Genomic DNA, 64,563 nt, shown 5'->3' with positions numbered 1-64,563 from the left:
AACATCAACAAAGACAGTCCCAGGAGGTACAGAGAGTTTAACGAACATGACACATCCTATTAGGGAGTCGTATTCTAATAATGTAGCTTCAGTTAAGGAGACAACCACCTCACAGGGTTGCCAAATAACAAGTTTTCCCAGTGACAGTTCTCCAAAAAAACAACAGCACTGTAGAAACAGGAGGGATTCCTGAGCAGGATGGAGTTAATCCCAGTTCAGGACTAAGTGCAGCAGTTCCTGAAAGCAAGGGGGATGTTGGGCTGACACTTGGAGAAGGTGCTCTGAAAAGCTATTCTTTAAAAGGGCAAGAAGACACCGCCCTGGTGTGTCCTGTCCGTAACCTTAAACAAGAAACGACTGACCTGTCCCTGTTCAATAGGGATGTAGATGTTTGTTTAAATCAGGATGTTATACAGGAACTCAGAGAAGAAAGAGCTTGCTCACATATTTCAAACCTTGTGGCACACAGGAAGTGTAAAGGTCAGTGTTTGCATTTTCAACAGAATGTTTATATCGGTTTGTGTCTTTTTTTTTTTTACCCGAATTTATTATTATTATTTTTTTAATTTTAACTTAAAACTCACATAGATTTTCGATTGGAAATCTGAACAAATCCAAACAAATCCAATTTCTTTAAATCTTAGGAATAATTGTTCTCATTTCTTGAAGGTTTACTATTTCCAAAATTGATTTAAAGAAAGCACCACAAAAAGCAAGTGATACTCAATGTTGAATTTCTATTAGTTGCTGATGCACGCAGGTATTTAGCCACTGTTTTGCTATTTGTCTTTAGGTAGAACAGGCGCATGTGAAGGATGTAGGTGTATACAGGGTATAGTGTATGCCCATGTTGATTCTTCTAAACTGTAAAGATGGTAAAACATGATCCAAAAAGCTGGAGGATTGTTGGCCTGCTTGTGTCTGTCTTCTGATTCAATTTAGAAATGTTTGAAATGTACTGTATCCCAGATAAAATTCAGTAGGAGTGAAATATGAACAATGCGTTTGATGTCCCTAACTAAACTATAATGCCACCCTTTGAATCCCCCATTTACTTCTGATTATGGAGTTTCAACAAGCAACTGTTTAAAAAGAGGAGAGAAAAGTCTTTAATCACAGTCTGAGAAACGTACTATAACAACATAATTTTAGAGCTGCATACAGCATGTTAGTACTCTTCCTTTTCTTTGTATCAACCCCCAGAAAAGGTTTGACTCATCCCAATTGGATTCCATTATAATGCACTCAGACCCATGAGTCAGAATCATCTTAAACATCAAGGGCAGCACAACAGAATTGGAATAAATATTGAACCATGTTCTTGGTACTAATATAATAGCTGTGGATTATTGATGTGTGTGGGTCATTGTGATACCATTGTTTCTGTAGTTAAATTATGCTAGTGGCAAATGCAAATGAAGACAGACATTACTCCAGGTTTTTATACTATCAATTATGGCTGCACTTGATAAAAAGACAAGGAGTCTTTTCAAATCCCTCAGCTTTCAATTCAAGACACCCTGCTCTGTTTCCTTTCAAAAGCTTGTTGGATCCATTTTGTTCCCCAATTTAACTCTGATAAGGACAGAACCATTCGTAGAAGCCATTTAGTTCAATTTCTACCTTGATAAGGGTTCATCTGGTGGCTGTATATTGGTGGTTTTTTTTATGAAGAATATTTTTTAAGGTTTTTCTAAGAATATCAAAACAGTGTAATAGGAACATAATTTTAATAGGATACACACCTTTTTTTTACATGTATGATAATCATAGTATACGGGACTGCCACTATGGTACCAGGTTAGGCGTGTCGTCCCACAAATCGTTGTCCGGGGCACAGGCACATTTTCTGAAAGGAATATGTCAAACCAATTTTAACAATATAAAACTACAAGGAATTACTCAGAACACTAACTTACCTACTGCTGGCTGCAACTAAGTTGTTTCTTGCAAGCTTATGCCATTTATTTATGCTTAATAGGGCTTTAAATGTATTACTGAATGTAACATACTTTAAGACTACAGGTGTTAATGTTGGCATCCGGTCCAAACTGAAAACCTGTCCTGCAGAAACTCCACCTCCATAGAAGCTGACACTGTACACCACTGTTTTTCAACCTGTTTATATTTTGTATTGTTTTCTCCTTGTTGCAGATCAGGATCTCCACCACTTCACCCGGCAGCGAAGAAGTCAAAAGCCCCTGCCACCAAGAACACCATCGACAGGTTCTTCAGATAGACAGCTGTACAAATAGCAGCCAACCAGGAATAAGGAGTAGCATTAGAGCCTTGCAAAAGAGTGTCTTTCCAGAGAGTGCTTATCCTAGTGAAGAAGCCCAGGTTTTGTATACCCATGACTGGTTCATTTCTATTGCCAGCACAAATAATCATTTAGCTTTAAAATAGGGTTATAACAGCAAAAATAGGTACCAGGCAGGTGCTCTACCAGTGTGTCTAATAGCTGGTATTGCCTCAGGCATTATAGCTGCTCTTGCCGGTCATTAACCCCTTAAGATACACAAGCAATTACGCGGTTGTTCAAACGGTTTCTTCTTAAAAGACAATTGAGAGTGACTCAAGTATCACGAGGAGAAAACTGACCATTAGGATGACCAGATCCAACCTGTTAGTAATTTAAAACCCTGTTTTGTGCACCTCGTTGCAACAATAAGACAACAGGACACATATATCCCTTGTACCTTAAAGGGTTAACTGGCCAGTAATGGACACACGTGTTGTTCTTTATTGGAGTCATAGCTACCAGAACCCTGATGGAATATTGCCTACATTTAGGTTTTGTTGATGCACTTGCTTAAATCCTATTGGACATGTTATGCACAGATTATAATAAACTCCTTTTTTATTCTGTGAATTGTATAAAGAAGAATGGAAATGTTTGCATCTGCTGCAGTGTTGACAATAGATTGATTTAAATTGGTTTTCTTATTGTCATAATTCAGGACAGCAGTTTGCAGTATTTCAATAAAGAAATGAAGATGAATATGTAGCTATACTTTCACATCCATATTAAATTATGATCAAATATCCTTCTGTATGTCTTCTGGGGTGTCTTTCTCTGTAAAAATGATATCATAAAAATATTTATTGTGAATTGTAAACAAAAGATGTTTTAATAGTATGTTTTATATATGTTTATTAGTATGTTGTACTCTATATAGAATCACTCTGTAGTTTTATATACTCATTGAGAGGCATAGAGGTCATCAAGCTTGTGTTGATATTGCTGCTCGCAGACCAATGCCATTAGCTTCAGATAATTATTAGCAGAGCATTTAGTGGACTTGTTCAGAATACAAAATGTAATGCACATTCCCTTAAGTGACGGATAACAAATGAGAATTCAGCATAATCCCACTAATACACTTGCCTTATTCATACAAGGATTTTTAGGAAGTGAAGATTCTGACCTGCAGATTCCCTATTCAGAGTAGTATTGTTGACATGTGTTGGGATTCAGACAGCATTAGGGGGTAGGGGTAGTCCAGTTAACTTTTCCATAGTGACTGCACTTGTGTGTTTCTTCTACACAGGGCTCATCCAAGCACAGAACACATAGAAGATCTGAGGCAGAGGTGGGGTGGCATTGCTTCAGTCAAGAAATTGAGCTGAGTGCATCTCACACTAAGGAGCTTAGTTCAATAAATACACTGTGCAAGACAGACTGAATAGGCTGGGCTAGCATAGGAGCGGAATTTGCATTTCCACAGATCACTAATCTATATCTTAGCTGGTCGGTCCAGGTATCTGCTGCCTAGCTAGTCCACATCTAAACTAGCACCATATCAGAATACTGAATTACTGTACCTGAACTTGTAACCATGTTATACAGAGCTGAATGGAAGATTTGAACTAAATTCAAAGCAGACATTTCTCGACAGAATGAACAGAGTTGCAGTGTTTTGCTGCTGTTTTCAGATTAACTCTTTGTCAGCGATCATCAGCCACTGAAAGCAGGACGAGGCCAATTTACATCTCAAAGCAATCTTCATTTGAAGAAAACAGCTGCCTTAAAGCCTAATTACTTTAAACTATGTGGAGAACAATGAAAATCAAATCATCTTTTAAATAATGCAGAGCTTTATAAATGTCAGGATCCACCAGTGCTGTGTTTTTTTTTTTTTTTTTTTTGTTTGTTTGGGTTTTTTTTTACATACAAATGTTACGTATATATAGAAAAGAATAACACTATTAAGTTGCTTCTTACATTTGTTTTTTTAATTTAGAAGATTTTAGTTCTTCTCCACAAAGCTCTACAAATACACCTCAATTCAGTGCTAGCAGACCGCCAACTTATTAAAAAAAATGTTAACCTCAAAACAAAAGAAAACAAAATAATTTTTTTTCCCCAGTTGATACTTTATAATAAATTTTTAAAAAGCCCAAACATGCATTCAAAAAGGAGGTCTCTGTTCAGCTTGATTTTGGTTGATTTAGGTACATTTTTCATCCCGGCTTCCCAGTTCCTGAACTGTAAAGGTGATGTTGAAAGGCTGTGTGCTTGCCTTGCTATAACTCTCTGGTGTATTCTTAGTGACAGTACATGACAAAGGCCCTTGTTGAGAGAACAGCAAGAAAGGCTAATGATGTCACATGTCTCCCTTACGATCCACCGAGTCTCCCTTACATAAACGGCCTGTGCAGAACTGACATTATTTTCAAATGACAGCATTTAATAAAATGCTGTAGCTTAGTAGCTTGTGCGAGTGATTGATGTCTGTGTTCATTGCAGAGACGCACACTTAGAAAATGAAATAATCACTACCAGAGCACTGCAGGAAGAGGAAAAAAAAAAGAAACTGGAGGTGAGCTGGCAGGATTATTAGCAAATTTTTGATGGGTGTGAACACAGTGTCTGTTTACAGAACAGGTTTCACCTCATTTGGTCCAGGAACAAGGGAGCGTACAGCACCTCGTCTATAGTAGCAGTGCTAACAGCCAGCACTCCACCATGGAAGTGGCTTCAACTTTAAGAGACAAAATGAAGAAAATTTATGATTTAAAAAAGGAAAATCTAAACCCAAAGAACTGGGTGAACGCTGATAATGTGAAGGGGTTGAAAGAGAAGGTTCTGCACAATGATACTGAATCAGACATAGACAAAAGCTTTGACAATAAGGAGATGTGTAAGTAGCGAATGTTATGACTTTTACAGTATTTGGTTTCTTCTGTAAAACATGTTAATTTAATATTATTATTATTGGTTTGTTTGGTAGACACCTTTATCCAAGACGACTTATAGGTGTTACAGGGCAATACAAAGTTACAGAATAATAAAAATAATACCTAAATACAGTACAGTGTCAGAAATTGCACACTAAAGAGATGACTTTTTAATAATCGAGAAAATCACACAGACTAATTTGAAGTTTTAACGAATCAGAACAGCACAAGTGCTCTTTTCGGTTTATTAAATGTTTTAATGGATCGAGTAGTTACAAGCCTCTTTGGATCCCTGCTAATAGGCAGCCTGGGTGTTTCCAGTGCCTTTACAGCTTTAACAGCATTAGTCCTTCAATACAGTAATACATATATGGTTATCATATATTTATCTCTTAGGCAATAAAATACAAAAAGCTAAAAACTCCCACTGCTAAATTCTAGAACATTATATATGGAAGTGTAGTATAAGATATATTGAAAAATAAGAACTGTCTTCAAAAGGCAGAGACTCGTGAATACGACCAAACAGAAATCAGTTTTTCACAGGTCCTCAGAGCATTGATCACACAACTTGTAGTTAGCAAGTCTCGTGATACTTGACTGAGGTCTTGCTCTGGGCTGGGGTTAAATACACCTGTCTCTGGGAGGTCCCACAGTTGGTTAGTACATTTCTTAACAAAAACTAAATCATGAAGACGAAGGAACATTCAAAGCAAATCCAGAATAAAGTTCTTCAAAAGCACCAATCAAGGGTAGTATATGAGAACATTTCCAAGGCATTGACTATCCCCCAGAGCACAGTAAAGTCCATTATTAAGAAATAGAGAGCGAGAATATATGACACAACTGTGAATCTGTCTAGAATAGGCCTTCCTCAAAAACTGAGTATCCAGGTGAGAAGGGCACTAGTCAGGGAGGCCACCAAAAGGCCTATGGCAACTCTAAAGGAGTTACAGTCTTCCATGGCTGAGCTGGGAGACACTGCATATGGCAACAATAGCCCGGGTGCTTCACAAAAGTGGCCTTCATGGGAGAGTGGCAAAAAGAAAGCCATTGTTGAAAAAAACTCACATCAAATCTCGGCTAGAGTTTGCCAAAAGGCATGTGGGAGACCAAGTGGAAGAAGATTCTATGGTCTGATGAGACCAAAATAGAGCTTTTTGGCCTCAACGCTAAGCGCTATGTTTGGCGCAAGCCTAACCGCACATCATCCTGAGAACACCATCCCTACCGTGAAGCATGGTGGTGGCAGATTCTTTGCGTCAGGACCTGGAAAGCTTGTGAAGATAGAAGGCAAAATGGATGCAGCAAAGTACAGAGAAATCCTGGAGGAAAGAGATCTAAGACCTCTGCAAGAGACCTGGGACTTGGGAGAAGATTCATCTTCCTGCAGGACTATGACCCCAAACATACAGCCAAAGTCACACTAGAGTGGCTTAAAAACAAAAAGGTCAATGTCCTGGAGTGGCCCAGTCAAAGCCCGGACCTCAATCCAATTGAGAATATGTGGAAAGAGTTGAAAATTGCTGTTCACCAAAGGTCCCCATCCAACTTGATGGAGCTTGAGCAATTTTGCAAAGAAGAATGGGCAAAAATTGCAGTGTCCAGATGTGCAAAGCTTGTAGAAACTTATCCAAATAGACTCATGGCTGTAATTGCTGCCAAAGGAGCCTCTACCAAATATTGACTCAAGGGAGTAAATATTTATGCAATCAATTATTTTCTGTTTTGTATTTGTAATTAATTTAGAACAGTTTGTATATTTTATTTTTTACTTTGACATTATGGACTTTTTTGTGTTGATCAGTGGCAAAAACTCCTGATGGGCCCTTTGCTACCTTCTGACTCCGGGTACACGCATATAAGATTTTATGTGAAATAAACTAACACCCACTAACAGCAACACTGAGTCACTCACACGGCAGGAATCTTCTACACAACGTATGTGGTGCGTTCCACACAATCTGGAATGCTTTTGCTTTAATAACTCCATTTTGCTGTTCATTCCCAGTTGAGCCAACAAGGAGTGGTTCTAATTTCCTTGGACTCTCCCCTGAACTCTCCAGCATGTACCTGTTCTACGTGAGCTCTGACACTTAGAGCTTATTCTTAGGATCCTGAAATATAGGAAACGCATAGAAAACTACTGTCACAGATTATATCCTGCAACAGAGATTAAACTCTGATTACTATGTAACCACCAAGACAAATGGACTGTAAAACATGTTTATTTGATACTTCTATCAGGTTTCACTGGATTTATTTTTAACTGAATTTATTTGATTTAAATCTGCAACCGGATGTAGTAGGTAGACATTCTGGCAACCAGTTGATTGCGTTTTCAACATTGAAACTTAATTACCACAACTGTGTAATGAAATGACGAATAATGACTTAATGGATTGCCCTGCAGGCTGTTTGTTTAGAATGGTATTCAGAATGACTTGGATAAAATGAAAACGTGTGTCAAAATAAAAATGTGATTTATTTATGTTTTTTGTGTTTTTTTTCGTAATAAGGGGCCCTTTGCTACCTTCTGACTCCGGGTACACGTATATATTGGTAGTGGTGGATTACACAACGCGATACCCGGAGGCAGTTCCATTGAGGTCCACTAGTGCAGCTGCAATAGCCACCAAATTAGCGCAGATTATGACTAGAGTAGGGATCCCCAAGGAGATTTTGACTGATCACGGAATCCATTTTTTGTCCAATACGTTACAGCAGGTGTACAAAATATTGAAAATACGTCCCATCAAGACGTCCGTTTATCATCCACAATCGGACAGTTTGGTTGAACGCTTTAATCTGACTTTAAAGTCGATGCTGAGGCTATTCGTAACACAGGAGCAGAAACATTGGGCATCGCTTCTTCCCTACCTGCTTTTTGCAGTAAGTGCCACAGAGTTCACTGGGGTTCTCCCTCTTTGAGCTCCTGTACGGCCGGCAGCATCGCGGCATTCTCGACCTGCTGAGAGAGGGGTGGGAGGAGCACAAAGACTCGTCTAAAAATGTAGTGAAGTATGTGTTCCTACTACGAGATCACCGGGATTTGGTCGGTCGTTTGGCCCAAGACAATCTCAGATCGGCTCAGCACCGACAACAGCAGCATTACAACAAAAATGCACGGATTTGAACCTTTCGACCAGGGGACAAGGTAATGCTGCTACTTTCCTCATCCGAATCGAAACTGTGTGCTAAATGGCAGGGGCCATATGAGGTGATTCGGGCTATAGGGAAAGTAAATTATGAAATTAGACAGCCCGATCTCCGGAATGAACGTGATATTTACCATGTTAATTTGTTAAAGCCGTGGCAGGCAAGGGAGGTCTTATTTATCGCCCCAGGCAATATGGAGGATGATTTAGGCCCCTGTCCAGAGACCCCCAGCACCAGAGCGATTGCAACGGGGGAACAATTGGTTCCGGATCAGCAAAGAGCGCTGCAGAAACTGATTGAGGAGTTCAGCGATGTTTTTTCTGATGTGCCCGGTAGGACAAACTTAGTTGAATATGACATTATCTCTCCACCAGGTGTCACAGTGCGAGAGAGACCGTACCGGATCCCGGAAAGTCGGCGAAGTGGCGTTCGCAAAGAGGTACAGGGTATGCTCGAGCTTGGGGTGATTGAGCCTTCCAGGAGCGAGTGGTGCAGTCCGATCGTCATAGTGGCTAAGAAAGACGGCACCAACCGCTTCTGTGTGGATTTCAGAAAGGTGAACGCTATTGCTAAGTTCGATGCATATTCCATGCCTCAAAAAAGAGTGCTCCAAATTTAATTAAATGGTCAGCTGAGTGTCAGGGGGCGTTTGATACTATTAAGCGTACACTTTGCCAGGCCCCCACTCTTATTGCTCCAGATTTCACCAAGAGATTCATCCTCCACACTGACGCATCGGATGTAGGTTGGGGTGCAGTCTTGTCCCAAAAAGTAGCTGGAGTAGAGCACCCGATATTGTACCTAAGTAAAAAAATGTTACCTCGGGAACGTAACTACTCCGTAGTCGAAAAAGAGTGTTTGGCCATTAAATGGGCTACTCATTCTTTACGATACTACCTGCTGAGACACTCATTTGATCTGGTCACAGACCACGCCCCACTCACGGGGTTAAGCACAATGAAGGACAGCAATGCCTGGATAACTCGGTGGTATCTGGCATTGTAGCCCTTCATGTACCACATGGTACACCGTGCGGGAAGGACCACCAAAATGCGAATTATTTTTCCCGGGAGGGGGGAGTAATGGAGAAGGTAGATTTAGCCGAGTGTTCCTTCGGCTCCACTCTGAGTGGTGGGATATGTGACAGAAATGTGAGTTCTGGTGATGAATCTTCCTCCCGACCTATGAGGGCGCTAAAGAACGAGAGGAGAAGTATCTGGAAAGGCTGGCCTGACAGTTCGTTTCCGGGTCAGGGAAGTGGGTCAGCCTGGAAAGAAGTTGTAAGTTGTAAGACCGTATTGATTTGAAAGGTAAACGAGAGGTAGCTGCAAGTAATAAGGCAGCTGCACCCGTTTACCTAGCTATCATGCGGGATTACATATAGGGGCCAGGGTAACGCTGATCTTTTCCTTCGTTTGGGTAACGTGAGGAGAGAAGGACTGAGAGAGGAGCTCTCAGAGTGTATTGCGTGTTGTGTGTTGTCTTTGTTTGTTTATAATTGTCTGTCTTTTTCGCACCACTAGACAGTTAACGCACACCTCCGGAGCTGTCGCCACGTAAAGCACTATCCGGAGCACCACTGCACAGAGCACCTGCACGTTTGAATATCACCCAGGACTGGTGACCGTGCCTTTGTTTGTGTTTGAGACTGTACTGTGTTCATCACCATCCCCGCGCTTTACACATTGTTGTGTACTGCCGGGGATTTATTATTTGACGGTCACCAGACCTGGAAACGGCACAAGTAAACACTTGTTCACTGAATCACTGTTGTCTGTTCATCACTCCTGCACCGCATCACCGCTACACCTGTTCCCCTTACCAACCACTTTGCCACACGCTCCTATCATTTTTCTTTGTATTGTTAATATCCTCACAACTTTTTACTCTTCTTTAAAGTCTGTTTCAAAGCTCTTTTCAAAATGCCCACTCCTGTGCACTGACAGCGTAAGGATTATTGCCCACATTGTCAAACAGGTAACACCGCAATAATCCATGATGTGGTACGGAACAGAAAAGCCAGAGCACCTGTTATGTTTTTTTTTTTTTTTTAATTTTTTTCCTGCAGTGATTTATTGTGAGGACAGATCTCAAACCCCAGTGCACAAAAGCAGACATTTTGAAAAGAGCTTTGAAACAGACTTTAAAGAAGTATAAAAAGTTGTGAGGATTTTAACAATAAAATGAAAAATGACAGGTACATTATTTAAACATTTGTAGCAACACTTGGGGATATAACGCTATAGTTTCAGAACCCCTTACTTACTCTTTGTCTTCTTGCATTTTAATGTAATAAAGAGTACCTTGACAGCAAAGTGTATCTTATTAAGAAAAAGAGTAGTTACATACATGATAAGGGTTCTTCAAACACAACAAACTACTAGAAAATCAAGAACACTGGCAAGAGCATTTCAGCATTACCAGCTTCCCTGTCGGTCTCTCCTAGAACTGGTGGCACAGGCTTCCTCTTCATATAAACCAGACCAGCTCATCCGATCTTATTTTTCTACAGTAGTTCTCAGAAAAAAAGAGTTGGGCCTGGATACAGTTGGATGGGAGAACTCCAGGGAGTATCAGGTGTTGGAGGAAGTGACACAGCTCAGTGTTGTTAGGGGGTGCTGTAGGAAACGTAAATTAATAGTTTCCCCTTCCCTGAGTGATTCTTTTTTTTTTTTTTTTTTTTAACACTATGACAGAACCATTCTGTTTTTATGAGGGATATCAACCACACTTTAAATGTGTCCCATTACAGTATTACAGATTGAGAGGGACTTCATTGAAGCTGCTAAAAGAAATGACGTGCCGACAATGAAAATTCTCGAAAAGAACGTTAACATCAATGCAAGGAACGTTGTAAGTAAATTATCTAGGAAATATCCACATTTCTAAAGACAAGGCTTCTCTTCACTATCGTGTCAGCCCATATACAACATACTACAGGACTGTAACAAAACACTACAGTGTCAGCCCATATACAACATACTACAGGACTGTACCAAAGCACTATAGTGTCTTATAATATATTATTGTACGTGGCATGCTATAAAAAACAACAGTGTTTTTGGATGGTGTTATAGATTTTTTTTATTATTAAGACATTTTACAGAAAGCATGACGATTTAAATAAGGTTAAAACAGACATACTGTAAACATTGCCACACTGTCTCCTCTTTGTCACCCCGACATCGCAAATTCAGGGAGCCTAATTATAATGAAAAGAACCAATTAATTTCAGTTTAAGAAAAAAACAGCAGACTTTCATCAGATAAACATGCATGTACCGATGTTCAGAGATGTTGAATATACAAACAAGGAACAATAAGAAAAGCCATGATCAGATTCCTTCTCTTGTTAGATTGCAGGTTCTTGATAGACATGTTGATCTTCACCCTTCTTTTAAAGAATCTGAATGTTTTATTTTTAGAATGGCCGCACGGCACTTCATTTTGCAGTTGCAAGAAAGCACAAGGAACCTGTGGAGCTCCTGTTAAGAAGGAAAGCTAGAGTGGACATTGCTGACAAGGTACAAGGGCACTAGCAGCTGACCGCTCCTTCATGCCAACTTCATACAACAGCTTTTCTACAATACGTTTTGTAAGGTGTGTCCCTAGTCTGAATAAGTCCCCAGCTCTGGCTGACCGGGCCACATAAGTATCCCACAGAAGAAGAGGTTTTTTAAAAGGATAATGTTGTTTATTTAGTGAAACTCACATACTGATTATTCTGTGAAATGGTACTTTATTGCAACAACTCTTAATCTTAATGAACATATACATTCTTAAAAGTGGTCTGCTATACATCACGCTTTGTTCAGCTACTCAACTAACCTCATGGACACACTACAACAACTTATAAAATCTTATCGTCAGCCGCAATCAATGACATTTATTGATTTCACCATTGTAATCCTCTAAGAAGCTGTTCAAAACACTTCCTAATTTTATTTTTTTCAGCATGGAGTAACAGCTCTTCACCTCGCTGCGTGGTTTGGATGTCTGGACATCATGACACTGCTAGTGCAAGCTGGTGCAGAACAGAAAGCTTTAAACTTAGTAAGAGTTTGCTTTGCACTAACATATTTATATAGTACGTGTCTGAAGTCAGGGAGCTCAGATGGCCACAGTATTGGTGTGTGTTGCTAAGATCAATAATGACATAATGTCATGGCTGGCCATAGAGTGCAGTGGCTCTCAAAAGTATTCACCCCCCTTGGACTTTTCCACGTTTTATTGTGTTACATCATGGAATCAAAATGGATTTAATTAGGAGTTTTTTCCATTGATCAACACAAAAAAAGTCCATAATGTCAAAGTGAAAAATAAAATCTACAACTTGTTCTAATTTTATTACAAATGCAAAACAGAAAATAATTGATTGCATAAGTATTCACCCCCTTGAGTCAATATTTGGCAGAGGCACCTTTGGCAGCAATTACAGCCATGAGTTTCTTTGGATAAGTCTCTACCAGCTTTGCACATCTGGACACTGCAATTTTTGCCCATTCTTCTTTGCAAAATTGCTCAAGCTCCGTCAAGTTGAATGGGGACCTTTGGTGAACATCAATTTTCAACTCTTTCCACATTTTCTCAATTGGATTGAGATCCGGGCTTTGACTGGGCCACTCCAGGGCCCTGTTCCTCATAGCTGTTCCTCAGAAGGTTCATTTATAAGCTGTTGCTCAGTCAGGCTGAAAAAAGTTGCTCTCTCTTTCAACGTCATCTTTTGTGAAGATAATTGTTTCAGTGCTCTGCGATTCTCCCTTTGAGGAGCATGAGCACACACAATTACCTGGATTTCTTAAGACAGAATCGAGTTAACGAGACACTTTTAGCCTGTATTCACCGTTGATGAACGGAGATAGCCTGAATAGTTAAACCAGCTAAGAGGAACAGGGCCCAGGACATTGACTTTTTTGTTTTTAAGCCACTCCAGTGTGGTTTTGGCTGTTTGTTTGGGGTCATTGTCCTGCTGGAAGATGAATCTTCTCCCAAGTCCCAGGTCTCTTACAGACTTCAGTAGGTTTTACTCCAGGATTTCTCTGTACTTTGCTGCATCCATTTGGCCCTCTATTTTCACGAGCTTTCCAGGCCCTGATGCAGAGAAGCATCCTCATAGCATGATGCTGCCACCACCATGCTTCACGGCAGGGATGTTGTTCTCAGGATAATGTGCGGTGTTAGGCTTACGCCAAACATATCGCTTAGCGTTGAGACCCAGAAAGCTCTATTTTGGTCATATCAAACTATAGAGTCTTCTTCCACTTGGTCTCAGAGTCTCCCACATCCCTTCTGGAAAACTCTAGCTGAGATTTGATGTGAGTTTTTGTCAACAATGGCTTTCTTTTTGCCACTCTCCCATAAAGGCCAGTTTTGTGAAGCACCTGGGCTATTGTTGCCGTATGCACAGTGTCTCAAAGCTCAGCCATGGAAGACTGTAACTCTTTAGAGTTGCCATAGGCCTCTTGGTGGCCTCCCTTACTAGTGCCCTTCTTGCCCGGTTACTCAGTTTTTGAGGACGGCCTGTTCTAGACACAGTTGTGCCATATTCTATCCATTTCTTAATAACAGACTTTACTGTCCTCCGGGTGATATTCAATGCCTTGGAAATGTTCTTATATCCTACCCCTGATTGGTTCTTTTTAAGAACCTTATTCAGGATTTGCTTTGAATTTTCCTTCATCTTCATGATGTATTTTTTGTTAGGAAATGTACTAACCAACTGTGGGACCTCCCAGAGACAGGTGTATTTAACCTGAAATCATGTCAAACACCTTAATTGCACACAGGTGGACTCCATTCAACTAATTATGTGACGCCTAAAGACAATTGGTTGCACCAGAGCTTATTTAGGTGTGTCTTAGCAAAGGGACTGTATACTTATGCAATCAATTATTTTCTGTGTTGTATTTGTAATTAATTTAGAACAATTTGTAGATTTTATTTTTCACTGTGACATTATTGATTTTTTTGTGTTGATCAGTGGCAAAAATTAAATTAAAAATTAAATTAAATCCATTTTGATTCCATGTTGAAACACAGTAAAATGTGGAAAAATCCAAGGGGGGGTGAATACTTCTGAGAGCCACTGTAGGTGGTCAAATGTTTGAATATTTTGGTTGCTGGATCAACAGCATTGATTTTCAGAAAGAACGTACGAGTGGCAAACCTACATCACACTAATGATGTTTATCCCTAAAAACACGTCCCAAAACTCCCCATAATACAGTGAAATTCAATAGACTGCCCTCACTTTCCAGCTAGGGATTTCTGGTATCGACCACTGCTGGACTCCTGCAATATTTTCAACCTTAAACCAATTAAACATAACAATGTACAATATCTAAAACTTGAAGCTACTGCACTAACAAGTAACTATGATGTGATAGGTGTTACAGAAACGTGGTTGTCTGAGAGTGATGGGGATGAATATAATATTTGTGGGTATACACTGTATAGGAAAGACAGGCAGGACAGAAGAGGAGGAGGGGTAGCGCTATACATAAGAAACAGTCTTGAAGCCCAGGTGTTAAACCTGGACAAAGAAAATAAAACCGAATCAATATGGGTCAGAATAACGGACAAAAATTCAAAGGGCATAATAATAGGAGCATGCTATAGACCGCCAGATTCAGACAGTGAGCACAATAATCTGTTATACAATGACATTAGAAATGCGTGTAGCAAAGGAGAAGCCATACTAATGGGGGATTTCAACTTCCCCCAAATAAAATGGGAAAACCCGATGGGTAGCACAAAGGATGAAATAGAAATGGTGGAAATGACAAATGACTGCTTCCTAACACAATTTGTCAAGGCACCGACTAGAGGGGAGGCATGCCTTGATTTAGTCTTTTCAAATAACGAAGATAGAATAACTAAAACAGAGGTCAGAGAACCACTGGCAAACTCAGACCACAACATGGTCTCATTTGAAGTGTTTAAAACCCCAAAAGTAATGACTAAAGCTAAGGTTTACAATTTTAGAAAAGCAAACTATGAAGGTATGAAACAGAGACTAACAGAAGTAGATTGGAGTAAAATAGAGAAAACACCCACAGAAGAAGGATGGTTGTTCTTCAAAAATGTAGTACTAGAGGCGCAAAACAATTATATCTCTAAAGTAGACAAATCTAAATGTAAAACTAAATTGCCAAAATGGTTTAATAGATCAATTAAAAAAAAATATTCAGCGAAAAAAGGCACTTTATAGAGCGTTAAAAAAGGACCAAAAAGAAAGTACGCAGAAAGAGTACACAGAACTGCAAACACCAGTCAAAAAGGAAGTTAGAAAGGCCAAGAGAGAAATAGAAATGAACATTGCTAAGGGAGCTAAAACCAATTCCAAAATGTTTTTCCAATATTACAACAGCAAGCGAACATTCAAAGACGAGATTAAATGTTTAAGAGATACAAATGGCAAAATCGTAGATGAAGAAAAAAAAAATAGCAAATATATTAAATGATTACTTTTCACAAGGTTTTACAAAGGAAGATACTGACAACATGCCCCACATGTCATCCAGTTCCTATCCAGTTTTAAATAACTTTAACATAACTGAGGCAGAAGTGTTAAAGGGACTAGGAGCTCTTAAAATAAACAAATCCCCTGGGCCGGATGAGATCTTCCCAGTAGTACTCAAAGAAATGAAAGAAGTAATTTACAAACCGCTAACCAAGATCATGCAGCAGTCTCTTGACACAGGGGTGGTACCGACAGACTGGAAAATTGCAAACGTAATACCGATCCACAAAAAGGGAAACAAAACTGAACCAGGTAACTACAGACCAGTAAGCCTGACTTCTATTATATGCAAACTTATGGAAACTATAATAAGATCCAAAATGGAAAATTACCTATATGGTAACAGGGTTCTGGGAGACAGTCAACATGGTTTTAGGAAAGGGAGATCGTGTCTAACTAACTTGCTTGACGCAACATCGATAATGGATAATTGCAAAGCATATGACATGGTTTATTTAGATTTCCAGAAAGCTTTTGATAAAGTCCCGCACAAAAGATTAATTCTCAAACTGAACGCAGTTAGGGATTCAAGGAAACACATGTACATGGATTAGGGAGTGGTTAACATGTAGAAAACAGAAAGTACTTATTAGAGGAAAAACCTCAGAATGGAGTGTGGTAACCAGTGATGTACCACAGGGATCAGTATTAGGTCCTCTGCTATTCCTAATCTACATTAATGATTTAGATTCTGGTATACACTGTTGCAGCAGCAAAGGTCATTCAAAATGATCTAGACAAGATTCAGAATTGGGCAGACACATGGCAAATGACATTTAATAGAGAAAAGTGTAAGGTACTGCACGTAGGAAATAAAAATGTACATTATAAATATCATATGGGAGATACTGAAATTGAAGAAGGAATCTATGAAAAAGACCTAGGAGTTTTTGTTGACTCAGAAATGTCTTCATCTAGACAATGTGGGGAAGCTATAAAAAAGGCTAACAAGATGCTCGGATACATTGTGAAAAGTGTTGAATTTAAATCAAGGGAAGTAATGTTAAAACTGTACAATGCACTAGTAAGACCTCATCTTGAATATTGTGTGCAGTTCTGGTCACCTCGCTATAAAAAAGATATTGCTGCTCAGAAAGAGTGCAAAGAAGAGCGACCAGAATTATTCTTGGCTTAAAAGGCATGTCATATGCAGACAGGCTAAAAGAATTGTTCAGTCTTGAACAAAGAAGACTATGTGGCGACCTAATTCAAGCATTCAAAATTCTAAAAGGTATTGACAGTGTTGACACAAGGGACTTTTTCAGCCTGAAAAAAGAAACAAGGACCAGGGGTCACAAATGGAGTTTAGAAAAAGGGGCATTCAGAACAGAAAATAGGAGACACTTTTTTACACAGAGAATTGTGAGGGTCTGGAATCAACTCCCCAGTAATGTTGTTGAAGCTGACACCCTGGGATCCTTCAAGAAGCTGCTTGATGAGATTTTGGGATCAATAAGCTACTAACAACCAAACGAGCAAGATGAGCCAAATGGCCTCCTCTCGTTTGTAAACTTTCTTATCTGCTTTCAACGTCGTGTTTTAATTTGTTTGTTAAATTATAAAAGATTTTAACGAAACAATCCAATGTTGCAACATGAAGTGATTTGTCCTGTTATAAAATGATACTTTCACTGCAACGCTATCTTTCACACAAGTGGCAACAGGCATGTGTGATGTGATAGGTGACACTCCTCTGATTGTATTGTCAGCTGGAAAAAATCTGATATGATAGTCCTGTTATACAGCCAATAACAATCTAGAATACATAATATCTTTCAGAATACTTATTTCTGTAAATCTAAACGAATCATACACACCAGATATCCAGTTCCCTGGAAACGGACTGCTAGCTGTTCTCCCTTATTGATGTGTCTTAGAATTGTTCTGTCCTTTATTGTACAGCTATGGGTATTTTGATACTGCAAGAATGACCTTTTCTTCTGAAAGTGCGCAAGGGAAGCTGCTCCTCATTGGTCAGTTTGCCAGTTGTTTTTTTGAATACAGACAATATTTTACTCAAGGTTTTTAAAATAATAAGTCAGGGAAATTTGAAATACTGTCAGATATTATTTGCAATATTATATGCAAATTTCTTTTGACACAATCGCCAGCAAATGCTCCAAGTATTGACATAACCATGCTAAATTAATAACAGAATCCATTGTGTATTTTGTTGATGTTAGTACTCTGTCCACAGCAGACCATTCACATTTAGCATATGCAAGCTATTTAGAGTTCATATGTATTCATCATAATGCATTAGTAGCCATAGTCACAGTAAAAACAAAATGTTTTTTTTACTCTCTTAACAGAAACACGTACAGGTATTAAAAGCCTGCTATGAGCCCATGCTTCACCTGCAACACTACAATTCATCCTCCACAGTTCAACACAGTCTTTTTAGTATTTTCAATATATATTAGATCACTAATCCTAATCCCTATTGACTCTGACCCCAGCCCTCATACGCTGTACACCAGTTCAATAGCAATCAATAGACATCTGCTCAGTGTGTTCTTCATTCAGCCCTTCTGAAGATATAAATCATATTGTGCTTTCTCTCTTGAAGGATGGGATGAATATCATGCACTGCGCCGCTCTGAATGACAACACTGATATTGTGAAATACATTATTGATGACTTGCAGATGAAGCAGCTGGATAAACCTGACAAGGTAAAGCTCTAAGTATCCGTCAATAAAATTCAGTAGCTGACTGAACACGTTGGTGGTTCAGGTCCTCGCAATTCCTCCTGGCTAAATGGATCTCCCGTACATACAAGCTCTTCCTTACTGTTCTAGTCAAACAAGAAGCCCTTTCACCTGGCTGCTGAGCATGGCTGTCTGGAAATGGTGGAGATGATGATGGGAGAAGAATATAAGCTGTCCACCAAGGAGAAAGACCAGGTCATTAAACTCAATTCATTGTATTCTACAGTCTGTAATGGCATTGCATTAATAGTTCAGTCAGAACTAACATACATGAATTCAAGGTGTAGTAGGAATATTTGTTGTGTTCTAAGTTATCACTGTTGTGACAGAATCTAACCTGATATGATATACTGTACAATGCCATTATACAATGCTACATTCAGAGAGTGTTCATAAAATAGAGTACATGCTAATGAACACAGCTCACCCATCTGTAACAATCCATATGAAATTAACATGCCACAGGCAGCAGGATCCACACAAGTGTATTCTAGCAGGTTTGGATGGAATGTGGGAAACAGACCCTCAGACACTAGATGTGTAATCTGCAGGCTTCAAAGAAGTGCAAAAACAGACCCTCTTCATTCTTCATTAATTATCCTGCTGCAAAGCAATTGTGATCCGTCATTGAGGTGTCCAGCTGCAGGTGATTGGATCTCTGTTGCAGGCAGTCAGTCTCACTGGTGTGTTCAGTGTGGTAGGGGCTTAAGCCTTTGATTTTTAAAAAATTTTACACTATGATACAACTTTTCAAAATAGACTAGAAAATAAGGTTCTAAAATCGTACGCTGTGGGAAGTAGGAATGATGAGGTGCCCTTTTCACATAAGTCGAGGACAATGCAGGCACTGGACTGGACTGTACATATGTATATTTTTTGTGTTTATTTCAGGACAATAATACTGCATTACATCTTGCGGCTAAAAATGGGCATATAGAAGTTATAAAGCTGCTCCTTGACAGCTTTAAGGAGGAGCGAAATAAAGTAAATGAGGTATGTGAACTCGTACAGTTTTTCAATATTTACAGTGCCTGGACGAATATGTTCTTGAACTTTGTAAATCCATATTCATCACATTCAGCTGCATTCAATGTTATGTAGTAGATCAACAAAGGACAAAATAAATAAATACAAACAAAATCATAACACATGTGACCACCATCCATTTTCTTACTCCGCATCTTTTGAGTTTCTGAACATGTTTCCACTCTTGTTGTCTTTGGCCTGTTCCCCTTGTGTACAACACCATGCAGGCTGGCAAGACTGCCTTGTATTTGGCTTCTGAAGGAGGCTATTACGAATGCGTGGAAGTCTTGCTGAAAGCCGGATGTGATGTCAACATTGTGACAAAGGTAAGTGTAAACGTCAGTCATTTTTGGGGGTGTTTGCAATCATGCCAAGTGGTTCTAGGTTTTGATTATATTGACTTGTTATTATTTGTCTCTACATCTGCCTGTACCTGGCTTTGAGCTGCTCTGAGCTTCTCTGGAGCCTCCTAACTAAGAGCTGGAACTGCACAGCCCCGCCCACTAGACACGGTTCAAACCTGATTGCAATGGAATGAGGAAAGATGTTCAGTTCCGGACTCTGCAGATAACCTCAAAGTCAGGAAAAGGCTGATTTAGAGAAGGAGGACAGTCACTAAGTGTGGGAGCAGCAGCAACCAGAGCAGCTCTGAGTGATTGCAGACACCTGAACTAGTAGAAGAGTGTAAACGTGAAGCCACTCAATCACAGTTGAAGTTACTTTGTAGTGACAGGACGTGAGAACGACTGTGGTAGTGGATAGGGGTCAAGCGGGGAGGATGAGGGTCTCCACCAGTCTATCACATTGGGAGTGTCTAAATTCACTGGTCTTGAACACCTGCAGGTGGTGCGTCTAATCTCGGATGAGAATGATCAGGAAATATAATACGTAATGGCTATTTTATTTTATAAGTTCTTCCGTTTAGATTATAAAATTATAAACATAAAATCACTATTCTGCTTATTTTTGATCGCTAAATCATTGGTTTAAGCCAGGCATCGCGAAGGTGTTTCAGACTCAGTGGTTTCGTCACACTGCTGAATTTGACAATGCACCCCTTCTTTCAGAGACTCAGTAGGACCATTACAGTTAGGGGTGCCACCTCTGAGGTATAAAAGAACAGGACCTCCGAACGGAAGGGGAGCTGTTCAAAGTGTAAACTACCTTTAGAAATCCCTGTTCATCCAATAGGAAACATTGACAAAATTACTACTATAGTACTGACAACCCATTCATATTGAGAGTCAGTTGCAGTGATATTGTATCCTGATATATCTAAGTTATAGTACTGGCATTTAGCGTCCTGGGAAGGTGTATTGAATTTCCGGGACACCTTCCTCAGGGGAAAACAGGGACAGGTGGAAACCCTGTCCTGATTTGTATTTGTGTTTAGAACAGAAACACAAAGAAACAAGTGAGCTAAATATTAAATCACTTACAGACGCACGCACGCACGCACGCACGCACGCACACACGCACACACGCAAGCACATTGTTTTATGCTCCAATAATAAGTCATTAAAATGGTAAAGATAATCGTAAATAATATTTACAGTCGTGTTCTGAGCAATGTCATCCAATGGCTGTTCCTGATGAAAATGAATCTTAAATTCTAAATATTATGTTGCCTGGTTATTTGTTTTCTCCAGAATGGCAACAATGTGTTACATGGAGTGTCAGAAAGTGGCCATGCTTCCTTAGTGAAACTTCTAATTGATAACAGAGCTGACATGAACTGTCTGAATGATGTGAGTATGTCTAAAATTAATTTTCTTGCTACAGACAGAAAAGTATTTAAGAACATAAGAACATAAGAAAGTTTACAAACGAGAGGAGGCCATTCGGCCCATCTTGCTCGTTTTGGTTGTTAGTAGCTTATTTGTCTGATGTACAGGGATTTGTATTGGAATGTCATCTCTCCAACTTGTAAGTCAGTGTAGAACAGTTCCTATTTTAACATTTCAACTGACCATTGATGTTCCGATCAGGAAAATTAACTTACATCCATTTACCTGTTCAAGTGTTGCAGAACCCCCTTTTTATTCATACATAACAGGTAAACCAACTAGGAACATTTCTTTTTCTGTAACTTTTACTTGGGAATGTTCACCAGAAACCTAGCATTGCTGCAGAAGATTTGTTTTTCTCTGTAGGCGAACACTTCTGAGTCAGTGTTGAGAAATGCATCACCCAGTTCACTTCTGAGTCAGTGTTGAGGAATGCATCGCCCAGTTCACTCCTGAGTCAGTGTTGAGGAATGCATCGCCCAGTTCACTCCTGAGTCAGTGTTGAGAATGCATCACCCAGTTCACTCCTGAGTCAGTGCTGAGAATGCATTGCCCAGTTCACTCCTGAGTCAGTGTTGAGAATGCATCGCCCAGTTCACTCTGAGTCAGTGTTGAGGAATGCATCGTCCAGTTCACTCCTGAGTCAGTGTTGAGAATGCATCACCCAGTTCACTCCTGAGTCAGTGCTGAGAATGCATCGCCCAGTTCACTCCTGAGTCAGTGTTGAGGAATGCATCGTCCAGTTCACTCCTGAGTCAGTGTTGAGGAATGCATCGCCCAGTTCACTCTGAGTCAGTGTTGAGAATGCATCGCCCAGTTCACTCTGAGTCAGTGTTGAGAATGCATCGCCCAGTTCACTCCTGAGTCAGTGTTGAGGAATGCATCACCCAGTTCACTCTGAGTCAGTGTTGAGGAATGCATCGCCCAGTTCACTCTGAGTCAGTGTTGAGGAATGCATCGTCCAGTTCACTCCTGAGTCAGTGTTGAGGAATGCATCGCCCAGTTCACTCTGAGTCAGTGTTGAGGAATGCATCGCCCAGTTCACTCTGAGTCAGTGTTGAGGAATGCATCGCCCAGTTCACTCTGAGTCAGTGTTGAGAATGCATCGCCCAGTTCACTCTGAGTCAGTGTTGAGGAATGCATCGCCCAGTTCACTCTGAGTCAGTGTTGAGGAATGCATCACCCAGTTCACTCTGAGTCAGTGTTGAGAATGCATCGCCCAGTTCACTCTGAGTCAGTGTTGAGGAATGCATCGCCCATTTCACTCTGAGTCAGTGTTGAGGAATGCATCGTCCAGTTCACTCCTGAGTCAGTGTTGAGGAATGCATCGCCCAGTTCACTCTGAGTCAGTGTTGAGAATGCATCGCCCAGTTCACTCTGAGTCAGTGTTGAGGAATGCATCGTCCAGTTCACTCTGAGTCAGTGTTGAGGAATGCATCACCCAGTTCACTCATGATCAATGATGTTTGATTATAAATTTCAAAAGATGAGTGGACGGAATGAGACACAGCAAAGCTAACATACTACATTTCTTGTAAAATATGCAGGGAGTTCTGTAACACTTTAAATCCACTTTGATATTTTGCATTTCTTCAGCAATTGTTTTCCAATCACAAGCCGTGCCAATAATAACATGTTATTTGAAGAAACTTTTGATCAGGCCAATACTGTGAACGAATAATGATAGTTAGGATAGATTATGTCATCTTATATTAAAAGACTAACATTTAGTTGTTAGGTTTATTTTTTATAATGGAGGATTCTCCCAAGTTTAACAAATAAATAGGCCTGCATTCTGATCTCCAGGGCAGTGGGGGGTGGAGTATAATTTTACTCACTTTAATTCTTCTGTCTCATTTCCTTTCCAGCAAAAATTGGCACCGATTCACTTGGCAGTTGCCAATTGCCACATCCCTGCCATACACACCTTCATAGATTCTGGCTGTGATATTAATATTACTGATAGGGTAAGTATTAGTGAGATCAGGACAAAAGCTGCTTATTGCCAAAATTGGTAAGACATCAGCCTTTGAGCTGGCTTCAAAGACCATAATATCAATAATCTTACACTGCCTTACCTAATCAGATATCAAATTAGATTAATAGGTTCTGTGAAACCAGCTGTTTGAATATAGTATTCTAATGCAATAAATGACATAGTTGCTGGTTTATTCCTTATTTTATACTTACAATCCAATTGCTTTTTTATAATGATTATAAAAACAAAAATGCATAAAAATGAACTTTGTTTTCTCAGAGGAATCAAACTGCTCTGCACATTGCTGCAGAGCTTGGGAAAGCAGACATTGTGGAAATGATACTGAAAGCTGGTGCAGATCTTTCTATCCAAGACAAGGTAGCTATACTGGGGGGGGGGGCAGCTGGGGGTTTAGTCTGGACGGTTGTGAGATCACCCTGGAAGAATTAAATGAAGACCAACACGACATTATTCACAGAAGACAGCATTTGTTTGTGATCCTGTATGGTTAAATGTCCTTCCCACTTATTACGCTTTGCACCTGATAAATCTAAACTGGTACACACAGCAAAATAATTCTTCAGCTTCAATTACCGTTTGCACTGTCTCTAATTCGATAATTCATTACTGCACAAAGGGTAGCAGACGGCTAGAAAAATAGGAAAAGTGGAATTGAATTGCAGGTTTTTTATAACAGATGTTTTTTTGGAGAGAGGGGGGTTGTTTTTGGAACCACCTTCATTATTGGAATGTCTAGAGGTAATTATAACTAATAATATTTAAGACCAGCCATTTTATATAGTCAGTTATACTTTTTACATTTGTTACACTGACAATTTTACTGGGTAAGCACCGATTTCACATTTTTTCCCTCCTTCAAGCACCTTTGATCAGACATCACATTTTTCACATACGAGTTACTGGCATTGTATTCATCAGCATGAGATTTCTTGAGATATCATGTTATTTTTTTCAGTCACCTGTAAATGAATGGCTGGTTTAAAGCCTGATTCATAGCTAAGAATAGCACACAGTTCTGTTACAAGTTTGGCAGTTTCCTTAGAATATTCTACGCAACAGTAAAAAATGACTAACTTACAAAACAAGTTTTTTTTTTTTTTTTAATCGTTTTAACAGAGTTGTTGTTTTTGAATTGGTCTTGGGCTGTTTATTTTCTTCCAGCACAGCACTCTTTAAAGAGCTCATGACAGCAGTTTGGCCCAGCTTGGTCTGATTTTTCTCACTTTGGTTTTCATAGCAAGGTAAGACTGCATTGGCTGTGGCAGGAAGAGGAAACTACGTGAATATTGTTGACATGATCATCAAAGCAGAAAGATACTTTAAATGGAAGAAGGTAAATCAACTTTAAAAGGACAAAAGGACCTTTTTATTTTATTGTGTAACATGTTCCCATGTGTTGCTACAACTGTTTATGTAAGGTGTGTGTATTGTTTTTTTTTTTTTTTTGGGGGGGGGGGGGGGGGGGGGGGGGGGGGGGTTGCATTCCCTGCCTCAAAATGGCTTCCCATGTACCTGCATGGACCTCTCAGAGCTACATTTCCCATCATCCTCCTGCTCACATATGTAACTGAGATGGATTTACCAGTGAGCAGGAGGATGATGGGATATGTAGTTCTGAGAGGTCCATGTGGGTACATGAGAAGTGGTCAAAATGTAAAAACAAATGAAAATAATACACACACTTTACGTAAACAGTTGTAGCAGCACATGGGAACATGTAACACAATAAAATAAAAAAGGTCCTTATGTAACCTTTAAAGCCTTGTCTTAAAGTTCTGTTGTTACCCATTCTAGCAAATACAGAGATGGCTTTAAAGTTCTAACGTTAGTAGGCCACTTTGAAATGCTGCTATGAAAGAAAATCAATGACAGCAGAAACATGGCTGTAATGGACTGCAAGACTATACACCCCTGTAGCTGCAATCGATATGTTTGACTGTATTGACTGCTCAATATGGTCACTATTGGTCTCCGAGGGTTCCATCCATCATCTAGATAATATTAAAATCAGCAGAATTAACATTTTCACATGGATCACAAGTCATCAGATTACATTCTTTCAAACTGGTTAGGAATCCTTCATTGTGGTTAGTACTGCTGACTGATTTTTAACAACCCTGTAATTCAGCCTGTATAACTTATTAAAAATGAAGGAGCCTTCAGAGCAGAATTTATCGTCAGCGGCTGAAATCTTTTCTTAATGCTACTGCTCTGTTACTTTTCTCTGTGAATAAGTTTCACTGTCAAGTGTATGAAAATAATGGCACTTTAATGAGCAAGATGACTCATATGGGATTTTGTGTTGGTCTTCAGCACTTTGGAAAGATCAGTCAATGTGCCTTAATTTGATAAGCGTTTCGTTCCACATAACTTAATCTGAATCTAAACTGGGCGCCGTTTGTCAAAATGATACAGCAGAAAATAACTAGATTTGAATATCCTTCCAGGCAAATGCAGAGTCTAATGAAACCCTTCAAAATGAGTCGCTGCTGACATTTAAACTAGACCACAGGACAGAGAACAAGCAGATGCGCAGTGTGGCCTGGGACCTGGCCTTCAACCAATTCAAGCCTCAAGACTGGAAGAGACTGGCACACAACTGGCAGTTTACAGACTCGCAGATCACAGCAATCGAGGAACAGTGGACAGGTGGGATCTGCAGTATCCAGCACACTGCCAAAAATATTATTGAACACTTATATTTGAGCATTAAAAGAAACATCACTTATATTTGGATAAAATTCAAAAGATGTGATAGAAAAATGACAAACTGTTTTAGAGCAGGTGCAGTGAGTTTTTATTGTATTGACATTACGAAGATGCTGCAAAATGATCTGTCTATCTTGGATAGGTGTTGTGACTCTTGGTCTCCCAGTTCATAGCCTGTCATTGACAGAGTGTGTCTGGTTATATCGTCTTGTCACCCAAGATGGCGAGTCACAGTATGCTGCCTTCCAACATGTCGATTGCACAAAGATGCTGCTCTCTTGACAGATGTGGCATATTGGTTTTTTGCTGTGATTTTTTTTTATTGCTTTTATTCAAGCTTGCAATTCAACAGCTGACATCACTCCATATCCAGTGACCAATCAACTGTGTCACTAATTGGGCGAGTAAGTGCATGTGCTTCACTCATAGTCACTCAAGTCATGGCCAAGGATGAATGATCGGGTGATTAAAAAGAAACCAAAAACATGTAGTCAATGTCCATCATTTATATACCTTATTTTTGTCAGAAAATAAATTGTTATAATAGTGATACGTTTCTTTTGATGCTCGGTATACACTATGACTTTATAGGAAATTACTTTAAAATGGGTTCTGTTCCCTTTCCTTTGCTTTTCATTCCAGGACACTTGAACACCTATAGACATGTTATTTTCTCAGGTTGGCTCCCTGGTTGCCATAGTAATGTAGTTTTGTTTCATACGTTACTGAAATCAAAAGTATATCAGTAGTGCATTGTAACATAATCTACTGGAACTGAGCAGTCTGATTGGTTAGAAAGGTTGTGATGGTGTATGATTATGGGTGGAAAATGCTTACATTAGTTCAAGGAGGCAGTTAAGTTCAACAAAATTTTCCCCAGTAACCCATCCTGCAGTGGGCTATGTATCACAACTTAAATTAGAATTTACCTCAGACAAATTACTGGGCCAGTAAATGGGTTTGAACCCATTGTTACTGGAAATTTAACAAAGCATTCTGCAGTTTCACTGCTGATGGCAGTGTTGTTGTATATCTTGGACTCCCAGCTCCCACTCGAAGGATGCCGCCGTGATGACACGTGCATGCCAAGCACACCCAAGGGACTAAGCCCTGATGTTAGCACAGCATACAGCAATTCTGCTGCAGGTACAACATATGCAGTACAGGTCTCTTGCAAGTTCTTCCCACTGTGATGATAACACATCCTCCATCTGGAACAGCATGTTTGATACCAGTGCCTTGCTTTAATATGAAAATTAAAGGAAGATATACACAGCGGTTTTGACTGTGTTGCTAAGAATTTGCAGAACAAGCTATAAGGTGACCCTCTGTCTAGGTTAAAACTGTAAGAAACAGTACTGTAAGTCAAGCTGATAAACATTTCAGGGCCATATTACTGATGTTTATACATTTTTGTGTAAATAGAAACTACAAGGATGCAAAAAAACAAAAGGAATGAAAAGATTGCCCTTTTGCTTCTGACTATGGGGTAATAGAAGAACTTTTCCTCCTACTGTGTTAGTAATGTGAAGCTTTGCTAGCTTGAGTAATGAGACAATGTCTTCTTTTTAGGTCCAAAGAGTTACCACGAACACGGAAACAGGATGCTGCTTATCTGGTTACATGGAGCCTTGGCTGCAAATGAAAACCCTGGGAAAGTTTTATATGAAAGTCTGATATCAATAGGATGTAAAAGCATGGCTGGTGAGTCTCATTCCAGAATTACTCTTACTGAAAAGTTAGAAAAATACCACTGGCATATCATTTTAATACCAACATATTGCAATTAAATCATGCACCATCTCTGTGGACCTCTCTCTCTCTCAAAGGATATCAGGGATGCCCTAACTGAACTGAGAATTTGTTTTATCAATAGGTAGTAATACAGGAAACCCTTTGGTGGAAAATGAATGCCAGTAAAAGGTGCAGCGCTGTCACTGAAGTCCTTTGTTTTTACACAGACACAGACCATATAGCACTGGCCGTGTCAATGTGAGCATCCCTGCATTCCCTCGCTAGCATGCCCTGACTGGATGTGGGTGCAGAAGTGAAACCTTAATTTTATTATGTGCAAGTCAAAAAACCAACAACTGCTATAAACATCACATAGAAAGGTGTTTTCAGAAAGAAGACATCCACTTAGAAGTAAAAATAACAGTTTATTGGTTGCGAAAGATATGGCTGATGGCATATGAACAATTGGCAAACAGTTATGCCCAACATGAACATGATAACCGACAGATACATAATACGTTCACATTACAATTTGGCCCATGGCCTTATCCATTGGAGCTCGTTAGTGGCCCCTATGCTGGCCAAGCTGAGATTAATGCAATACAGTGATTAAGAATGGCTCGGCAAGCGGGCAGGACAAGTGGCACTTGGGGCTACCTTCCCCCTAGACAAGGCACACTGCAGGGTGGAGGAGGACCAAACAAAGAAATGATAGGGGTTTGTGGGCAGAGATACCTAGTCAGCTGGTCAAACTGGTAACATGTGAGATTGATGGGTGGAGTCTCCTTTCGAAAACACAAGTTTCCAATTCTGCAAATGCCTGACCATATAGGCTGGAAAATAATGTTTTACAGCTCCTGTCTCACACTTCCAGATCACTAGGTGCTGTTACATCATCACTGAATGGGTTTCCTGTGTTGTAGTACAAGTCTTTATTTAAAAAAATAAATAAATAAACAAAAACCTTGTTATACTGTCATCCCTCACTCTAGTGCCAGTTTGGCCTGTCCCATTCCTGGAATTATAACTAAGGAGCACTGTATATAATAACCTGCTTTGATATTTCTATTTATTTTTGTTCCAGAGAAAACCAGAATTGACACAAGTGGTAATAATTCAAAGAAATGCACAGTTTCTTGATGTGCCTCTGAAGAAGCTTAAAGACCATGCAGAAGACTGCCTTTTTTTTAAAAGCAGTATTAAGTTTTATAATTGAAAGCAAAAGAAATAAGCAGAGCTGTAGCTCCTGGAGCTGCCCAGGACCTGCTGTCACACTGAGGCTTTTGAAGATATTTCTGCCACCCCACCTTTGAATGTAAAAAAGGAAGCTAAACTGCAAATAGGTAATTCTGTAAATATTTAACTGTGCAGCCGCAAAGGGAAATTCACTTATTTTATGCAGTTTTCTAAGTCGCTGTGACTTTTACTACTCGATACTTTTCTTGGCTCGTCATGTTATGCCTGTAAATTGCACACTTTTTTTTTTTTAAATCATCAGAAAAATAAATTACGTCATTATAATAAAATCATATATTATTGGATATATTGATTAGGACTAAGGGACACAGCTGGAAAGAAGGTCAGGGGCTAGCTAGGATCCTTTAAGACTGCTGGGATAAATAAGATACTAAAAAACAAACCTAATGGTGCCTCTTGTTCATAACTTATGTTCTTATTTTTTAAATTATAATGACTACAGTAGTAATTAAATAAACATTTTCCATTCTAGCCTCAATGATATATATTTTATTTTTTAGTACAATCAATGTGTTTAAAATATATAGGGAACAAAACAAACAAACAAAAAAAAAGAGTTAGGAGCCTATTACCGGTAGTACCTTGTGAAAGGTGTAGAGCTAGAATGCGATTGAGCTTTGCATAGAAGACAGTCCATATGGTTAAAGCTTGATGGAGATCATGTCAGCAAAATATAAATGGTGATAAACTCTCTTCAAATTATTAATATACCTTTTATAATAATTGTATGTGTGTTTTTAAAGTGAATCGTTTTCCTGACAAACATTAACACACCATTCAAAGGTTATGCAGCTATCCTGTTAAGACACAGTGAATTGGTCTTATCTGGGACTGTACACTGTATCATCTGCACATTATCCACCAGTCATTTTTAAAAAAATGAAAATGGTTTATTACAAAATGTTTCATAATGCAATTATAAACTAACAGGTTTTATGTGCTATTTTAATAATAAATTATAAAAAATATGTACAGTTTAAAATTGCATACAATCAAAGCATACACATAAGAAAAAATGTAAACAGTACAAATATAAAATGTAAATCCTGATAATTCACCTGAAAGCAGATTTGTGGCTCGTTGAAAGCAATTTTCAACTGGAAGCTTACAATTTAATGGGAATGAAGCGTGATTTACACATCGCACCAGGCCTTTTCTCCCAAAAACACACACACACACGCATTCACAGGTCAGCGTTCTTGGAGTATACAGGAGTTTCAGGACTGCTAATGTGTTCATTCAACGACTTTTATTGATTGGATTTGATGACTTCTTCCACTGTGTCCTGAAACTCTCCCAGCGCTGGAGGATGGCTGTCCAGATCGGGGAAATTTTGCAGCAGTTGCTTGGCCAACAGTTCGCTAAAACATTAAAACTGTATTACGAATTTTAGAATCTACTATGCGGAATTATGAGTGAAGCATCACTACATTTTTCAGGAATAGTTCAGGAATTTTTCTTAACCCTATCCCTTAGGGTTATTACCAAGAACAGTCATTCAACAGCCCTGCAATTCTCAACCAGTTAACCTGTGAGGTACACTTTATGAGAATCAAAAGTAATAAAAAGAAATACTTCAAAACATCCCACAGATGCCACATTTTAATGCTGTGAACTTCACAATGGAATATTAACCATTAGGCGTTAGAACAGGGAGCAAGACAGTCACTCTGCATGTTAATAAGTGTACACATTTACATTAACACATTGCATGAAGCGTATCTGTATTTAGGAATCTCTGTGAATGTGTTCATTCGGAAAATATGCAGCAAATAATCTCGAATAATTCCTTTCAAATGTGGGACTCAAAGCATTAGCAAGATGGTAAATATTGTGATGGTTCCTGGCCCAAGTGAGATAATATAAAGGCTTGACTTACTATACAACACCTATTACCTTTATTAATACAATCTCTATTACCTTTATTAATACAATCCCTCTCTCTCTCATCTACTCCAGTACTTACATTTATACCTAGTTTCCTCACAACACAAAGCAAATGCAGAGTCAGAACTATTCTATTTCGTCTCATGTGCTGTATGTTTGTTATATTAACCACAATTACAGTACATCTTACGCTTCTAAATAGATCAGTCAATGAAGTGAGATTTGTGAATGTCAGAATGTAATTTTATTTGTCAATAATACCTGTGTAACTGGATGATGCCGTTCCACAACAACTGAACTCATTGGTGGGGCCACACCCATTACATTGAGATTGCCCGCGATCCTGCTGCTCTTCGGTCCTAGGTCTGATCGGCCTGTGATCCGAGCGGTTATAGTCTTCTCTGCTCTCTGCTGTGCTGCGGTCACAACCCGGGTGACGGACTGCAGAAAGATGCAAAAACATTCAGCCAAGCTGGACCAGATCAACTGATAACATTTGCAATTAACACCAAGTACTTGGTTCAATTCCATCCCTCACTAAAAAACTCTGAGCTGTTAATCAACAATTTACTCATAAATTAAACTGCATTTACCATTAAAGTAAAAGTCTGCAAGATTCATAACTAGTGGCATATATTGACAACATTGAATGAAATACTGATGCATACTGTACCCCCCCCCCAGTTTTTCTCATGTAAATCAAAACTAGTAAAAGTTATCTTTTCACTTAAATTGAGTATTTATCATACTCCACAAAATCAATGAAAGCAATTAAATGTATAATGAAACAAACTTTTTAAAAATGAGTAAGAAACAGATTTCAGTATGAATACCAGTTTGTGGGTTGATGGTTTTGTGGTGCCATCGACTGTGGTAGTGGCCGAGATGTCTTCTGCTGTTCTAGCTGGTGCGCTAACAGATCCAAAATGGGATGTGAACTGGAAATAAACAGATATTTTGAGAAGTGGAAATAAATCACAAACAAGGGTTTCCACCCTGCTGTGTGACTGTAAATGTAGTGAAAACATAATACTGATACAGTGACCCCTTTTGTCATTTGCTCAGGTATTTTTTTACAGTTTTACTTTACAACAGTAATTCTATCATATATAGTTAACGGGATGTTAACATCCATGTACAAATGGTAGGCCTAAATAGAAAATCGAATTTTAAAAATATGAATAGTAAAAGTAGTGATTCGATCATGTATATAATTATGTATATAGTTTTTGTATACAAATGATAAGTTTGAGGTTGTCTTAATGCTATTAGTTGACACTCTCAATAACTTTGAAGAAGGATGTTATCAGGAATTACGAGATTAGCAGTTTTCTAGACAGACATGCAAAAATGTAAGCATGACCTATGTAGACATTTAAAGACAAGCAGCCAGGCATTCCCAAACAGTGTACAGGTAGGCATGTGTGAACAGGAGCCTCAACTAGATCACTGCTCGCTATATTCCACTTAAATCCACAAAAAAAATGCTTAAAAAGACATTCTATGGTTAAAAAAAAAAAAGACACACACACACAATCCCCACAAAGCACATTCATTTAATTGAAAACAAGCTGCCACTTCCCTGACACACATACCATCTGCTCTGTGTCACTAGGTGCTGCTGTTGCAGGGGCAGATTCAAAGTGAACAGGGCTGAAGCTGGCTGAGGTTGCTGCTGGCTGTTGAAAATTAACCGATATGCTGGAGCCAGGCTCTTCCCTTCGGGAGGGATGCTCTGAATTCATACACATAAAAACATCAAGAGGTGAATCCCTTAAAGAACAGGGAAACTGTTGTGTAAAACGTTGAATACAATCTCAAATCTGATGCAGTTTCACATCAAGGTATATCAGAGGCTTCAAAACATTTTCTTCCCACATTAGCACAAACAATACTTTTATTTTCACTTTGACTCAGGTGAAGTCTATTTTTCTGTATATTTATATCATGTGTTAGTTTTTATGGGACCACAAAATAAAAATGTGTTAGCAAATATAAAAAAATCCTGCCCTGTGAGGTCACACAGCCATCCGTTTATACTTCAGGTTATTTAAGTCCAAGAATCTTTGAGATTAATTTATTTTTTCTAGAAAATGTTTTGATCACCATGGCGACTTTGGGGTTATTTAAGATAAATATGACAGAAAAATGCTATACACATTGTTATTATGGACTCTTGACAATACATGCATCTAAACAATGCGAGTGTGTACCACTTAATGATTACTAACCATGCTCCAGCCTACCCTCTCTTCCGTTAAACATGGTCATCGCCTCCATATTCAGGGCACACACCCCACGCATAAATGCTTTCTTCATTGATTCTTCATATCGTTCCCTTTCAGAATGTAACTGCTGGATCTCGCATCTGGCTTTTTCAAGTGCTTCAGAAAGCTGACATTGTGAGGGTTAAAACAAACAAATAAATATTGAATACACAAGAAAATCACAACCATTACAACCTTCATTTCTACCATTATGCATTTATTTTTAAATGGATTTGTACTCGCCACATGGATGGCTTGTACCTGCATCATTGATTTATTTTTTTTTCCTTTTCAGTTTATTTTATTACCTTATCTATTTTTTCTACCTGCTATCCACACTGATGTAGCTCCCCTATTGCTTTTCTATTTCTAATTAAAATATTCTGTTATCTCTGCACTAAAAATGCACTTCTTTATTTGTAACGTTCCTTTTGTTTTGAAAAACTGTGTGCATTTATAATGTTCAATGCCCCAGAGCAGCTCATCTTTACCAGCCTCTGCTGAAAAAGTGACTAGACTAAATGTAGATATTTAATAGATATTTTACTACAACAGTTTTTCTAGGTTTCACTTATAACTCAATTTACAGGTAGTTTTTATACTTAAATCTGCTTGTAGAAATCAGATCACATGTAAAAAGTTATAAAGAAAAAAAAAGGATTTAATGATCTTCACTTTATTTATTTTAAAGGTGAACACTGGAAACAATCCTGTAATTTAGACTTCAGTTTCCACGGCTAGTATTTTAGCTGATAAAATCGAACTATTTGAGCTTCTTCCCAAGTGGATACATTCACTTCACTCATTCTCCAAAAAAAAAAAAAAAAAAAGAAAGCCCAGGATGACTCAAATACACATTTTTGGGAGTTTTAAACCTAGGCAACACAAAACATCCAGTCCTCATTTGCAACCACTAGGCTTCACTGTTGTGCTGGTTTAAAAATGCAACTGTGTTGATCACTTAAGCAATTTATTAAAAAAATAAAATAAAATCAGAGCTTGTTCATGTAAAAGAAAGGTATAACTTACTTCTTCAATTTTACGTTCATAATCAGTGGATAACTGGAGACAGACCTCCTCGGCCCTAGCTTGACATGCCCGCTCCACCCTTTCTCTCCATTTCACTTCAATGACAGAGTGCCAAGCCACCCACACCTTCTTCATTAGCATTTGCTTGTAGTGCCGATCAGCTAGGCCATTTGAATATGCCTTAAAACAGAGAGCAAACGGACAGTTTACAAACTGCAAAGGACTGGGCATTCTGTGGATATTCGATGCAAAGAGCAGTAAACAACAGCAATCTGGTTAATGGGGTCAATCAGATTCTGAGTTTTTTTTAATTTTACCAAGTATCAATTAAAAAAAAAAAAAAAACCTTTGGGAAAAAAAAAAAAAAAAAAAAAAAAAAAAACAAAAAAAAAAAAAACAAAAAAAAAAAAAAAAAAAAAAAAAAAAAAAACCTTTGGGATGCCTTGGTTGAAACTGGTATGACTGTACAATACCTCTTTCAACAAGTTAAGTACTTTATAAGGTGCCCCTTATACTACGGAACAGGTTACAAGGCGGTACAGTCATGGCTCCCATTTGCCCCATAATGCCATTACACTAACACTAGAGTTTTCGTTATAAGGCGGAACACAAATAGCACAGTGTCATAACCCTTTGTGGTCCATTTATTCAGCGCCTGTCAGATGCATTAGGTCCAATTTATTTTCACAAGTGCAGTTTATTTTACACACTTTTTAAAAGTAACTTTATTCAAAGTAAAACAGGTTTAAAAGGCACTGCATATCAACAAGACACTCAGTACTGCATCTCCAGCCCCACTCCACCCCTTATTCGCTGTATTTATCACATACCTCTTCATAGTCGTGCATACTGATAAATCACTCGTTTTATCATCAAACTCCTCAATAATGTGATCCAAGTCATTATTTTATTACTATAACATCTCAAAAAGTTTGCCAAATGTCTGTGATATTCTTTGAGCACTGGATGCGGAAGCAGCTATGTTGTTTGTTTATGTCCTTGTTATGTCCGAGGTGCAGGGATTATCTATATTGTTCAGATGCGCCCCCCTTTTTTTTTCAACTTGTCTCAGCTCCTATCGGTCTCACTCGACCATTGAAAGGTTTTCTCTGCTTTTTACGGAGAAAAAATTACTAGAGACCTGTGCTTGACATCTTTTTGATGATGTCGGACAGGGTCCAACATCGGACCAGAAAGGGAAAATTGTAATGTCGGACCAGGTCCGACATATGACCACAAAGGGTTAACTATGGCTTCCAACTACATTGTTATAAAGGGGGAGCACTGTACGTTGTCACAGCTTATTTTGTTCTGTGCACTGTGTACTGGGTCAGCTCATTAATATTAAAAGACACACAATGAAATACAGAACCTGTCAGTTGTCTCAGTCCTCTTTGAATAGCAGCCTGCAAACCCCGCCATTGCAAGGTCAAAAGGTCACTGTCATCAACTCATTCCCTGTCAGCTCCTACCTCCTCCCTAGCCTCGCATTGCTTGCTTCTCCAATGAGAGAAAGTTCGCATTAGCTCCTGCTTTTCCCTCAGTCGTTCCATTCCATGCATAAGATTAGAGATCACCTGAAATGGTACAATTGTAAGGGAAGACATTTCCTTGGAGTCGACAATGTATTTGACAAGTTTATTCAACTAACTGTACAATTAGGAGTATATACAAATAAATTAAAGTTGGGAAATAATCCTAGTTAAATTACATTACAGGTATATTGACAGACAGTTATTTTAATACAGAACACATTCTACAGAATTGCAATAAAACTGTTAGCCAGATAGCAGACACGATTAATAAATCTGCACACTAAGGCAATATTCCTAATTCCTAAGTCTGTTTGCACAATTGAGGGAAAAAATACCTCTTGGTATGCTTGAAACACTGTAACATTAAAATTTTTAACAGGTTTAAAACTAAAGTAAATGCTTTGTGGGTACAGCCCATACGATTAAACCCATCCTGATTGTAAAGTACCTACAAAAAAAATGCAAACATTTCAAAGATACAATGAATGCCTTCTCCCATATTTGTCCATGTTGGTACTGATAATTAAGACAATGGTCTTGTATTATTTGTAGCTGATACCTCATCTTTTCTCTGGTTCGAGATCTCATACGTATGTAGCAGCTCCTTTAAATCGTCCATATCGTTGGTTAAACGAGCCACATGGGCGGCATGCTTTTCTTTTTCGTTCTTCATTTGCAGTCTGTGTTGTTCAATGACAGCCAGTTTCCATTTTCTTAGCTCAGTTATAACATTTGTCTGAAATACAGCAATAAATCATGTTACTCAACAGGCTTTAGAAAACACTATAATACTTTTATCCAGAATTTGTTTTGTTCACATGTCCTTTGAGGCTAAATAAATGTTTTCCTCAGCTGTGGTAATATGTTCAATATGAGCAATACCCATCATCCAATTTGAACACATGTACAGGTATTACTGTATTTTGGTCAGCAGTACTGTACATGTCACAGGGAATTCCATTGGATCAATCATATTTACAGTAATTGACAAAAACCTAAACCAACTGAAGAACCCACCTTTAGTTGGTTGCTCCAGGTATCCAGTGAGTGTTCCATTTTGTTCATGTTCTCTTCAGGAATAAACAGTTCCATAATCACATTGTAATCAGAGGTACTAGGTAAGATGCTTACTGATGAGGTCTTTACAGAATGAGCAGGTGAATGAAGATTAGAGCCAGATTCCACATCAGACTCAACAGGAGTCCTTAATAGCACCCCTTGACCTACAACACAGCAATTATACTTTAGTCCTCATGTGCTCCTATAATACTAACACAAATTAGAAGTACAGTAATACAAGTACTTTATCCCTCTCCATAAATACCTTTGCATCTCATTATTCTTATGGAAGCATGTGCATGTGGGTAAACTACTTGTTCACTTGAAAACAGTGCAAATAACTACTGTTGGCAGTGTATATTGGTTGCATTAGTGAGATAATTTAACAGAGGTTTGATAATTTTTAACTACAGGTGGTGGATTTAATCCATTATAGCAGGATGGTTCAGATATTAAAAGGTCATTGGAAGCAAACTGGGACTGTAAACATGTGGCATTGACAGTCTTTGTATGGAGATGGCTGTTATGCAAGGTTTCACTATAGGTTGTTTTTGTTAGTATCAGAACACATTACAATGGTTTTATTTCTTAAACAAAAACGGGCACATGAAATCTGCTCCCAAACTTTTATTTAGCTGTTTATTCAGAATGGTAAGCTGTGAATTTCTAAAACTGTTTACCTTCCATTCTTTCCATGGCAGCTGCAGGTCTCCCTTCAGTTGTAACTCTTGATGTTCCTAACTGTCTATCTGAAGGTAATTCATGCCTGCTTTTGTCTTGTTCTGATAATACAAGTAACACACATTTTAATATTTAACAAAAAAGGGACGAAACTATTGGTCACATGCCAGCTGTCAATTACCAATCAGGTCACTGTAAAATAGGTTTTAGGTATGCACACTATTATTATTATTATTATTATTATTATTATTATCTACTACTCACTGCTTCTGACTAATGCATAAAGAGCCGTTTCTTCTTTCTCTGGCCAAACAAAGTAGTAAAAAATAAACACGGTTGCCTTCGATAGCAGATAGTGATTTTCTTTATTGCCACTGATGAAACATTAATATATTTGTCGTTATTTAGTTTATAAGGTTTATGTTGCAAGTTGTAAATTATCTTTTTTTTTTTTTTTTTTTTTTTTTTTTTTTACAAAACTGACTATTACAAATATTTTCACAAAATCAAAAAGAAATAGACTTTAATCATATTAATTTTAGCCAGTGCACATGAATTTGAAATATCTAATAGAACAGTCCATGACGTGTTGATCACAATAGAATATAGCAACAATGCACAGCAACCTCATTGTTTGGTGATGTATGAACAAAATAGAATGATAAGACAACATTTGACTCATCACAATTGGAGTCATTTACAAGCAACAGTGCTAGATGGACACAATGTGTGTGTACCTAAATTCAACGGTACTGTTGAGCGTTGACTCAACAAAAACATGACTATTGTCACAACACTTCCGGGTATTTAGGAACGATTCGTTGCATTCCTAAACTAAACAGTAAAATTGAAAATGAGTGATTCTGCATATTAAATATAATGCATTACTTCGTAATATATTTATTTAGGTTACATTGTCATTTGTTGTGTCTTACTTCTTATACAATAATACATAATTCAAATAAATCACGTGTGTATATTACCAATTACCGTTTGGAAATCGGACAACGGTCTTAGTGTCTACATTTAACCCCATTCATAATTTCTATATAGCCGTTTGATCGTAGTTGTCGCCACCTTTCTGTTGAGCAGCTCACCAGCTCTGAGAGTCGGTGAGTTCGTTGAGTCAGCGTTGAGCCAACGCTGCGCGTCACTAGCTCTCAACGGTGAGTTTAGGAACGATTTTAAGAGTTGTTGCTTCTCAGCGTTGAATTTAGGAACGCAGCCAATGTGCACAGGTAGACTGTTAAATATAACTTGACCCACATGTGAATCTGCAAAGTAAGCAAGTGTCCATTTATTTATTTTATTTATTTAACCAGGTGATTTACCCATTGAGACCGAGGCCTTATTTACAAGGGGGGTCCTGGAAAACAATAAAGACAATTACAAGTACAAACACAATAAAAACATGGTTCAAAACTTAACCAGCAGCATACAGACATCAAAGAACATAATAAATAAGACATATCTACTTATTAATATGGACTAAATGAAAAGGAAATGTTATTTAAACTTCTTGTAAAAAAATAAAAACCTGCCAGTCAAGTCTCTCCTAAGGCTGAATGGCCTTATATGAAAATCAGCTTATCTCTTGGTTAAAGTTTGGTTTAACAAGCTACACAACTGTACTTGTGTGCTGGGATACACACCCCATGCAAGATAATGGTTTAACTCCTTAAAATAATGCAATAAAAGCTACCTGCCGAATTCTGCAAGAGAACATCATCCATTAAGCTTGAGATTCTCCCATCTGCTGTCAGTTGTGAAGCACTCAGAGCCTGCCTCTGGGTACCAAGTTCAAACTTTGGAGTTACTACAGCATATCGATGCAGCTCTTCATATTCTCCCTGTGAACAAGCCAAGGAACAGGACAAGCTTACAGACACACTTAGAAAACACATGGAACAAATAAATGAGGCAGACTGCAACAATTGTATTTATCAATACCATGAAAAAAGGGAATAAACAAATCTGCATCTACAAGATATTTTCTGAATGACATTCATATAAAAACTAATAAAAGGAGTTCAATCTCTGCTGGAAACGCATGATTCAGCCCATGTGTTAGAAATGAATTACATTGGTGGCTAGTGAAACATGTGGCCCTGATGGGGTCGCCAAGCAGAACAAGTGATGGAACTGTGATTGGAAATGTAACTAACAGTGGCTGACCCACAGAGGAGTACATATTTACTTAATTCCCAACCCTGGGTGCTTCCTTTATTTGACATATGTGGGCTGGTAATGGAACTGTTGTTGCTAAATTATGGTTATGATTTTACATACTATTTACGGAAGCAATGGAAACCAGTAAAGCTGATGTTTGAGTGGGTGTGGAAGCATGAGCAGCAAGTGACAGCAGTGAAAGTTAAACCGTGTCTATCTAAAGAAAATCTAGATTTCATTTCTGTTCCTTGTAGATGTTACTGATGAGATGTAGCCTACCTGCAGTTCTGATGAGACTGAACTACCCCGATCTGAATCTCTGGGCAACACTGGACTCGTACTAGCTCCTTCTTCATCTGAGGACATCTGTTCAAAAATATCTGTTTATTAATCAATGTTATTTACTATTTATATATTGCAAGTCACTCTTTAAAGAAATACCATGCTTACTGTAGTTACAGTGTTCTGCTGCATTCGCTCTTAGCCAGGTCTACAGTTACACAACATTTAAGTAATTGAAAATACCAGTATATAATAATTGCAGAGTTCTGTAAAAGAAAAACAAACTAATTCAAAGTACAGTAATAAGACAGAAAGCAGCCCTCAAGCACAGTACGATAATAACGAGGCTACAATGACAATGAGATATTTCTGCATTACATTTTGCACACAATTATAAACCGCAAGCTTTAATTACACACACACACTGATTTTAAATACCTTTACATCCGATATTTTTTAAATACGTTATGCTTTTTCTTTGAGTAAATTCCTTCCCAGAACCTAATGCAAACTTCGACTTCAGCTTCTGACAGTTTCAAACCGACTAGCACATTAACAACGCACTGTTTGATTGGCTCTGGGCGGTCGTAACGTTTTCTCCGGATTGGCGTAGATGCTGTTTTATAATTGGAGACAGATGTTGCTTCCGTTTCCACAGCAACGCAGTTTAGGAACCGACGCCGTTCGTGCATGAGACACAGATATACAGGTTTTGTTTGCATTTCATCTTTTCATTTCAAGATAAATATAATAGCCAGTTCTCGTCCAGGCAAACCGTGTCTTATACAGCACACGTATTGTAATATAAACGTACTTCACAGAAAACGGTGGATAAACATAAACGTTTATATTGTATAGACTATTAAGTTCAGATAAAGGACAAACTTGTTTTCTTAACATTTGCAAAAGGAAAACTAGTAAAACCAAAAAAAGCAATTTATTTGTCTGCTGGCTGCAAAAAGGTATACAGATATGTAAGAAGGTGGTGCAATACGGCTAATCATATGCCCTTCCTGCATGAGGCTTTGTACACAGACTAAAAACACCACCATGATTGGTGTCAACAAATAATCATTACACATTAATGACAGTTGTATACTGTACCAAAGTGTGCATGCCAGCTTATTGTGATAGATAGATCCCTTGCATAACACAGAAACACAAACGCAAATTCATTTGTGGCTATAGATTTCATTCCTTCCATTCATGATTTTACCACTGCACAGAAGCCTTGGCATTCTCTATGCATTGATGCTGCTCCTGCAAAGGGTAGAATGATATATTCTGAGGTACCCCATATATTACACAACATAGACATCATTCTTGTCTGGAAGACAAGTATGGAGCAGCATGTGAGGTAGTCCAATATTGTTAATTAGGGTTTAGGATTACTGAATAGTATTGATGTGTTCTTGCATTCATGGCTGAAAGGGTTAAAAAAAAAAAAAAATACATTTATCTGTAAGAATTAGGTAAATGTGAAGTCACAATGGCCAGGACCTCAGCCAATCATTTAATGGAATTACACGGATATGACATATATTGACAATGAAAGGGACAGCTTGAGGTCGTGGGAAGCAGGGGTTGCTACTGCATTACAGTATCCTGGTACAGGTTGCTCTATGTGCATTAAAATACATTCACACTATTGCCTTGAACTTTATCTTGAAAATAGCAGATCACACCCATGCCTGCTGCTTGCAATACCTGAAATGAGTTCTCTGTTCACAATGAGCTTCATTCCATGCTCTGAGGCATGGCTAGGCATAGCAAAGGCAAAGCACTGTCATGTGATGTTCAAACAGAGCTCTCTTTACTGAGGCATAGATCCAGTCTTTTGTTAAACCTGTAATTTATCAGAAAAAAAAATGACCAGCAAAGTGGATGTCTTCCAGTTAATTGTGCATTTGTATTAAAAAAAACAATGGGCTAGAAAAAGTCTGTAATCAATCAGGTGAATTACAGCTGGATAGGATATCTTTGCTGTTGATCAATCATTTATAACTGGGGGAGGGTGGCTTTCTAGTAAATTCAGCAACAGAAATGAGCACAAGCACAACTGATGGGGCTACCAGGAAATTTCCATCGGAAATTAGTCCATTCGTCAGAACACTGTAAAACTGCAAATCATTAAATATCAAAAGGTTTGTAAGTACTGACAAAGCAAAAACTTAACTTAAAGTATATTTAGCATACATACTAAACAGTTTTAGTGTCACTTGCTAGTATTACATGCAATATCATGTTGTGTCTTAAATACTGTATTATTATGTTGGTGAATAATTGAATACTAGAGAAGGACCTTCCTTAGCACAATTTATGGAATGCATTATAACCTCAGGGTATATAAAGGCTGTAGTCTGTCCACCCGACTGCCTTTCTCTATGTCATTTGAGAGCATTGCATGTATGGATAACTGCTTATTCAATGTGGGTGAACCTTGGGATGGACCTCCTTTAGAACACATTATTGAGGGAATCACAAATATCTCAGGTCATCTGGAGGATGGCAGTTTGTTTGTCTGGTGATCTACTATTTGTACTTATAGCTCTGATTTTGACCTTACGGCCGTTATTCCCTGGATAGATTTTTTAAATTGATGGTACGATTGCACGGTTTTGCATTGGTTAATTGCAATTCCAAACATGTCTTTTTCATTCATGTAACAAAAATACAATTTGGGCCAAAAGGGTATCCCCTACAGCTGTCTGTAAGACTTCACAACCCAGATATATCCCAAGACCATTACTGCTGAAGTCTTGTCCCATACACTTTTTTTTTGGCCAATCTTTATACAACTTTTACATGGTGAAATACATTTTAATGTCGTGCATATGTCTTTCTCTACAAAACCAACAAGTTCAAAGTATATTATATCCCTTAGGAAATAGCTATCCCTTTAAATACTGGATGCAGAAAGATGATTAACAAATGAAGTCACCTTCTGTGTGTCATTACCCTATTTTGTTATAATTTTATTTAAACCAAACCTGGAATCCGAAGACAACGTTCATGTGATATATATATATATATATATATATATATATATATATATATATATATATATATATATATATATATATATATATGATTATAATAAATGATTATGTTAACATGGGAAATCATAAAAAATTTACAGGACTGTGTACAGAAGGACTATTTCCTCACAACAGTGGTGTTAACAGACACGACAGAGTGTGCTCACACGTCCTGTTCTCTTTCCAGTTTTTGTTTTATAGGTTGTTTGGGTTAGAGAAACAGTGAGCATCCATGGTTGAGTAATATCTTTTAGTGGTTTTGTTTTGTTTGTGCATATTGAAAGCCTGAATGTAATAAAATAAGAAGAACTAGAACTGACAGTTTTATGGCTTCCAAGCTCAGTACCAATTGGAAATGTTGGCAAGCTGCAGCATTGCTGAACAAGAGTTAGCATCAAATCCGTTTTATGGAGCAGTTTCAGTTAAATACTGCATTAGTTCATTATCTCACGGTGCTTTATAACTTTAAACACCATGGTAACCATGACCTTATCTACACACTGTAAGGAGTTATAAGCTAATTTTACATTTAACCTTAAGGAGAGGACAAAGGTCACGATTAAGATGAACGATTTTTGAATAGAGCATATATGGGTTCCTAAATGTGTTGTATAGTAACCATAACCCTATGTGCACTGTAAGGAGTTATAAGCTAGTTTTACACTAGACCTTAGAGAGGTCAAAGGTCACATATGGTTTCCTATACATGTTCCATAGTAACCATTACCCTATCTGCACTTTGTAAGGCGCTATAAGCTAGTTTTACAGTTGACTCAAGATTTTGAAAGGTTTTTAAAGAAATGTGTCAGGTGGTTATATTGGTTTACGCACAAACATCATTTTTGAAAAAGTCAATTGTATTGACACCGGGATGATGCTCGTCAACTTTTGAGTTAATCAAACAAACCATTTTTCAGCTGAAGCAGTTTTACATTTAAGAAGAAAATGTAGGTCTGGCAGCCATCTTGTTTTACAAAAGAATACAATATTTCTTTATTTGAATTCCATTGTCCCCGGGATGATGCCGACCAGGTTCAGAGTTAGTTGATTAAACGGTTTTCAAATATTTGGGCACAGTTAGTCTGATGTTTGGGTGCATTTAGGCAAATTTGGTGGCAGCCAACTTGAAGCAGGTTTTGTGCAGTGTAGCTGACAGGTTACTCATCTTTCTAATCAGCTGACAGGTTACTTATCTTTCTAATCAGCTAACAGGTCACTCATCTTTTTAATCAGCTGACAGGTTACTTATCTTTCTAATCAGCTCTGTCTTTGTGCCATTTCAGATATCTGTTCTTAAACTGGCCACATTTTCTTTCCTTTTTTTTTTGTATAATTAATTTCACTTAAATATTTATATAATTGTTTTTTTGTTTCCTTGTGAAGCAAATGTGGTGAAAATGTCTCTCTCTGGGGTGTTGCCATGGTATCCAATTTACTCCTCTGTATTTCATTATTACACCAGAAAAAGAAGACTTTACCATACATAAAGCAAGCCATGTTTTTGTAATTGAGCTATGTGCAGGCCTTTATGTCTCCTGCTAATGCTGGCACTGTACTCATTCATACAGCTGTACAGTTCTACTGGAAACAACTTGTGCTTGTTCAATGTTTACAGTTTCAAATGGATGTTTAGCCTTTGATAATTTCTTATAATTTATAAACAGTAGCACAATTTTAGCACATAATAGAGCAGTATGGCGAAGCATGGTAAATACATACTACAATGTGAAAAAACTCCAAGGTAAGTTTTTATTAAGGAATGCAAACAACGCCCTTAATCTACATATACATATTAGGGTCATTCCCTGTTGAAGTTCTGGGTAAGAAAAGGGTTTTGGCAATCCTTCATCAAGACGAAACCATTTCTATAAAACCAACACCAAAGCATTCTGAATGAAGGAACCAATCAATAATCAATAAGATGTAATCACTCACTGGCCCAATGATCCACCATAGACTTTTTTTCAGAAATTGTATAAGGTACAGCTGTATTAATACCTTCTCAACTCCTTCAGGCGTCTGTTCTGAGTGCTGTATTTGTAATGTGCACGCACCAAATATCAGAAGCATTTTGTGATATTGAAGGATACACAAAACATGTAGTTCAGTATTACAGCGTCCACACTTCTGAAAAACCACACTGGTTCTCGAGTACGGTATATAACGCTGCACAGTGCAGACACAAACCGCATTTAGCACTTTGAAGCCAGTTTAAAGGCAACTAATACGTTTAAAGGCATAGTGTATACAGGGCCTTAAACTTTAGGATATGTTTTATGCACAGGGTAATGTCTACAGCTATGGCCAAATGCTTTGCTTTATCCTATAGAATGAATTAATTTTTCTTCATAAAGTCGAATGAAACCTGCTGAATAATGTTATGTTAACATACTAAATTACATACCACTTTGTAGTTTTCCATATACTTAACAAAAAACTGACAAAAATTGAAAAATGTGATAATACATAATACATTATACTGTACTACTATTATGGCTTCCAGTAGACTTTTGTGATATCATTTTTTAGTTTATTTGATTAAATGATGTTGAATAAAAGATTTAAATTATTTTCATATAGTTTTTAGTTTTTTTTAAAAATTATGTCTCAATCATAAATTTCAAGGAGATGTAAAACTTTTGGCCACTGGAATTATGACAGATCATTCATCTGTGCTACAAGCTGTCCTGGTGCATTATCATTTATTATGGATTAAAGTACAGTAAAGTTAAAAGACTCACTTGCAAATCACCACAGCAGTAAGTAGTCAAGAGTCGTGAGTTTGTGTGAGCGATGCTTGAAAAGAGTACACAGCGAAGCAGCTCAGCTATAATCTAATTGTCACAATGTTCTTTATAAACCGTGCCAGATCGTTCCTGCAGTGTGAGTCATTGTGAGTCACACAGAAGATATCCTTCTTAATAAAGCACGCACACTCCAGAGCTGGTTTCTGAGCTTGTTCTGCATCATTAGTTGTATTCTCCAAACACAAAAAGACAAGAGGAATGGGTGTAAGTGTGTGAAATCATACGGGAACATTATGCCTATATATATATATATATATATATATATATTATATAGATATATATATATATCAATATATATATATATATCTATAATCATCTGTTTGAAGATGTAACTGTGTCACTGCAGTTTTCCATTGATATTACCTTGCATGCTTTGGAAGCTGTAAGGTGCAAGCAGTTGAACTAATATTCTAATAAAGGAACAGATCATTTATAAAAGATTAATATGTGCAAATCTAAGATTCTTTTGATTTACTAATATGTTTAGATAAAACATATTATAATGCATTTTAATTTTACTCATATTACAGTATTCAGACCAACCTTGTACTTACGTAGTTGCACTTGATTGTATGATTGTGTGGGAAGTATGGCTTTATGTGAGATTAATGAAGGAACTAAGGAAAGTGAAAAGCATGCTCAACCAATACATTAAACTAAGACTTATTGCAAATACAGTAGCATACCCAGCAATAACAGCACGTGCCTAATTGGGAGATCTTACAGCATATATCTATACCGAAAAATGTGACAGAGTCAGTATTGCAAAATATTGCATTTGCATGCACAGGGCTGCACAAACAAGTAGTGCATACCTGACCCTCAGAAGTGTGAATGAATGTGTTATTGCTTTGCAGGTGGGTATGTGGTTATTTATAACACATCTTTATAGAAATTATACACGGAACACACCTAGTTGGCTCACTCTGTGTCATGACATAATTGCTGGTGGGGGAGGTTATTGAGAAGGCTGCTTTCATGGTAAGGCTGTATCCCTCACCCTGCAATGTAATGAGGGAATGATACAGCACGGTCCTGCTTGCTCTATTGTTTTCAGGCAGTGAAATTTGGAAGTATGTTAAGCAACTAATTCATCTTTTTTTAGCTGCAATATTCCTTGCAGGCCTATGTGTTTGTATAGTGCAGAGGCAGGTGGAGTCAACAGAGTTAAAAAGGGCACAATATCACATGACTTCTGAAGAACTGAAAATGAGTGCAACACTGCATCATTCCGAATGATTCCAGACATCATAAAAAGGGAGGGCTAGAACTATTGAAATGTCATTCCCAGCTATGCAGTATGTCTTTTAATTATATGCATGCTCCACTTAAATGTGAAGATACACTCTTCAGTACACAATCAAAATATTGTATTAAACAAATGGGGTTTGAAATCAACAGGAATTGAGCATTTGCAAATGGGGACATTCAAGTGCAGTCAAACTCTCTTAATATCACACCCTGCATATTATCATCCAATTGAAACACACTACAATGGGAGTCAGTGGAAACAAGCTCCTGATAATTTCACTTTGGTTAATGTCACACTTTGCTTAGTATCACTGAAATGTAACAGTCGTACAATTAATTTTCACCCCACTTAATATCCCTTCACAATGCCTGCATCTACTGTCCTGTATTTTGACACATTCAGTATACAACGTCCTCGACAGCCTTGTGGTCACAGGATCACCCAGCTTGACTCGTGGAGATCACAAGTGTGTGTTCACTGTTGCTCTGACCATAGCATATGGTCTTGAACAAAGAAGACTACGTGGCGACCTAATTCAAGCATTCAAAATTCTAAAAGGTATTGACAGTGTCGACCCAAGGGAGTTTTTCAGCCTGAAAAAGAAACAAGGACCAGGGGTCACAAATGGAGTTTAGAAAAAGGGGCATTCAGAACAGAAAATAGGAGACACTTTTTTACACAGAGAATTGTGAGGGTCTGGAATCAACTCCCCAGTAATGTTGTTGAAGCTGACACCCTGGGATCCTTCAAGAAGCTGCTTGATGAGATTTTGGGATCAATAAGCTACTAACAACCAAACGAGCAAGATGGGCCGAATGGCCTCCTCTCGTTTGTAAACTTTCTTATGTTCTTATGTTCTTATGTTCTTATATTGCCTTGTAAACTAAAAGATTTAAACATGGCCACGATATGTAATTGTTTCTGCGGCAGTGTGATGTAATAGCTGGGATGGGGTGGCATGCTTGTTAAACTTGGTGTTCGGTGAGAGTGTGTGTCTCGTACATGCCTTGTTGTGTCAGACTCTGTCATACAAAGAGTGCAAGAGAAAATACACTCTTGACTTGATTAGATACAGCCGCCGAACCCTTATCAACATAAACTATAATAAAAGAGAAAAAAGCTGATATTCACATCTTTAATCTGTTTCTATAAATCATTGTTTGAAACATTTCAAATTCTTTGTCATTGTCAATGCCAGTTTTACACTCTCACTGAAATTATAAGTGTAGATGCTGCTACAGTAATAGGTTCCAATGGGGGTGTGACTGAGAATGTAAACTTACGCACACACACGCACACACACACACACACACACGTACACACACACACACACATAAGAACATAAGAAAGTTTACAGACGAGAGGAGGCCATTTGGCCAATCTTGCTTGTTTGGTTGTTAGTAGCTTATTGATCCCAGAATCTCATCAAGCAGCTTCTTGAAGGATCCCATGGTGTCAACTTCAACAACATTTCTGGGGAGTTGGTTCCAGACCCTCACAATTCTCTGTGTAAAAAAGTGCCTCCTATTTTGTGTTCTGAATGCCCCTTCATCTAATCTCCATTTGTGAACCCTGGTCCTTGTATCTTTTTTCAGATTGAAAAAGTCCCCTGGGTCATTGTCAGTACCTTTTAAAATTTTGAATGCTTGAATCAGGTCGTTGCATAGTCTTCTTTGTTGAAGACTGAATAGATTAAATTCTATAAGTCTGTCTGCATATGACATGCCTTTTAAACCCAGAATAATTTTGGCCGCTCTTCTTTGCACTCTTTCTAGCGCAGCAATATATTTTTTGTAGCGGGGTGACCAGAACTGAACAAGTTTTTTCTAGATGAGGTCTTACTAATGCATTGTAAAGTTTCAACATTACTTCCTTTGATTTTGTTGGCCTTTTTCATAGCTTCCCTCATTGTCTAAATGCAGTCAACATAAACTCTAACCCTAAGTCTTTTTCATAGATTCCTTCTTCAATTTCAGTATCTCCCATATGATATTTATAATGCACATTTGTATTGCCTGCATGCAGCACCTTACACTTTTCTCTATTAAATGTAATTAATGTAGATTAGGAATAGCAGAGAACCTAATACTGATCCCTGTGGTACTCCACTGGTTACCTCACTCCATTTTGAGGTTTCTCCTCTAATCATCACTTTCTGTTTTCTACATGTTAACCACTCCCTAATCCATGTGCATGCATTTCCTTGAATCCCTACTGCGTTCAGTTTGAGAATGAATCTTTGACGTTGTCAAAAGCTTTCTGGAAATCTAAATAAACCATTTCATATACTTTGCCGTTATCCATTGTCGATGTTGCATCCTCAAAAAAGTCAAGCAGGTTAGTTAGACACAATCTCCCTTTCCTAAAACCATGTTGACTGTCTCCCAGGATACTGTTACCATATAGGTAACAGTATCCTGGGAGACACACACATACACACAAGACACACACACACACACACTGAGAAACACACATATCACACACACACACACACACACACACACTGAGACACACACATGCACGCACACACATGCACACTGAGACACGCACATGCACAAGCACGCACGCACACACACACACACACACACACACACACACATATGCGCACGCGCACACACACACACACACACACACACACACACACACACACACACACACAGACTGAGACACGCACACGCACGCACACACAAACTGAGACACACAGACTGAGACACACACGCACACGCGCACATGCACACGCACACACACACGCACACACACACACACACACACACACACGAGACACACACACGCACACGCGCACATGCACACACACACACACACACACACTGAGACACACACACACACACACACACACACACACACACACAGACACACACACACACACACACACACACGCACATGCACACGCACACACACACACACACACTGAGACACACACACACACACACGCACACACACACACACACACACACACACACACTGAGACACACACACACGCACATGCACACGCACACACAATTAAACCCTTGTATCCGTTATTTCTATCCAGAAGTCCATTAACACAGGCAGCGTTCTCACACTAGATGGCTTTCAGTGAAATCCAATATGTTTCCTTTGTTTAAATTCAGCTCACATCGTCTACTCATAGGCAATAAAGAGGTTTAATCTGCTCCAGACCAGTAATCACAATTCATGAAACTTTATTCCCTCACGTCTTTCTTCCCAGGGCATGTATTGCCTCATTCAGCAGAGCACAAAAAAGAGTAAAATGAAAGAATAGTTCAAATTCCCCCAATTACAGACGTAAGCAATTCTTTGCTTTCTGTTATCTTAAGCTCCGTTGCTGTTTGTGTATTATTCCAATCCTGGCTTTTTAATAAACAGTTCTTGAGAAACTGAGAAAGAGGCAGATAATGACTCCTGATAATTACACTGTTGCCTGGTTAATATTATACTTAACCACTCATTTTCCTTTTGTTGTTAGTGTACAATGCCATTGTAATAGGTCAGATCACTATTGAATTTGTGATACTGTTTCGCCATATTGGTAAATCAATCATTATATTTCTTATATAAAAGAGTCCAACCATGATGAAACAGCCAGGTTTTCTGAGGCTGATACTCACACTGCCTAAATAATATTGCACAATGAAAACAGTGAAAATGGGTTTTGGATCATGTCGTTCCAACACATTTTTAAGTCACCATCTGTATTTATTTGTTATTATAAAACAGTTTGGAAAAATATCAGCTTCTGATTGGTTAAATAGCATCACCTGACCATGCTGAAAAAATAATGTATACACACAGCTTGCATATTAATAAGCCTACTGTAGATTATACAATACCTATTTTGTGCAAATTGCACAGGCTGCTAATTAGGGGCAACTAAATGTGTTTTTAAGTTTCATCTATATGTTTTCCCACCTGTATAAAAAAAATTCATTGTTTTGAAGCAGTTTTAAGATAGCTGTCTTTCATACCAGTGTTTATAAAACATTCAAACATACCTCTGTTGTACTGGTAGTGTAGTGAAATGTCTTAAAGGATGTTTTTAGGGGAACTTCATTCGTTATTCAAGTTACAGTATTACACAACCACATTCAGCATGTATTTTACATCTTGTGCATGTTACTTAAAACACACATGAGAAAATTGGATTGGGTTGATTTCAGTTCATTAAACAAATCAAAGGCATCCTTCAGTGATTCCAAAATCAATAGGGTAATCCGTACTGACTTCTGAACTGAGGAAATGGCACATTGTGGCAAGCAAGTTGTTAGATAGCACAAAGTTAATAAAACAATAAGATAAAGTTAGGTTCACCACATGGCTCCATGTACACTAGGACAGTTTGGGACAGTTCAACCCATGCCCTATTGCATTCAGGTATGTGTATTCCTGCTGTGTAAGGTACCTGAGGCAGGTAAAACATACCAGAATACTTTCTCAAACTGTCCTAATGTACATGGAGTCATATGGTAACTCCACATTAAGTAGTCCTATTAAAACATGGACCAATACCATTGTATCTGGAGTATCTGATTCCAAATGTAAATAAGCAATTGTAATTCTATCTTGGTAACCATTACAAGATATTCATTCTATCCTGGTAACCATGCCAATATATTAGAAATAAAATGTCTGAAAAGAACAAAAGGCTTCCCCATTGTTTATATTAATATAACTGCATTCGGCTGTTCATTTGACATTTATTAATGCCTATTGTTGAATTGTTGGTATGTGAAACCTTGTGATGGGTATAGGCACAACCGCCCAGCAATGTCACTCAATCTACCCATGAAATATGCATATAATACGCCTTAATGTATACACCCACACTAACCTCAGCTTTTCAAATGCAGCTTTCCTCGTAATGGATCACTCGCTTCCAAGCCTAAATTTAGATTCCTGCTACACAATGTTTTTCATCTGAACACTATCTCATGATGCCTATGGGGAGTTTAAAAACATGTTTCTGTGCTTTTGGAATGGTTTGCATATTCTGGCTCTTGTACAGTACTTCGTCTCAGCAGGTTGTCAATTTATCACTTACAGGCGTGCTGGGCTCAATAAGCAAACAGTCCTCCCTCACCGGAGGGGGGGGGGGGGTGGTGAACCCCTCTTGTGTGTGGGATTGCATCTCAGAAGCAGGGGATGTATTGTTTGGGTAAACTCATGTCCTTATTGTGACTTCTCTCGCTCACCTGTCACATCAAGAGTTCTTCTTCCGAGCTGTCATTTGAATTCCGTGCTGCGATTTGAAAACTCTGCAAGCTTTCTGTCAGCTATTGAACAAGGCAGGATAGCTATTCTCCATTCGGATTTGAAAAACAGTAGGAGGAATAAAACTGAGGCCTTGACAAGGTCGTCCATTATTAAGACTCAGATGACTGCTGTCATCAGCCTTGTAGTTTAACCTTTTGACGGCCTCGCAAATATCATTTTAGTGCATGTGCTGAGTGTGACACGGTACACATATCACTTTAGTGTACGTGTATGGCAAAGTGCCCCGCCCCTGAGCTATTTATTTGTGTCGTACGTTACATGTAGTGTGTTAATGTTGGTGTATAGTCATTGGTACACGGGATATAAATGAGTCTGTGTGACACGGGTGGTTTCAAATATATATTTATATATAGGCACGAGGATTGCACAGCACTTCACGTGCAGGTAAAATGTAATAATATGCGAGCATGGGGAATTGCACTTTATTAATTCACGTGCACTTGTACCGAGACTCCAATTGAATGATTGATTAGCAATCGAGTCTCGGTACAACTGGTACAGCTGCATAAAAGTGTGTTCGGTGAGTGGAGAACGGGTGTGGAGAGGAAAAAGTAAAAAAGTAAAGTGAATAATTCATTTAAACTCACCATGTTTGTCTGTTTGTCCGCTGTTTGTTAGTGTCTGTTTCTTCTAGTGTTAATCCCGTTTTGTTTGTCTGTTTATTTTGGCCTCAGGTGCAGTGTCCTCTTTGTCTTGCAACCTTTTATTTTCTGCTCAGTTTAATTATTAAATGCTGAGCGAAAACAATCGCTCAGCTTCACCAAACTCCACTTCTGTTTATTTTGTGTTGGTTCCTGTTTCTTGTCTGACGTCTTTGTGACAACATGCTGAGTGTGACACAGTACACATATAACTTCAATGTACATGCTGAGCGTGACACGGTAAAAATAGCACTTCTTGTGCTGTCAGATTCACTGCGTTGTCAAATACTTACACATATGTACAGTATATAACAATTACATTGTAAGAAAGATGATTTCTAGTCTCTGGAAAACAATTCTCGGATGAGTCACGAGTTATGTTGCTGTAATCTATTATTATTATGCTAGTCTATCGTTGTCGATGATGACAGCCTCATCTCACAGTTGAGATTTAACGATCAACCCTCTGATGACTAGTAAGTCCTATCTTTGCTCGGAAATACTTTCCACAGTGGACATTGAATGTTGCTTGGGCAAACTGACTGGTTTTAACAAAACTTTTGTGGCGTTCGCTTGTCAGCAGCATACTGGATGCGTTGAGATTCATGCTCAGCTGTTCCCTTAAGAGTCACCATTTGCCATTTTGATTTGTCTAGGGCTACTGGCTCCCATGTCTCTACACCAATGCCACATTTCTTCAAGTTCGTCTCGAGACAGTCTTTATATCTCTTCCTTTGGCCATCTTGAGAGCATTTTCCATGCTTCAGTTCAGAATAGAACGCTTTCTCAGGGATTCTATCGTCAAACATTCTCACGAGATTCTCACGGTCAGATCTCAGAAGGTAAGGCATTTCAACCTGTTTTTCACTACTGAAATGGCTGTTGAGAAGAGTTGGCGACATGCAGAGAACGAAGAAACAGAAATTATTTTAACAATCTGGACTGACTTTGAAATCCAGACACAGTTGCTAGGGGTCATGCAGTTCATGATGAAAGCTCTTTCAATTGCAGCATCCATTGCTCAGGTAGTTTATTTTCTGAGCATAGTATTGTTACTGGTTTCTTTAAAACACAGCACAATGCTATCCCACAATGCCCCAGTGACCTTTTGATTTAGGTTGTCCACATTTGGAAAAATCACTGAAATGCATTTTTCTTGGCCAGGTGTAACAGGGTTAAGCTTTCTTTGAATTTTATTTTGTATTTATAATTTATAGATGAGCCATTTTTCTATTTCACTTTGATTATTTTATATGGATGTGTGTTTTTTTTAAAGCATGTTGATTTCTGAACGATGGTGTCTAATTTGTGTAGCTGGATGATTACAAAACAACACCCGCTGTGCTGTATATTCTATATAAGTCAGCCTTTCTGCAGAGACACACACAGTGCCTCTACAGAAACCTTGTTGTTGTTCCTTCTGCGTCTCTCACAGGGTAATGCAGTGTGAGTCACTCTCCTCAGTCTGGTTTCTGTCCCTCTATACTGCATCACAAGCAGTATCGTCCTCTCCCTGTCAGCCTTCTGCCTTCTCAGAACTGCACATTTTTTAAAATATGAAGCCCTCGGTTATTATCGATGTTTGGATTCCAAGCTGAAATATGCATGCATAGCAATCAGAGCTACAATACTCCAGCTCAGTATGTTTTCTCACACGCATAACAGAATACAGGTGCGACGTTGTTTTCACAGTATCTTTGTTAGTTTAATTTGTATCACTGTGGCAAAGTGATTAGAGGTGCACAGGTGTGAGCAGGTGCAGTGTAGGTGCAGATATCCATCCATGAAAAGACAGACAACAAAGTACAGGTGAAATTATTTCTGTTTCTTTTAATCCAGGTGTCAGTGAAAGCAGGGACTTTTGAACTTCTGATAAGGTGTCTGCAAGGTAAGCAGAAAACCACACCTGCCTGCTTACTGTACTCTAAATATGAAAACTTATTTTAATATTCTTATGAAAATTAATGGTTTTGCTTACCAAAAACAGTTATTGGATACACAGGTAAACAAGGCTGTGAGAGTCCTGTTGTAGCATACTGTGTATTTACATAGTAGTTACTTAGTAAATATCTGTATACTTATACATAATGACAGTGTTATTATGCATAGTTATAATGTACTTAATGTGTAATTTTTTTTGCATCATATAATCCTACCCCTAACTCTAACCCATAACCCTACCCCTAATCCTAACCCCTAACCCCTATCCCCTAAAGGCTTGTTTGCATTCTGTAGTGTTGAGACGCTCACTTGCTGTGGACCGGGTTGTTGATTCGTGCCCAGCCACTGCCCTGTTACAATTGCTTGATTTCAGCATAAAGCTACATATATGTCGCCAGACATTGAACCTGTAAATAATGCAGGTTATTTCCAGGGGTTACAGTAATATTATTTTGCGTAGTAATATAGAGACAGAGTGTACATGCAGTAATATAGCAATATTTACAGTACGTTCATCAACTGTAGGGAACAGTTTGTTCAGGTCTAATGATCCCTTTGGAACCGCATGGATAGTGCAGTGCAAAATATTATGCTTTGTTTTGAAACTGCTGTTGACAAGCCATAAGAGCAGCCTATCATCTTAAGCAGACCGGCGCGTGTTAAAATTAAAATACCTTGGTTCTCAAAGAGAAACAGATATCAGACTTCAATAAGAAACAAGCAAATGCCACAGGCCATTTTCTAGCAAAGTCTCTCCCCAGTGAAGCACGTTCAAAGTGCTTCCAAATAAAGAATCATGGCAACTACATTAGTGGTCTTGTATCTGCCATTGCCTACTGCAGCTCCCAAGTATGTTTGCTGAGAGATCCTACATGTGCCTTCTTCCAATCCCGAATCCCTGGGCAGTGCAGTTAGAAGCATATAAACACTACAAGGTTGCAGGCTTCTAAAACTACAAGGCAGTTTTCCCCACAACTTTGAGTTTGCTTCCAGTTGAAACCTGATACAATGACCCTCTCACCTGAGCAACCCGTTATCCTTCTATGAATTTTCTTCCTCCTTTTGACTCGTAATCAAGTTTGCCCCCACATTTCCTGCAAAAAATAAACAACACTGGTTTTAGAAAGCTCCAGCAGTTAAGAGATGGCTGATTTGCTGTCCCTAGTTATTTTGGAATTGCAGGGATTGTGTGCAGATGTGGGCCTGTGAGGCATCTTCTTCTCCATAGTGGTCGTCACCTGTGTTATAATGTTGGTCTGTTGCCTTCTGACATCAATGTGGTTGTTATTGAAAGAGTGGCCAGTCTCAGAATGGTATGTGCAATATGGACCTGAAGTGGGGCTGTTAGAATAACAGATGTGTTTGATAATTGAAGTGCATTTTTACTCACTTTTATCATTTTAATTTAAGTCATAATCATCTTTCATTGATCCCTGAGTAGCTCACCTGGTAATCGCACACCTGTATCCTGTGAGTCATGAAGTCTGGGACGTGCAGGTTTGCATTCTGGCTGTGCCAAATTGTTCGTCTGGCCTGGGGATCCCACATGGAGCTCCAGATAAGAAATCACCAGGGACAGCTACACCTTACCATGCTACAGCGCCCCCTACTGGCCAGGTGCCCAGTGAGCTTCAAAGGAACCTGCAGAAGTAGGACTGCAGGTGTCATTTAAGTCCTCCTTCTTCAGTTTGCTGTATTGGAATTCCATCACATTCTAAAATAATTGCTAACATATTTTTACATATATGAGGATACATAATTGCTAGTTTTTTGGGTTTTTTTGTTACATTTTCTGGTTATCAAAGCAATACTGTAGCTTTGTTTCAGGGCTCTGGCCCGAACTGCACGTGACGACACTCCACACATGCTGCAGTCACTTATAGGGGTGTATTATGCAGCAGAGACAAAGACACATTTTCAGAGTGGAAAAAAACATGTATATTTAAATGTTATAAAATTAGCAAGAAACTACCCAAAAACATCCATATTCCCATGCAAGATATTTCTTAATTGTTTCATACTGTTACAAGTATTCCTCTCAGAAGACATTTACCTTTGCGCTTCCTTCAGGTTTTTCTATTATGTAAAAATGTTCATTAATATCTTTGGGCAAAAGCTCAGTGCAACACAAATGGGTTTGACATTCTGTCTACTTTTGGGTAGTGCAAAATAGGGCCCTTTAATCATAACATGCTTCATAACGTAATTTCAGGTCAGTAATCCTTCTTATGGTGGAAGGATTAAAAGATTCAGCTTTTTTATTTCAAAGATACAACCTTTATCAGCGGGAACAAAAGGGGACGATAATAACACAGCAATTAGTTGTGGTGCCATTGATAGTAATGAAGACCTGACTTAATTCATGATGTGATAAACAGTCAGCCAGACATATTATTTCCATCAATTATACCAGTATGGGTCTGGATGTCTGCTGGAAACATTCAGCTAAAAATGATTACAGACCGCTGTTCAATCCAATAAAACTTGTATTTTAAACAGTTATGACGCAGAGCAGTAAAATGATCTCACTGCTAGTTGGAGCTAACCATTCCTTTCAGGCTATTGTTTCCATTGACTGTTTCCTGTATCCCGATAATCTAATAATGACTAATGACTCTTCACAATATAACCTGACTAGCCAAAGCATTTGACTACGCAATATTCACCTGTGCTTGTGGAGAGCATTTTGTTCCTTTGTTCTGTATCTTGATATTTAACATGCTCTCAGAATATAGTACTGTGTTCTAATTTTATACTTGGGGAGTTTTTGATAAACCTTGTGTACAGTAGGCTTGCTCCATTTCAAAATTTATTTTTCAGGGACTCAAAAAATACTGCAATTAATCATTAGCCTTTTGGAGTATCAATTTGACTGGGGTTCTTGGTTAGAACACCATGACAACTGTTAATTATAGAACAGGTTTAGCACATTCAGTTTATGAGTTGTTTCTGATCACTTCAGCTGATGACACGTCCCGATTTGAGTGGGGTGGAGATTCCAGCATCCATCGTCATCAATAGGTGAGTGTCAGGTATGATTGCTGTGATCTTCCTTAGCTGGGGTATCTCCACCCTGTTTGCATTGCTGGTCAGAAACAAATAATATATTGAGAAGTATCCATCCCTGCCAAATCCATGTGTGGAATGTTGTAGGGTCTTGATTGAATAATTGACCCTCAATCAAGTCCCAGCTACATGGTCTCTGAGTCTCCCTCCTGATGATTAACAGCTCTGACCTTGACACCTTCCTGCCACTAAACTGTTGCACAGTTAGCAGGTTTCATGATATGTTACTCTAAAATATCCCCTTCAGTCACTGCGTGCACAATTGTCCCACGTTAAGTTTCCTATCTATCAATCTGTATGTTTTTTTCAAAGTTTTGGCAAGGCATCTTCTCAAACTACATAGAGTTCACACAAACTGTTTTAACATTTCTTAATATTTTAATCAAAAATAGTGACCGAAAGGGATATGAGTCATTTATTACGTATTTTTGAAGTCCCTGAAAATCGAACGCAAAAAAAGAAAGTATTTATCTGTAGCTCCTAGAAGAGTGGATGTTCCTGGAGAATTTGACTCCAGACAAGCGACAACATGCATCTTATACTGTGTGTGTGTGTGCAAGATTTATAGTACCAGATCACCGGAAGGACTACACCTTAGAGTCTGAATAATAAAGGACAGTTGCTACGGAATGTCATGGGTTAACTTGAGGGAGTATGCTGTAATTATCAGCTTAATAAAAGTATTTTTTAAATCTACCATCTGCTAATAGTTACTGAAGTATTAGTTAATTGTCTGAGGTTCTGATTGCTTTGAATGTCTTCAGATCAATATTTTCTAGCTTTGTCTAGGAGAAAAATCTTCCCTGATGTCTAAATTGATTTACAAAAAAGGAATGGCTCTTGCTGTTTTCACACAATGGAAACCAAATACAGAGAGAACCATTTGTGTAACGTATCGTATTCATTTCAATAATGTCAACTATTTCTAGCTTTCATACAGAAACCTTTTTAACAATTATCAGTGTACTTTAGGATCAATATATTGGCCTTGTGTTTTTCAAATTTAATGGAGGCAAAAAAATAACATATTGCTGATAGAATATCAATTTCAATGTTTGATCCAGACAATCCACATATCATGCATTTAGAATGACTGCTGTTGCCAATGCTTTAGGATGAGACTTATTATAAATATCTACTATTTTAACTGTAATAAATCCAATACTGGGTCACTAATATGATGCATAAGTCTTATACAGCTGAATGAGGAACTCTGCTAAGCCAGCTCTGAAACAGGAGGGAGATAAATTGGTTTGAGTGAAATGCTTTATGTTGTAGTAGTTCTTCACTTTCAATTTGAGTAGAAGCTGCTGGTTCCTATTTTCTACCACTGATTTAGCTGCAGTACCTAGATTTCTATGAAATCCCCCCCCCCCCCCCCCCCCTTATTTGGAAGTCAAAGAGAGCTTTCATATGCATCCATGCCTCTGACGTCTTTTGAATGTCTGTCCCCATTTTTCAATCAGAAAACAAGCAATTTGCCTAATTTATTCCAATACTTGGTATATGCAGTACAATATTGCCCACAATATCACTCTCATTTCCGTTTGAGCAATACACATTGTATCTGAGTTTCTATAATGCATTTTGTGTGCAAGTATCCAACCCAGCAGTGCAGACAGGACTGCAACATAACTACCCATACATTTCTGATTGAAATAAAGACAAATGCTTTTTAGTTTTAACAATGTGCATCAATTGTGCGTCCAGGTAGAGAATTCTGCAGCCTTGTCCTTTCACAGCAACTGAAAGCTCCAGCACAAATTAGTCCAGTTGGCAGGTATATGTGGAGAGGAGGTGATGAGTTGTCGCTGGTGATGAATTGTACCTGCCGATGAACTGCTTGTGATGAATTGTTGGTGATAAATTGTCATAGACCCATCTTTCATATAGGAACTATAGAAATCAATATAATATATATATTAATTCCAGAAGAATATTAGTTTTATGAAAAACAAACATGCATTTTTCCCTTTTATTTTCAGTTTGCTCTGTAGCAGGAGGGGCGGTGTTTTATGTAGCACTGTCACAAAGACGCCTGGAGTGGGTGACGTCAGACCAGAAACAGGAACCAGGAAATAAACAATAGAGAGGTGGAGTTGGGTGGAGCTGAGCGATTGGTACTGCTCAGCATTTAATAATTCAAACAAGCAGAAAATAAAAGGTTGCAAAGACTAACAAGACACAGGACACAGCACTTGAGGCCAAAATAAACAGACAAACAAAACTAATTAACACTACACGAAACAGACACTAACAAACAACGGATGAACAGACAAACACGGAGAGTGAAATCACGTATTCACTTTTACTTGTGCTTTTAATTCTTTCCTCTCCACACCCATTCTCCTTTCACCGAACACACAACCCCGAGTGAGTGAAAACATGTAGCTTTTATGCAGCTGTACCGAGACTCGATTGCTAATCAATCATTCAATTGGAGTCTCGGTACAACTGCACGTGAATTAATAAAAGTGCAATTCTTCATGCTCACATATTATTTTACTTGCACGTGATCACATATTATTTTATTTGCTCCTGCTGCTCTGCCCCTGGCGGTGGAGGTGGTGGAGGCAGAGGCAGCTCCTGCTGCTCTGATCCTGCCGGTGGAGGTGGCAGAGACATCTCCTGCTGCTCTGCTCCCGGTGGTGGAAGCGGTGGAGGTGGGAGCGACGTGTAGTCTACCCTTGTTTCGGGGACTGGTGTGGCTCTCTCTCTCTTGCAGGTGACTGGTGCGCCTCTCCCTCTCTTGCAGGGGACTGGTGCGGCTCTCCCTCTCTTGCAGGGGACTGGTGCGCCTCTCCCTCTCTTGCAGGGGACTGGTGCGGCTCTCCCTCTCTTGCAGGGGACTTAAACACACTACATACAACAGAAAACACTTATAAACATAAAGGGGCGTGACACTCCACCACAAGCACATAACACTGATATGACACAGCATTAACCCACCACACTTTATACCAGACATGCCATTAAGCCTTTAATACAGTACAATGAGTGCAGTATTCTCTCTGTGGCAGTACACTATACCCCCCAGGGCTGTTATAAAGTACCTGCTATGATATGTGATCTTTTCTCTATTCTGTAGCTTTTATAAATTGTATTTGACTGTACAAGTATACTAGGAGTCATATACAGTATTGAAACCCTGTGTACCAATGTGGTAAAGTGGGTAAGTGTGTGCAGGTGAAGGCAATACAGCAGTGCAGAAGAAACAGACATCCAGAAATGATATCCAGATGCAATGGTGTTTCTTGAGTGTATTTTTCCAATGTCTGACAGCAAAACAAACAGTAAACAACAATAATGTAAAGTGTATTACGTTATTTATAATTATATTTTATGAATATGCCACAGGTCCCTTATGAAAGTTTTAAGTGCTCCATAGTACCTCATGTTTCACTGTGATAGCTTTGCATACTTTGCCCTCATGTGGGTAGACAGAAGTGTTCAGGAAGATCTGGAGTCGTGCATCAGCAAACTGAGGCTCTAGTTTCTCTGTGGGTAGACAGAAGTGTTCAGGAAGATCTGGAGTCGTGCATCAGAAACTTTTATACCTGACTCTCTGACATTTTGAAAACTATCTATTTCTGAAATATTTTACTTACATTTTTTTTTTTTAAATGGCCTGTTTTCTATTGACATGAAAAGGATTAGCAGTGAAATTAGACATGGAGATGAATGGTTATTATGCAAAGTTGGATAATAAGAAAATGTGATTATAGTACCAAACATATGACCATGTACCTTTTTCATTCCGACAGTTGAATGTTGTACTGCGCATCACCCAGCTGTGAGGTTTGAAAGCAGGAGCTCTCAGTTATCTTTCTATGGAGCCTTTAGCTTTTGCCTCGCAGAAAAAAAGCAATTAACGTCAATGTCAGAATCCATCTATTATTAGCCAGACAAATATAAAATGACAAATTACAGAGTACACACCACAATGCAGCACAGATCTGCAGTGCCTTGCACCACACATCCCAATCACCTGCAATTACTGCAAACAGCAGCTCATGCATGCGCCTCTGCAAGGCAAGCTGCAAAGAAGAAGAATCTAAACCACAATGCAAAATAGCTGGGCTCATCTGCATTCATTGTTTTAAAGAGCCGGGCTCGTCTGTATTCATTGTTTTAAAGAGTCGGACTCGACTGCATTTACTGTTTTAAAGAGCTTTTAATTTTATTTCATCTCAGGGACGGGAGAGATTCACCCTCTGCTGGTGGAGGGAAGTGATACCAGCAGGCATTCTCCCTCTGCTGGTGGACGGAGGCAGATAAGGCAGCAGGCATTCACCCTCTGCTGGTGGAGGAGGCGGAGGCAGTCATGCAGCTCCTGCTGCTCTGGGTCCTGGCAGTGGTGGAGGCTCTGCTGGAGGCGGATCCTTAATGGCCATGTATCACACAACACTGCCCGTTATCTATCGCCCGATGCTCAATAGATTCAGTACTGTACAGGAGAACTTTTATTTACAAACCAGAGGATGCTCCTCCCGCAGCTCTGCCTTCTTTTCATTCAATCGATTTACATCGCACCACCCTTATCTTTATCAATTATATGTGGTCAGCCACATGGGCTCTATCGTCTCGTCCAAATGGCCAGGCAATCAATCCTCAAACCATGTGGTTCTGAGACCAAATGCTTCATCATGTACCATACTCCAAAATCATCAAATAAATACCATTCATTGCACATTCTGTGCTGTGAGGATTTGTCCTGAGCGCCAATTATTTTCATTGATTATATAAATACCAGATGAGAGATCTGTATTTCTTATATGTGTCTCAGACATGTTTATAGATGAGGAACAATCACTAAGACTTGTAGAGCCTCTCAGAGATCACTGATCGGAACTTGCTGAAGCAGAGACCTCTATATGACACTGCCTTTATAACAATTGTAACAGGGAGAGATCTGTGCTGACTCTGCTGACGTGTTCACGGGCTGCAGGAAGAGGGCGGCAGTCACCCAACAACCGCCTGTGAGTCATGGCAGTGACACGGGGAGGTGGGAAAGTGTGTGTGTGGACTTTCCCCCTCTCTGAATGGCCGAGAGGCGGGTCTTGGGTGATTGTCGGTCCTATAAAATAACGCTCTGTTGTTTCCTCAGGTCTGCCCACTTAGACGCGCTAAGAGTGCGGAAGCTTTGATTCGGGACCGGGAATCAGCCGGGAGAAAAATAAAGAATCACATCGAGACAGAGAGAGAGAGCGGGGAATCCTTGGGCAGACCCCGGCGTATTGTGAAAGAGCAGGCTAGATAGCCGATAGAGTAGGACGGTGATCCGGGTCGTGCGGGTAGCGGCGACCGGGATAACGCTGCCGAGTGCAGCACCTTTTATTTGTAGTTTTATTACTGTTTTATTTTCCCTTGTTCTTTTCACCTTCTGTTTTCATTATTATTTCTTTGAGCACCTGCGAGTGCCCGTCCTGTTCACGTACCAGCTGTGGTATTTCCGTGGTGCTGTCTATCATCGTTGATAGGCAGCCCACGGTCAACAGTGCCCTTTGCCGGAAAAAGTAAGAACTGTCTGAAAATAAAACTGGGCACCTGTGTGGTGTTTTCAAGTACACCTGTCTGTCTCCTAGTCAGTGAATTACCCACACCCCTTCCACAACAATGTAAAATTCACCTGGAGTTTACTCTCATGTAACCTGCGGCTCTGTTTAATTAAATGATCTGTGCATTCAGAATAATAACACTAGGGCCTTTGGGGGTCTAGCGGTTAAACTCCAGATGTTGTACAAGTAGAGCAAATGAAAACCTCATTGAGATGGGAGCTCTTGAGGAACCTTATTGAGATGGGAGCTCTTGAGGAACCTCATTGATATGGGAGCTTTTGAGGAACCTCATTGAGAGTGGAGCTCTTGAGGAACCTCATTGAGATGGGAGCTCTTGAGGAACCTCATTGAGATGGGAGCTTTTGAGGAACCTCATTGAGATGGGAGATCTTGAAGAACCTCATTGAGATGGGAGCTTTTGAGGAACCTCATTGAGATGGGAGCTCTTGAGGAACCTCACTGAGATGGGAGCTCTTGAGGAACCTCATTGAGATGGGAGCTCTAGAGGAACATCATTGAGATGGGAGCTCTTGAGGAACCTCATTGAGAGTGGAGCTCTTGAGGAACCTCATTGAGATGGGAGATCTTGAAGAACCTCATTGAGATGGGAGCTTTTGAGGAACCTCATTGAGATGGGAGCTCTTGAGGAACCTCATTGAGATGGGAGCTCTTGAGGAACCTCATTGAGATGGGAGCTCTTGAGGAACCTCATTGAGATGGGAGCTCTTGAGGAACCTCATTGAGATGGGAGCTCTTGAGGAACCTCATTGAGATGGGAGCTCTTGAGGAACCTCATTGAGATGGGAGCTCTTGAGGAACCTCATTGAGAGTGGAGATCTTGAGGAACCTCATTGAGAGTGGAGATCTTGAGGAACCTCATTGAGATGGGAGCTCTTGAAGAACCTCATCAAGATGGGAGCTCTTAAGGCCTTTCTAGAGTTTTCGATATTCCTAATAACCACCCAGTCATAAAGAG

The 64,563-nt window shown here is 38.9% G+C and overlaps 2 protein-coding genes across 4 annotated transcripts; one reads left to right on the top strand and one right to left on the bottom strand.

Moving 5' to 3' along the window:
* The first annotated feature begins 4,915 nt into the window (after positions 1 to 4,915).
* Positions 4,916 to 29,564, top strand: LOC121305321 (ankyrin repeat and death domain-containing protein 1B-like). Its single transcript, XM_041236934.1, has 15 exons — positions 4,916 to 5,144; positions 11,093 to 11,193; positions 11,765 to 11,863; positions 12,294 to 12,392; positions 18,431 to 18,535; positions 18,662 to 18,766; positions 19,463 to 19,564; positions 19,825 to 19,923; positions 21,247 to 21,345; positions 23,253 to 23,351; positions 23,642 to 23,740; positions 24,621 to 24,716; positions 25,831 to 26,032; positions 27,665 to 27,796; positions 28,911 to 29,564. The coding sequence occupies exons 1-15, from the start codon at positions 4,970 to 4,972 to the stop codon at positions 28,964 to 28,966; spliced, it is 1,668 nt and encodes a 555-aa protein (XP_041092868.1). The 5' UTR covers positions 4,916 to 4,969; the 3' UTR covers positions 28,967 to 29,564.
* LOC121305303 (centrosomal protein POC5-like) lies at positions 29,565 to 40,536 on the bottom strand. 3 transcript variants are annotated; one of them, XM_041236916.1, is made up of 13 exons: positions 40,431 to 40,536; positions 39,990 to 40,090; positions 39,244 to 39,391; positions 37,541 to 37,642; positions 36,819 to 37,024; positions 36,361 to 36,537; positions 35,739 to 35,843; positions 34,267 to 34,446; positions 33,202 to 33,364; positions 32,566 to 32,705; positions 31,804 to 31,908; positions 31,232 to 31,411; positions 29,565 to 30,444 (listed from the first exon to the last, which is right to left on the bottom strand). In XM_041236916.1, exons 2-13 carry the CDS (start codon positions 40,074 to 40,076, stop codon positions 30,319 to 30,321), a joined length of 1,719 nt encoding a protein of 572 aa, XP_041092850.1. In that variant the 5' UTR covers positions 40,077 to 40,090; positions 40,431 to 40,536; the 3' UTR covers positions 29,565 to 30,318. The 3 variants fall into 3 exon arrangements, with proteins under 3 accessions (XP_041092850.1, XP_041092840.1, XP_041092858.1); XM_041236906.1 differs by having other exon boundaries at positions 39,990 to 40,076; XM_041236924.1 differs by having other exon boundaries at positions 33,217 to 33,364; positions 39,990 to 40,076.
* Positions 40,537 to 64,563: the final 24,027 nt, after the last annotated feature.

The sequence above is a fragment of the Polyodon spathula genome, chromosome 2, assembly GCF_017654505.1.
Source record: "Polyodon spathula isolate WHYD16114869_AA chromosome 2, ASM1765450v1, whole genome shotgun sequence".
Classification (NCBI taxonomy): Eukaryota; Metazoa; Chordata; class Actinopteri; order Acipenseriformes; family Polyodontidae; genus Polyodon; species Polyodon spathula.
The sequence above is the reverse complement of the archived record's forward strand: the minus strand, read 5'-3'. Positions and strand labels throughout refer to the sequence as shown.

What these genes read in the sequence shown, in the direction of transcription:
- LOC121305321 (XM_041236934.1), top strand. Translation starts at nt 4,970, where the DNA reads ATGGAAGTGGCTTCAACTTTAAGAGACAAAATGAAGAAAATTTATGAT. An exon ending in ACATCAATGCAAGGAACGTT is followed by an intron (nt 11,194 to 11,764) that starts GTAAGTAAATTA and finishes TTTTATTTTTAG; the next exon opens with AATGGCCGCACGGCACTTCA. An exon ending in AGGATGTAAAAGCATGGCTG is followed by an intron (nt 27,797 to 28,910) that starts GTGAGTCTCATT and finishes TTTTTGTTCCAG; the next exon opens with AGAAAACCAGAATTGACACA.
- LOC121305303 (XM_041236916.1), bottom strand. Translation starts at nt 40,076, where the DNA reads ATGTCCTCAGATGAAGAAGGAGCTAGTACGAGTCCAGTGTTGCCCAGA. An exon ending in ATGAACGTAAAATTGAAGAA is followed by an intron (nt 33,365 to 34,266) that starts GTAAGTTATACC and finishes TCACAATGTCAG; the next exon opens with CTTTCTGAAGCACTTGAAAA. An exon ending in CTAGTGACACAGAGCAGATG is followed by an intron (nt 31,909 to 32,565) that starts GTATGTGTGTCA and finishes GTTTATTTCCAG; the next exon opens with TTCACATCCCATTTTGGATC.